This window comes from Diuraphis noxia, unplaced genomic scaffold, assembly GCF_037042655.1.
Source record: "Diuraphis noxia isolate RWA-SAM2 unplaced genomic scaffold, SU_Dnox_SAM2 contig0005, whole genome shotgun sequence".
Classification (NCBI taxonomy): Eukaryota; Metazoa; Arthropoda; class Insecta; order Hemiptera; family Aphididae; genus Diuraphis; species Diuraphis noxia.
In genome coordinates this window covers 22,990,880-23,057,235 of record NW_028301715.1, presented here as the reverse complement: position 1 = coordinate 23,057,235, position 66,356 = coordinate 22,990,880, and the positions used below count along the sequence as shown (strand labels likewise).

The 66,356-nt window shown below is 29.5% G+C and overlaps 4 protein-coding genes across 6 annotated transcripts; 2 read left to right on the top strand and 2 right to left on the bottom strand.

Moving 5' to 3' along the window:
* Positions 1 to 6,715: 6,715 nt before the first annotated feature.
* On the bottom strand, positions 6,716 to 31,999 carry LOC107166009 (uncharacterized). The gene is made up of 6 exons (XM_015514484.2): positions 31,668 to 31,999; positions 12,439 to 12,588; positions 10,174 to 10,769; positions 9,034 to 9,354; positions 8,767 to 8,914; positions 6,716 to 7,988 (listed from the first exon to the last, which is right to left on the bottom strand). The coding sequence occupies exons 1-6, from the start codon at positions 31,702 to 31,704 to the stop codon at positions 7,714 to 7,716; spliced, it is 1,527 nt and encodes a 508-aa protein (XP_015369970.1). The 5' UTR covers positions 31,705 to 31,999; the 3' UTR covers positions 6,716 to 7,713.
* A 6,354-nt stretch (positions 32,000 to 38,353) lies between these two features.
* On the top strand, positions 38,354 to 43,023 carry PCID2 (PCI domain-containing protein 2). 2 transcript variants are annotated; one of them, XM_089228207.1, is made up of 9 exons: positions 38,354 to 38,561; positions 38,644 to 38,685; positions 38,748 to 38,872; positions 39,638 to 39,764; positions 39,830 to 39,975; positions 40,052 to 40,152; positions 42,122 to 42,222; positions 42,303 to 42,502; positions 42,708 to 43,023. In XM_089228207.1, the coding sequence occupies exons 1-9, from the start codon at positions 38,535 to 38,537 to the stop codon at positions 42,958 to 42,960; spliced, it is 1,122 nt and encodes a 373-aa protein (XP_089084333.1). In that variant the 5' UTR covers positions 38,354 to 38,534; the 3' UTR covers positions 42,961 to 43,023. The 2 variants fall into 2 exon arrangements, with proteins under 2 accessions (XP_089084333.1, XP_089084332.1); XM_089228206.1 differs by having other exon boundaries at positions 38,356 to 38,561; positions 40,052 to 40,269.
* A 1,234-nt stretch (positions 43,024 to 44,257) lies between these two features.
* VhaPPA1-1 (Vacuolar H[+] ATPase PPA1 subunit 1) lies at positions 44,258 to 45,578 on the bottom strand. Its single transcript, XM_015514475.2, has one exon. The coding sequence runs from the start codon at positions 45,433 to 45,435 to the stop codon at positions 44,809 to 44,811; it is 627 nt and encodes a 208-aa protein (XP_015369961.2). The 5' UTR covers positions 45,436 to 45,578; the 3' UTR covers positions 44,258 to 44,808.
* A 167-nt stretch (positions 45,579 to 45,745) lies between these two features.
* Positions 45,746 to 54,012, top strand: LOC107166017 (annexin B9-like). Of its 2 annotated transcripts, XM_015514498.2 has the most exons (11): positions 45,746 to 45,975; positions 46,052 to 46,119; positions 48,397 to 48,963; positions 49,790 to 49,966; positions 50,080 to 50,284; positions 50,370 to 50,449; positions 50,512 to 50,584; positions 50,661 to 50,834; positions 50,903 to 51,084; positions 52,534 to 52,545; positions 52,810 to 54,012. In XM_015514498.2, exons 2-11 carry the CDS (start codon positions 46,087 to 46,089, stop codon positions 52,861 to 52,863), a joined length of 1,557 nt encoding a protein of 518 aa, XP_015369984.1. In that variant the 5' UTR covers positions 45,746 to 45,975; positions 46,052 to 46,086; the 3' UTR covers positions 52,864 to 54,012. The 2 variants fall into 2 exon arrangements, with proteins under 2 accessions (XP_015369984.1, XP_015369985.1); XM_015514499.2 differs by lacking the exon at positions 52,534 to 52,545 and having other exon boundaries at positions 45,748 to 46,119.
* Positions 54,013 to 66,356: the final 12,344 nt, after the last annotated feature.

Genomic DNA, 66,356 nt, shown 5'->3' with positions numbered 1-66,356 from the left:
TATCAATGTTTTTTTTTCTTTAATTGTAGTTAGACAAATTAAATAGCTTATTAAATTAGGTGTTTAAAACAAAAATTATTAATACTATTATTATATTAAATAATTAATTACATTTAGTTTATAAATAAAACACAAATAGATCTATTTTAAAATGTCGTTTACTCGACAATTGTCCACCATACTTAAGACTTATAAATTAAAAACATAAGAAAACAATACATTTTATTTTTATTTTATATAAATTTGTTACTTCTATCATTAAAATTATAAGACCTGAATCAGCAGACTCATAAAACATAAAATAATGACACTAAAATGTGTATGATTAGTATATTAAATTATAATACTTACATTAAAATGTTTAAATATTTAATATTCATTTTAAGGTTATTATTTTTGATACACCTACCTGAGTTTCTCTGAGTATAGCACAAAATATAAAACAATCAGAAAATGATACACTGTTTTTTATTAACTCTTGTTTAATATTTAATTTAAGATGAAAGATGATTTTGAGCTTAGCTATTGTATCTCTTAAGAAAAAAAATGGAGTTATTAATAAGCTCACATTTTCTCTAACATTATATAATTTATTGATTTGGGATGATTGAAGTAGCTCAATTTGTGCCATTTAAAATTAAACTTTTTTAGTTATTTAAGGATATCTAAATATTGAATTCTGATTTAGAAAGGACGTTTTACCCGCATGTGCTTTCTCTGTCTTGCAGACGTACCTACAATATAAACTAAACACTTTTCCGCAGTCTGAGTAGCACTTGTTCAATTTTGGTTCTAGAGTAAAAATACCTATTACGAAATTAAATTCTGATAACAATTTCGAGAGCAAAACGTTGCATTTTTTCGATGACTCCCCGTTGTATCGTTTAGAAATAACGAAAATTTCAACATTTTTAAATGACCTTTAACTTATCAAAATTTGTATGTTTTTTGTTTTTTAAAGGCACCGTCTTGTACTCGGTTAACTGTTGGAGCCTAGGAGGCTCTTTAATCTCAAATTCAGTATACATGAATATAAGCGTAACTTCATATTGCCTTGTAAATGTAGTTAATTATAAAAAGGCGGGTAAGTTGTGGATGTCGCACGTGATATATTTTTTTGCTCAAAAACATGCTTTACAGGAAAAACTTCTACGCCTCATCGTAGAGTGATCTGTTTCGATATTTTATTTTTTTGTTGGATAAAGATACACTTCTTACACGGCGCATTGCAGTGGCTGAGGTAGGAAGGTGGGCTAACAGGCTGAAACTCCCCCGTCCATTGACTATATTATTTATTATTATTTGTTTTTAATGAAATTTATTTTTCGAAAGATTTTCGGGAAAAGGAACAGGGGAAGACCTAGAACGAGCTGGCTGCAAAAATTAAGGGGTGGTTCCAATACAATACCGAGGAACTACTCAGTGCGGCCGAGGACAAATAGCTATTATAGCCATGATGATTTACAACCTTCGATAGAAGAGGAACACAAAGCAGAAGAATATTTACCCATAATTTAATATAGTATCTTAAATCGTGTGTTTACCTTAATTATTATTATAACCATTGTCTAAATATATATTATAATCTATAACTAAGAAAATATCTACTTTATTTTTCTAACCTTATCTTGAGACAACTGAGTGATTTTTATTTTCAACCTCCCCTCCATCCATTGAAAAATACTATGTACGCCACTGATACATTGGACTTGAACTTTCAAAATTCTATTTCTAAACCATATAATACGATTTGATTTGTCCAATTTATATTTTTTACCATGAACTTTTTCTCTGCGCAGTTTGACACAACAATTTACAATTATCAATTAAATACTAACAATAAATAATATATGATATAGGGAATATATGACATGGATATTAAAGAATGGATAGGCCATGGCTATATTAATAAAATAGAGGGAATTGTGCCGGAATGGGGAAGAGAGAAAGGCTGTTTTTTATCATTGCTTCTCATTCTGGCAGAGGTCTTATCATAAATTATGTACAATAATTAAATATATACATATTTGTGTTAAGACCTCTATAACATCAAAATATTTTCAGGTTCGTTCCCGTATGATAAGCATAAGTGGCTTATCCATTCTTGCAGAATATCTATGATATACGTATATTTTAAAAATGTTTAAATACCTATTAATAAATAATAAAGTAAAAGCAATATTATCCGTCTTGACTTAAAATTAATCAAAAATTATGTTTCAGGTACAAATTTATAAGCATTTTAAATTTTTATACCTAACTCTTAACTCTTAGCGGGTCAAAATGTATGAACACATAATTCTTAACGTGCGCGCGATAATGACTTTGGAAACTATACATACATAATACATATTTTTAGATGATTTACTGTTATTTGGTGGACCGGTGAAAGTTAGTTTGCGGGCTGTAGTTTAGAGACCCCTAGCTGATATAGGTAATAGTGAATTGGTATAAACGATAATGTTTATCGTAATATAATCAATTAACAAATAATAAATATTAATTTTATTGTATTGTATCGATTTTATATTTTATCATATAAGAATAAAAAACGTCACCTTCGCCAATTATTTAGGTATAAATAACTTGTGGAACCATGTAAACATAACTAAAACCTAGTGCCTAATGATCATAATACAAAAGCTTTTAATTTATTCTTTTGAATAAAACAATGTAATTCACGATATAATTGACGAGTTTGGTAAATATTATAATATACATAATACAACTTATGATCCGTGCCTTTTTTCCATAAGACCTGGACCAACTAAGTAATTAATTATGAATATGCTCCTATAGACGTCAGACGACCTCAACCGATGGGGGGGGGGGGACGGCCATTTGTAGTGTTATTTGGACATAATTTTATTTTTATGTGATAATGAGAAATTATTTCTAACATGCGCAGACAATTTTATTAGTAAAATGATAGAAATCCTAAAACTTGATGGACCAATAACTCGTTTATCCACGGCGTCAACTACAGATTATAACAACTTAGAACATTAAACAACAAGGTTCAATTTATTTTTTAAGAATTATAAAATAAAAGTTTAGTACAATAATAATTATATTATTATGACTAGGAAAGTAATTACCATCGCTCATAACGAAGTCGAAGGTATTTCACAATTACTGCGCACTTGGAAATAAAAAGGTACCAAATTCAATGAAATGATTACGACTCACAAGTCACGAGTAACCTTGTTATACCTTATACTATATAAGAACAATTAAAAATTATTTTAAATTATATTCCAAAATATAATGAAATATTGGAAAAATTTAAATCGATAATTTATAAATTATAAAAAACAATACAAGTTTTATAATATTGTAATTTAAAAATAGACAGCACGACGTGTAATATTGTTTAACGGTGGATAATGCAATATTAACAAATATTTCGTTTTCTTCGTTACATTTCATGACTGCACGTTATTAATCGGCATCATATTATACGGTCAGAAAACGCGAATGACGATTTTGCATGTAATAGGTATGACGTAAGAAAAGCTATAAAAATTAAATTATATTTAAAATGTACCTAATTAAAAATCAGAAAAAGTTAAAACGACACAACGATAAAGAAATAAGAAAATTTTAAAAACAATATAATATATTTAATTAAAAATAGGAAACTCTTATATCGTTAAACCATCACATTGAAAATAAAATCGAACAATTTCATTTCGATTTCTAAACCGGATTTTTATTATTATAATTATAGTGTTGAATATGGTAAATAAACAGCGCAGTTTTGAAAGGCTTTTAAAAAATAAAAACGATTTACGGAAATGACGTTTGTTTGAATTTTATGCGGTACACCATGCGAAATGCCGTTTTATGCATTTAATCCCGAAAATGTATTAAAAGGTGTAGTAACTGCCGTTCCAATATTTATATGCACATTTCTTGCGTACATGTGTTTCAGAAATTGGATTATCCCGTGCGATGAATGCTCTGCTGGTTTGAGCCGAGCGATGGAAATCCACGCCACGTTGCACCTTGAAGAACGTCTTTTCCCGCGGGCGTTCGAGTACGACGAGTGGTCCCTCGTAACGTGATCGGAGCATAGGTCAGACCGCGTAGATCCGGACAAAAACACATAACTGAACCGGCTCTGCAGGTGATTAGATTGCGCACGAATGTAGTGCGTCGAGTACCACGGTTCGTACCTGGAGTGTACCGGAGCTTTCTCGTGTGCAGGAGTCTCACAACACTGAGGTACCAGCTCGGTCGGTCGTGGCTCGGGTTGGCCGGGTTCAAAGTACTCGCCTATGTGAGCTTGGTGCCGAAAATATCAAATGGATCGGAGTTTGTTCGATGTCCGCTTTGACAGTATTGCGCAATAACACGAGTAGTGCCTATATATATATATATATATATATACGATAAACAGCACGGCTGACCTGCACTGCGGCGATGATTCGTGCGAGCGCGGCGTGAAAAAGCGTTCTTCCATCCCGTTGGACTGAGGGTGATGCGAATGTGCCGAGTGCTGAAGGTGATCAAAAGTTATTCGAACATAATATCCAACTCGAACTGTCGGCCTTGGTCGGTGGTGATGACGTTAGGCATGCCGAAACGTTCGTTGTTAAAAGCTGCGGCGCGACTGCATAAGTCGACATATTCTCGATCGACCACGCCACTGCAGATCAGCACGTGAATTGGTCGACGACGGTTATAATAGGTGCTATTGCATCCGCTGGACGGCGGTAACGGCCCAATCAAGTCAATAAGGCGAATGTGACCGAAGCGTCACTCGGTGTGATTATGCAGGACGTCGTGTGTTTGTGTACTCTGTAGCGTTGACTCGGTTGCAGGCTCGGGTCAATCGCGCGATTTCTCGATTCGATCCATGTCCATTTTGCAGCAATAGCGCAATTTGATTAGACGAAGTATTTGGGTAACATTTAATAAAAGTATATTAGTGAGACCCAATAGTGGTTTTCATGTGGATCTAGGATAAAAAAGCCACCGACAAAAAAGTCACGGACAAAAAATCCACGGATAAAAAAGTCATGGATAAAAAGGTAGGGGATAAAAAATGCATTAGATAAAAAAGCCACTGATAAAAAAGCAATGGATAAAAAAGACACCGATTTATTTTAAAATTATTTAAAAAAGTTAAAATTTAAAATTATAGGTAATATAAAAATAAAAAAACTATTAAAATAATCGTATTGTGTGAGCAATAGCTGTTAAATACTCATCCATTATGTCCGTAGAGTTAAGCCTTCATTACATATTTTGTATAATTTTTTTTGCATGTTTTCATAAGTTTTTTTGTGTCTTAAGTGGGCATTCTAGCTTTAGTTGCTGTTTCTATTTTAGATACATTTTCCGTAAATATTTCAACAGGATTTACCATACTAAAAGAAGTGACTTGATCCTTCATTTTCTGTATACATTTAGTAACATTTATTACTTCTGTATCGGGTAGATGATTATGGGGATTTTTTTCTACAAGATTATTGTGTTGCAATTCGGTATACAATATCCCCGTACACTTAAGAAAACTCGCTTTCATATACAACGCCATGTTATTTTATTTTTTCCCAAATGCTTAATGACGTATACTATGACCATTAAAACAAATTTTATTGCCTCCATTATTAGTTTTGACAATTTCCATTAAACAAAATTCAAAAAAATTAAGTGAATAAACTAATAAATATATATTACCACAAATTTAACACCTTAGACTATTTTATTTCACGACACTTACACAGTTACACCGTAGGTACACAGACTGAGTATAACGGCGCCAAATAGCGCATAGAAGATAAAATTTTACCCAATTCATAATATATATATACATTAAATTATATTAATATTATATATTATATAAATCTATATAATATTGGATTATAGACACAATTACACAGTATATTGTTCGATTGCCATCCAAACATTTACGTTACGATACGGCGATAAGATTAGTCCAATTATTATTGAAAAATAATCAGACGATATAGCTTATTTAGTGTATAGTCTACTAATAATTTTAGGGGGATTTAAAATGTGTAATATTTTTGTATTAAAAAGTAAAAATACACGTATTTTGGTATTTTCTTCACATACCTTAATTTTCGAAATATTTCGCTTTTTTTGGTTATAACTGTTTTAAATTATATTAATTGTATTCAATTTTAAAATAAATAATAATACATTGTAGTATCTAAATTGTTTTAGCACAAAAATAAATCCGTGTCTTTTTTATCGGTGGCTTTTTTATCCATGACTTTTTTATCCGTGACTTTTTTGTCGATGGCTTTTTTATCCGATTACCTTTTCATGTATTGGCTTAAACTGAGCTAAATTTGCCTAGCACGAAGAGTGCTATATTACGTGTTTGTAAGACTGAGACAACGCGTCATGGATTTGTATAATATAGCATCTTAAGTTCGAAATAATACATGTAAACCGTTAAAATAGTTTATAAGTAAATACTAAATACTAACTATGATGATGTGTTTAAATTTAAAAAAAAAAATAATAATAACTATACATTACAATATTACATTAATTAAGTAAACAACTATTTTGTCTCAACTAGTTGCAATCTATTATCAAAATCTTGTCGTAAAAAATATAGTATTATATCAATAGGAAAAATAAATATTCTCCAATTATACAATACCTTCATTTCAATAAGGCAACAATGATAAAAAAAATATTTATATATATTATGTATATATAGAAAATACAATTTTTATTTTTATCATAATATTTCTATATTACATGTTGCTGAATTTATTCAGTTTTAGTAAATAATTACATTCAATGCGGTTATTTTTTGCACTAATATTATATAGTAATATGCTATGCACCTACAAATTACAAAATATAAAGTCCATGGTTTATCTAACACTTAAGTCTTAAGTAATGTATATATTAACAGTAGTTGACTAATACTAAAATTATAAGCGGTAAAAATGGCGATATTACAATGAATTGAAGAACATTATTATGTATAGAGACAGACAAGTATGAGGTTATTTGACATTTTAAAGGGTAGAAGTATAATTCATACAAAATAATGTATAATATTAGAGATCCAACAGTATCTTTAACAGTATAATTATGTACATTTTGTTGTTTGGAGTTGATAACACGGAATGTATTTGTTTATTTGTATACAAAAAAAAAAAAAAAATTACAGTAAAGCATAAATAATAAATCAATGTTATTAATCGGATAATTGTAATCTATACCTAAATGCTATTATATAATAATAAAAAAAAAAATCAATTAACAAAGTAAAAATTGTTTACAACCTACAGACTAGAAACATTAAAGTAGCTTTTCCCTTTTTTGGTGTTAAAATGTTTATACAATGTGTTATAATATTCAGTGTTCAAACAGGATCTCTACCGGTAAGCAGACTTGTCAGATTAGGAGAAAACTATATTATAGTGTATAGGATATCATTATAATATCAAAATTGTTGCAATTTAAAAAAAAAATATTGAGCGACTTACTATATAAATAAATAATTTAATATAACATATTTCGTTATGACTTTGACGTCGCGATATGTCGTACCTATATTATGTTCTTAAATATGCATATATAAATATTACACAATTTGCAACCGTCGTAGAGTTTTGAGACAATTAAAGGGAAATTGATAAAATTCAAGTACAACATGACCGAGGTTCCACACAATTGGATATTTTCTCAACGAAAACTCAATAATAAGCGTGTTCAACGAGATTTTCTAAACGATTGTGAACCGACAACCGTTGCTACGTTGCTGTTGGGTTGCATGTTTTTCATTACTTTCATGGGTTCATAAAACTCATCGGTAGTGTATACCGGCGTAGAGTTTCTCATTGGACCGTTGCAGTTATTGTTCTTTGGTTGCGATTTACGCCTTAAAAAAGGTGATGCCTTTTTGCTGTTTATTTCTTCGATTTTTTGTATTATCTGTTGTACGCCCAAAACCGGGTCCGCCGCCGCAGTCAACTCGCATTTGTCATCTGAAACCATAGTTCACGTAGGTACATTAGACAACGCATTTATTTATAACATTGCAAATGCGTTTGTATTATAACCTTAACTATATAGAGACTAATAGAGTAAACTGATTTCTGATAATTATATTTTATTTATATTTTAATTTAATAATAATATACCTATAGTATTATAATTTGAATATAACTCGCCATATTATTTAAACTGACTTGTGATAGTTACCTAACATTTACGCAATAAATTTACATGAGTTATGACTTTTATTTGGTAAATTTATTTAGGTACATGCATGAATTTTCTATGCAATAGATCTTACTGAAACATCAATAATATGTATATCCAGTTGATCAATTATTTCCAAGCAGCCTTAAGAAGTCTTATTATTTATTTCATTATTTGTATCATTAATTGTGTATTGAAATGTCTTATAACTAAAAACATTAATATTAAGAACTACTCTGAGATATTCTTACTTTAAACCCAACCCCCTACACACGTCACACACCCACACACACAGCGGTAACCAATGATTCACTTTCCTACCAGAAAACACACACATTGTACAATAAATACATTAATCACTCCGCTCAGAATTTAAAGTCTCTAAATAATGCGACCGGTGTAACAAATATTATCATTTTGGAATTTTAAATCCAGTAAAACCTATTTATAATAATAAAGTCCTTAAAACCCTTCCTTCGATATTCCTATAAGGTCCTTATTTCTGTGCTGAAATTCCAATCTACCACACTGGCGCCTAACGATGGATCTGGTAAAACATACTTGTTATTATATCGTAGCTTGTTTCCTTTTCGGCAAAATAATCATTGTATTCGTTGTTATTTTGATCTTCCTTGATTGATACGGGCACCGGTATGTTGCTTGGGATATTGTAATACGATGTGTCGCCATCCCAAAACTGTTTATCGATCTAAAAAAATAAACATAAATTTTTATCAGTACCAAAAAATCGATAACGATCAGTTAACAATATAATCGAAAATACCAGTAGCCAATAATAATAATAATAATAATGCAGGTAATATAAACCTTTGGCAACATGTCATTTTCTTGTTTGGACTCGTCGATAAAGTGGTATATCGACTCAATCATGTCCACGTCGTCGGTCCCGTTCTCGTAAAGATTTACAGGTCTTATGATAGGATTCGGTTTATCATAATAATAATCCTGTGCGGTAGGGTCTACGATAGCAGCAGGGGGCACGGGCAATTCACGGTTAGGCAACAGCTCCTGTTTGAAACATATGGGAGACGATGGGAGCTGTTCCATTTCTGGGGTAGACGGCTTGCTGCAAGAGTTGTTGATGGCTTCGATCCAAGATTGCAGGTCATTTTGGTTTTGAGCTATGAACTGATAATTGAGAAAAATGTTCAAATCCACGATTAGTACATAACTATAGTTTATAATATAATATGTGTTTAGATGTCCAGATTTTCATACCTATACTTACATATTATTTTTATTTTTATTTTTATTTTTTTTTTTTTTGGGGGGGGGGGGTGGGGAGGGGGAACAAATTTAGTTTAACTCCAAGGAGAATTCTAATTCGACACATATTTTTTTTTGATTTCTGTAGTCTGCAGGATTTTAAATTCAAAAAAATAATTTTCCTTTTTTTTGTATAATATAATATTATTTAGCGAGTACGTATACGTCGTATACCGTATACCAAAGTAAAAGTAAAAATATAATATTCATAAAATTCATTAATTTTTTTTTTTTATAGTTTAACATCAAACTATTTAATTTTATTCAACTTATATCAAATTAACTAAAAAAGTGTTTCAATCAATAGGTTTTTTCGAACTTTTGCATATTATTTATTTACATCTATACTATCAATACTATCAATAATCTTAAACAGTCAAGTAAAGTATTTGAATAAAAATAATAAATAGTATTTAAAATACTCTTAAAAAAAAAAAAAATGTTTTAGAGGTAGCGTATTATGATTGTTTTTTATCTATATTTTATTTAAACATTGATATTAAATTCAAAATAAAAGTATTCTTTGCAAAATACTAGGTATCTATACATTTTATGTATTATATTATTTATACCATTTATGTATTTATGATTGCATATATTTAATTTTTTGTTTCTTTTTTTTTAGTTACTTTTTTAAAAATTAATTTATTAAGGTTCTATATACAATAATATAGGTAATACCTGGTAAGTCTTCTTGCCCGGGCACACGACTTCGAACACCCAGTCCTTGTTCCGGTTGCCGCCACCCGCCGCGTCCCTAGCCGTGTACCCTTCGAGGTGAACGACCAGGCAAGGTTTCAGCTCTTTTTCGCCGTTGTACACGTACATGGTGGACGACAGCACCGCGGCCCAGTACTTCTTCGTGTGGTCGACGAACAGTATCTTCTCGCGTTTCGTCAGCGGCCCGTACTTGCTTGCCGAGTACTTGACCGCGTTCGCCGACACGTAGATCACCTCGCTCTTTGAGCTCTCGGACGAGTCGCTGTTCGACCGGCTGCTAAGGCTGCTGCTGCCGTTCAGCGCCGACTTGTTCAACAAGCCCGTCGACAGGTTGCTGTTGTCGGCGATGCCACCGCCGTTTGGCGCGCTGTGCCGTTTCGCGTTCAGATGGTATTTGGACGGCGGACCGTACCCGTTGCAGTCGGTCACGAAAGTTTCGTAATTGAGTATGTCGTCTTCGTACGGCACGTTGTTGTAGATCGGCTGGTTCGAGCTCAGTTCTTCGTACGCCGCTTGCTGGTGTAAGCACGCGAAGCTGTTCGACTTCATTATCAGGCCTGCAACGAAACATGATAATATATATTATATCGATCGTTATAGGTACCCCGCCGGTTGAATAAACTCAATCGATGCACATATATTATTGTTGTTATGATTATGAGACCCCAATAAACATTTTTAAGGAGTTATGCTTAGGCAATTATTCGTTCTTTACGGTATCTATAGTCACTGTTCGTCTTTGTGTAAACTTCCCCAGCCATCGCGTATTATGATGCACATGACGTAATTTAGTCATTCGATCAAAATATTCAAAACTAATTTATGAATAAGAAATTACTTCTGACAAAAATTTAAGTAGGTACTCTGCAAGTACTTTTTAGATGCATAAACAAGATTACTTTGCATCATCAGTCTGATGACTTTTCAAGTTCAGCAAATTCTAGATTTTGCTATTATAGCTATATGGTCGTTCTGGTGAAAAATTTAGAGAGTTTGCAAATGCCTTTTAAAGCAGAAAAAAAATCAATCATGCCATTCCTTTTCGATAAAATAAAAAATTTACTGGGCGAAACAATTTCAAAAAGTAATTTTTGATGATCCTGCCTACCATTTTAAAATACTACAATTTTACCTAAAGTGTAATTTCAATATTGATGTACACGTTTTTAAAAATTATTATTAATATATAAAACTATATAGACTTTTTAATATATGGACTGCGTGTCTGCACTTCCTCCATACCCTATACCATAATATGTTATAACATAGTATACTAGGTGCTAACTTTGTTAAAAGGAGATAGTCCATACCCATGTAATATAATGGAATCAATAAGGTATATGCTATCTTCTTCTAAAATGTTGTTATTTTTGTTGTTGAACTATCCTATCTCTCTCTCTGCTATCACTCCATTTATTGATAGGTCTACGATTTAAAATCAGTTGATATTTTGGAAATAAACAAAATATAAGTAAGAAATTTTAATGTTGGATGTAATCTATAATGGATGAAAACCTCAGAATTGAGATCACCGCTTCCTTTAAAATATTAATTTACATTATAAACATAAATCACATAATATCATATCTAAACATTATAATAATATGTTAAGTATTTTTGGTACTAAATAGTTTGATGTTTTTTACTATTTCTCTTGTAACAATGTTGATGTATAGAAAAACGCGTGCACAAAAGACATTGCATAGAATTGTTAAAATTAAATTCAAAATAATTATATCAAGAGTTGACACGGTACGCTGCACGTATTCTTAAATTATTATATTATATTATTCTTGTAGTGGGTATTTTGTAGGTATTTATCAGCCTACCATCGCTATACACCTTACCTGTGGCGTCGCTGCGTCGGCATGAAGCATTGTGCTGTGGGTTTTTGTCGTTTTTGATATCGTGTCAACATTTTACCTTGAAACACATCATGTCACGATTGAAATAGGCGACGAGACAACGCCACAATATTAAAAACTACCTCTTTATGTATTCATATCGTGTGCATTATATATAAATATATATACATTTTTATTTGATGGGTACCGAATCTTCTTTTGCAAATAGTAGAGTATATATTAAGACCTACCGTTATTTGCCAACGCGGTGAAAGCTATTAGTGTACTAGACATATTTTCCATTATCATTTCTGATTTTAGAATTACCGAAAAAATAGGAGGTACAAATTAAATATGACAAAAAAATTGCTAGAATAATCACCCTTTGAACGTCCGTTCATGTCCATGTATGGAGTCCTGGCCGGTGACATTTCCCTGTTGGTGAGTTTTTCTAAGAGTTGTTGGCGTTGTATTTCGGCTCGTTCTGAAAGGGATTCGGCAACCAACACCGTTTGCAAATATAGAGCCACATCTGTAAACAAAAACAGATAAAAATATATTTAATATTCAATAATTTCTTGACCCGTGTACATATATACGTATATATAATTTATTTTATCAGTCATTTTTACGCTTATTTCTAACTTAAAAAAGGATAATAAGTTTCTATAATTATTAATTACGAACAAAAATCGGAGATCTATTATACAGCGCTGCATAATACTTGCATTCGTTCGTTGGATGCGACTCAGTGTTATGAGTCATAACTAATGGTAATGAGTGAAGAGGAAAACAATTGCCAAGCTGCGTCATCCCTAAAACGGTATAGCCAGTTATCAGGGATCTGCAGATATCTAAATTTATTTTATAAACGTTAATATATAACTTTTTTTGCGACTCAATAGTATGCAGCCCGATATCGATATTATGGTAATATATTATTAACTAAACAACATAAAAATTCGAAAATTATATTTATGCTATAACCTAAACAAATGCTTGTTTTTGTTCGGTCAGAAACCATGTGACATCATTTAGGATAAATATAATTATAAAGAAGAGAATAATAATTATTAGTTATTTAAAACTATATTTTAGTATTTATTTAATCATAATTTGCCGTAAAAAAAATACAATAAATAACATTAAAATTAATTTCCAATTTAATGCTTCATGTTTGAAAGAAAAATATTATGCTAAACAATTGTCGGCTGATCGTGATTTGGCAACGTTCAGCGTTGCTTATTACCGTAGGTATCGTGAATGATAATAAATTGCACCTCATCACATCGACCTTCAAAATGTATTTATAAATAAAAAAATAAATGGTTCTTATACTATTCAATTGATTACAAAATAATTTCCGATATAACAAAAAATGTTTAGTTATTTAAATCGGATGAAACTGACGTATTAACTATATTTAGGTACCTGCAGGTACCTATATATACAATAAGCAGAATTAATTCAACCGTGTAATGAGCTTGATGTCAACGACTTTGAACTGTGACTGCAATATAACTATATAAGCATTTATTTCTTTTAAGTGCGTTGGCTCAAATTGTAAGAAAAATACTTAAAATTTATTAAATACATATTTAGGTAATAACCTAACCTACTAGGTATTATAAGAAATTAAATTGGATTTTTTTTTTTAATAGGACTCAAACGACTTTTTGTGTTTTTACAATTACATTAAAATAGCCAATCAAAAATCTAGCGTAATCACCAAGAAGATTTTATTTTTAATGAAAAACTATAATACATATTACACGCAATACTCAACTTTCATACAATACTCAATGTGTACCTACATATTTATATAGTTCAATGGTATATTCCGAAGAATCTACGAGACTGCGTAATTTTATGTTATATATAGTAACTATAACAAGAGTAAAAATATGTTAACTTTCACGTATGTTTACTAATAAATATTATATATACACTATACATCATAAAAAATACAAACGTATAATTAAAAAACTGTTTATTATAAATTTAAATTTATAGAAATCAATAATATGTCTATACCTACATTATATTAGTTTAATATTATATAATATCTATAAGCAAAATGTTATTTAAGTTTTTGCATACGCGTTAAATACCTATACCTTAATCCAATAAAATTGCAAAACATATTTCACTAAATATTTATAACAATCATATTTTTATATTACATTATCGATTTGAACAATGTCAATAATGATCGCATTTAAAATTTAGTATTGATACCTACACGATTAATTCTCATCATTTATTTTGTATTCATTAATTTCAATTTTTTTAATAAGTCATATTAATAAACAATTGTGTAACGTAAATACTTAAAAACCACATTTTACCCTATAAAGAGTTGACACCTTGAATTTTGCGAAGGAAAGAACCGGTCCATTAAAAAAATCAAGGAAGTTCGAGTGCCTGCGCATGTTTTAGCAGAGAATTGTATTACTATACTTTGTCCTTTTCAAATTATAAATAGTATAGGACTATAAGATGAATATGAATAAAACAAATCTTTTCAGCATAATAATATAATAATTTCTTTTTTTAAAATCTTTTTTATAATTTACTAAGAGCTATAGTCTCATAAAATTATTAAGGTTGACTGTTAGGTTAGTCTTTAAAATAAACTATAATTTGAACCCAACTAATTTTTTAGGTATAATAGTTTGTTACCAGTATACTTATGGAAATCTAATATAAAGAAAATAGTAAATAATAGAAAAAGGATTTTTAATGAATTTAATGATACGAAAACTTTTCTTAAAAACAGCTATCATTTAAATATTCTATGTTTATTTTTGTTAGGAATTTTTGTTAGATGATGATGAAATTATAGCGAATGGTGTAAAACTAACAAAGGAAGTTAAACGCAAATACTTTTGCAAATACATAATTTGTTTTAATAGTCCTAAGATAATTTTTTACTAAATACTCCTTGTGATGCACACAGCTAGTAGTGTTAAATGAAGCGCAGGCCATGAATAAACAACAAAAATTAAAAATTTGTATTTAAATACGTTTTGTAATATTATGACAAATGCCTAAGTCATATGACGTAAAAACAAATATTACGTAATTCTCATGATAGATCACAGAGCTTAAATAATTCGAATAAGATAAGTAAATATATATAAATACAATGAATACAGCCAATACAGGTAACTCTTTTAATATTTTATGTTTTCAATTATTCCTACAATCACAATATCCTATCTTATGACCCGGAGTAGGTATAATGCACATTTTTTTAAGCTTAAAATAGATATTATTTTTTCAATTAAATTACATTTACAAAGATACGCCAATACGTAAATTTATAATTTAGGCAATCGAATAGTTATAATAATAGTTAAAATTTTTTGGAATGATTATAGTTGCCGAAAACGAAAACAACTTCCTACGGTTAGAGGATATGGTCATAATATAAGTGCTTGTTAAGGAATCCTTTCCAGCGCATACAATACTCGTACTTGTGGTTGTTACTTATTTCTGCAGTTGTTCTATGATAAAAATGCCACACAAATCAGGACCGTGTTACACACTACGCGTTTGGCAATTTTGAGTATTTGTGCAATTGTTTCAAAGTGGTTATCAACGTTATACATATTATTATATTTTTTCGTTTAATCCAGCGCATTCGTAACAGCCGCTCTCACTTTCTAATTTACAGTCGGTCCCATACACACGTGCGCACATAACTATTGTAGTATTATAAGTTATCTCATTAGCATCGTAAACATTGTTAATTGTAACTTTTATTTCATGTTATTATTATTTTTTTTTTTTTTTGTGCCGTGACAAACCTTTTTCTGGACAAAAATCTTCGATGGCGTCTACACGACGCATACCGATCACAAACACATACACACATACTCACTCAGTATAATAGTATACTATAACTACACGCACACAACAAAAGCGACTCATTGTCCACGTAAATATACAACTGCAAACGACGTATACCATACACGTCCGTCGATAATGGTTGCTGGCGCTGGTCGATTTGTACACGTGGACCCTAAGAGGCATATTAAAATAAACATATATATAGGTAGGTATTACTTATACTTGAAACGGTCTTCCACCAACAGGACTCGACACGAGTGGAACGCATGTGTACCTCTATATATGATATAAATGTACGCATAAGCCATAAACGTATAGTAGTTCATCCGTTCATAGTGTTTGAATGTATTATACGCACTTAACTTTTAACAATATTAATAATCCTGCCAACCCGCGGGTGACCCCGACAACCATTAGCGTTGAATAGGGAGGAGGCCTCCAACTAAAAAACGTATCATTCCCACGTTTGAAAAATATTATAAAAAACATCTTATTTTATTAAAGGCATTCAATTCAAAATTTTAAATGTCAACACAGTTTTGATTTTTCTTAATATTATAGAGATATTATGTTTTGTTATTTTTCCAGAAAACTTATTATATAATTTGTCTAGCTATATGTTTTTCGCAGTCTTATAGGCCCTACATTTTGGTTATTGCACAAGTCGAGTTTAATATTAGTATATGATCATGACAAGCAAAACATTTGAAAGCTAGATAAAGCTTATCAGAGAGGGGATGTAAAATTATGAAGTTATTTCGACTGTCAATTTAAATGTAAGATTCCTTTAAATTTAACCATTTGGTCAATGCAAATCGGCGGAGACTTTCGCGTAGGCCACAAACCGGACACGCATAAGCACGCACTAATAGATACGATAATCATACTAATCGGGTAAAATATATTATTATTACAATAATAATTAATTATTATTCGTCTTCCCGACTATACACACATATCGCTGAGCTCAGTGTATTAACCCCGCGCGACGGATACATATTATATTATTATGAATTATTATAATGTCTCGAATGATGGCGTTGATTAATACGAATGCACATAATATTACATATGTATCGTATAACATTGTATTTATATATATACAACATACACATATATGTATAACATAGAGATACGCCGTGTAAACCAAACCGAAGAGATCGCGGCATGTGGGAGCTCATAATAACAATAATCATAATAATGAAATAGTTTTTTACGAACGAAAAGAGTACGGCCCGCGTAACAAGCGTAGTCTTCTCGTCCCAATTGAAAACAATGAATTCAAACATCGGCTTTAATTGATACCATTACGAATATAACATATACATAAAGCATTCTACAAAACCACATCGTTGGTATTATATTAAAGATTATATTATATCTATATTTATTATAATATATAGGTAGTTATACTTACAACAGTTCTGATTGAATACATCACGACAAAGTTAATTATCTTAACCCTAGGTACCTATATATATATTGTTTTTTTTTTAAATATCATCATTCGTCAAGTATATAGGTATCATATATAGATTAAGATAGAAAGCACAAATAAAATAAATTATGTAAAGTTTATATTATTATGTACCACGAAAAATACTCTTAAAAGTTAAGTGTCGAAAGAAGAAAGAAACGAATCTAATTTTACGCTAGCGTATATTTAAAAAAAAAGTGATAGCATAACAACATATAGGATATGTTAAAAAATATCAGTGCTTGAGAACTATCTACTGATCATATTATATTTTACATAACCAACTCGTTAATATTTTAACATTTACTACGATCCGACCATCCGACAAGACATTAATTATAATGATTTGTCCGGTACCTATATACGCCAATAATATACGATATACGTGAAATAGAATGTGAAAATAATAATATATAGATAGTGTATAAGCCTATACAACAATGTTATATTATATAATGAGAACGGTTTACTAAGATTATAATTTATGCTGATTTTTTAATATTTCTTGAACCCATCAGCCGAGGGACCTACCTGCAGAAAATAGTTATTTTATCTTACTCTTTTATTACAAAAGATATTTTTCACACCTAAGCCACTCTAACAATATTTTAACAGTTAAAATGTCTATCAATAAGATGGCTCACTTCAAATTTCGATAAGATTATATTTACTCTTTTGGAATTTTCAATCTGCAAGTCGATTAATACTCAATAAAAATTTGAAAAGATTTCCGTCTCTGTCGTACATGCAAGTTGTTCATTTTATAGTGTCAAAATGTTATGATCTATAGTTTACCGATTATGCGAGTATACTGTATAAATATTATAACAACCACACCCATAATATTAATGCTATTAGCTTATGTATGGAAGTTTTGCGGAGTTGTATGCTTTTTTTGAAATACGCTCCTATCTTAGTTATTGCATGAACAAACCGATAAATTATTTACAAGGTACTACTTTTCGAAATTGCTTCGAAAATGTATATTGTATGTTCTTCGAAAAGAAATATTTAAATACAAAATAAGAAGTTTTAAATATTTTAATACGAAAATGTGTACAACCGCATAACTAAATTATACATTTATTTAAATCAGCAATTATCAAAAATAGAGATTTTAATATGTAAATTTGATAACATTTGAACATGGCTAGTCATACGATATTAACATCAACAAATTTCATAACCATAAAAAGAGCTGAAAGAAATATTGTTAAAGTATATAAACACTAAACAGTACTGCAGGTATATATATATATATATATAACTATATAAAACATCGTCCGATAACTTATAGAATGGTTCGATTGTAAATTTATTTGCAGCACGATAAACAAAATCCAAAAATGGTAAGAGTTGTTCAATTTAGAATTTATTTATAATTGCATATGCATGTTGTACATTACAGTATATTTATAAGAATTTAATTTTCTTCTATTATTATTTTTTTAATTTCTTACCATAGGTAGATGTAAAAACAAAATGAAAGACACAATTTTAGTTATTTTAATGGTTGCATGATTTATGTAAGGAAATTTGTAAAATACAACAAAAGAATAATACGCTATTTTTTACATTCGTGACTTGTGAGATTCCTACAGTAAACTGTTTTAACTTATTATAATCATTGCAGTGTTTATTATATACATTGTACCTATAAGATTTCCCTAAACTAGCATCGGCTATACGTGATAATATGTATAATCCTACAAGGATAAATTTTGAGATTAGAATTTTTAATAATGTTGTTTTAGTCTTCTAAACTATCCGAAGAAATCAAGTATGTATAATATGGTAGATTATTAATAGAATATTCTGCTCAATTATTAAAAACTTTAATAAACACGTGAACGTATCATCTAAGTTCAAATTTTCGACTCAATTAAATTTTATTATTTTGTAATTATAAATCGTAATAATTATATCGAAATTACGTATCATACTAAATTTTAGTTGGAGAAAAAAATGATACATTTCATTCCAGCCCAACAAGTATATGTGTATATATTTATTTGTCGTTTATTTTAAGTACCCCAGACATGAATTATTTTTCAAACATAAATATGTTCAAAAACGAATAAAAATATAATGAATATAAAAAAGATTTATTTATTTCATATATAATTTAAGTATTGTTAACGCAATTTTTATTCGCATATCATGTCATTGGATGTTTCACATCTTCACGAAAATAGGTTTAACGAGCAATAACAAACAGCAATGTGCCTTAAATATTTGAAAATCGTGTTTACTTTTCGGGCTAATTTTGTGCGAGCATAAACATCGGAATTCTTGAGCAATGTCGTTCGTTGCTTTTTTCTGTGCTAATTTGCGCGCGTACAATTTAAAATACGATGTATAGTGTATACATCATATCACTATATAATATATATATACCTACGTCTAGGTACATTTATATTATATATATACATAGGTATGAAGTTTATTGAATTTCTTTTCGGTTGGCTTTACGCAATACAGCCATTTCGAGTAACCATATAGTTAACATAACACTCAACTCCCTGATAAATATGTATATGCATATACATTTTTTACAGATTACTATATAATTATAATACCGTTCTAAACAGTGCTGTAGCATGTATATTATAATAAAAATAATAATATTATCGTACCTATATGATATTATGCAGTAGGTATATTGTTGCTAGAAGCTGTGCGCATGGTGTGTTCATTACCGGTTACCTCGCAGTCTCGCACGACTATAACTTTTCTTGAGTATATAATATGAAATATAATATAATCAAACGTGTTTTAAACGATGATTCGCGTTATATGATCGCCCGAGGGTGTACCGCGGCGACCGTTTCGTGGGTATCCCCAATTTCCCGCGGGATCGCATAATCATACATAATATTATATTATTAACCAATATCCTATACTCTGTCTGGTCAGCTGTTCAAAATTGGGCCACCCGATCTCCCGCTGACGCATTATTAATTGGTACCGAATTTCAGATAATTTGACGACTTCTTTTGATTTCACATTCGTCGAGTTAACCGCTCTCCGCGGTGTACCGAGTTGTACCAATATGGCAATCTATAGGTATACTGACCAAGGTATACTCTAATATTATTATACCTATCCTATTAAACGTGTACCTGCAGATTTGTATCTACACGATATCATATTGTTGACTTTCGATTTGTATACAATATAATTAGGATCATCGATGGTCTCACATTATATTTTTTCATATCTGTTATTAGATGGTAATCGCTATCGCAGTTATATATGACACACGCGAGAGCTATATAATATAGCGATATATGCTACAGAAAATAATTACTACCTATAACATTTTCCCCATTTACTCACAGTTTAGCGAAAACGTCTACGATCATATCTCATTTTATACTCGAAGATTAAAAATATATTTTTTTTTACTTGTATCAGCTGGGGATTTTCGTTCCCAGTATTTTCCTCGTTTCTGAAGTACGCATTACAATTTACTCTAAGATGAGTAATAAGGACTCCCACGGGTCCGTGATGCACAAAATAATATGTTTACTACCTAGCGTTAAAGCTCTACATCATGCTATTTTAGATTGATTTACGCCAGTGTGTCAATGTTTACGGTGAGTTGACGTTTATAATTGAGAATATTTATATATGCATACGGTAGAGGGCGTTGGATGCCAAGCTATATAGTATAGGTCATCGAAGTATAGGCCAGTTATGGGAATAAGATTTTTTTTAAACGTTACAAGGTAAGAATATCGCCTTGTTTTTAAAAACTGCTACACCATCAATGAGAAAACCAATTGCATACCTATATAATTCTCATGTGCCTATACGAATAGCCGATAACAATAATTTATATCAGCGGTGGAATATGATGACAGGACGGTTAAAAAAACAATTATTAGTAAACAAATGAAGGCTTTTTACGGTTATATGTTTTCTCGTCCGTCGTAAATCGTCTGAAACTCTGAAATCCGTCGACGCATTCTGTATCGTATACATTGCAGACAATGATAACATTATACATAATTTCGACAGTAATAGTGTATGAGTTCAGAGTCTGACGATTTTTAAAATACCATATTACTTATTAGTTATTAGTATCATAACGTAAGAGATTTTAGTGGAATTAAGCCTTACCATAAACCTAATGTATATTATAGGATTATAACATTATAATATAGTCTTAGCTGAAGCGAACGTCTCACAACTTGGTCCTAGTGCAGTATACCACCCACGCCACTAATTATTATTATTATTGGACGTGCGTGCCAGAAGAATAAAAATAAACGTTATCTCACAATTGGTCTCACGCGAGAAGGTCAATATGTGAATATTAAAAAACCGTGTGTCATAAGCCACTGTACATATACATGCGTATGTGTATATTATACAAGATAAATAGCCCTAAACACTATATTATGGTATACTATGCTATTACGAATATATTTATTATTTTTAATTCTATTTTATTTTTCATTCTATTTCCTACAAGAAACACGTCCTGCATTTATTGAATAGATACGAGTTACGGTACTTTGTCCGCCGGGGGCATTTCGTTCCATATAAACGTTAATAAATGAAAAACATTTTTACGCGTTACCGTCATAACAACAGAGAATTATATTAGATCACTTTCATTGGTACTTATTATAATATAATATTATATATATATATATATCGTAAATAATATTATACCAGTTTAATATACACAAATAAGTATCCAATTTTTTAAGATAACAAACCGACATTGTTTAATTTTATCATTTATCATACAGGAAGAGGAAACATTTGCCAGGCTTGATATTAACTAGTCCCTGGGTCCAAAATCTGCAATATCACACCAGAGCCCACTCACAACCGATAATAATTACGCAATTCGATATTCAAAATTTTAAACACTATAATTTAGTATAATTATTAAATCCAATGAAAGTAATTTCATGACACGCCATCGTGCACGCGACAGTCTTAAACGTGTCATATAGCCATATAGGTACTAAATGATATTATGTAAAATTAATAATTATGTTATGATGGGCGGATCTATACATAACAAGGCAGTGTTATTCCATTTTCCCGCGTTGACTTTACACGGAAAACAGGAAATCTATGGCACTGCACTTTGTATAGTCAATTTTTATTTTCATTATTGTTTACTTCACAAATGCCACACACTTAGTGTATAAATTGCAAATGACTATGCCACATTGCCACCTATTTAACACCAGTTTATAGTTTTATACCGTAATTTCCGATATGACGATTAATTAAACATTTTAGTGAAATGATAATTATAATGTCGGAAATGTTATAAATGTAGATACTATATATTATTGACATCATACCAAATATATACCAAATAATGTTTTATCATTTATCCCTCGATTTTTCCCCTTTTTAAAGTAACAGAATACGCAGACAAATCTTGCAGCATGATGACAAATAATTTTCATTTTAAAATTTGAAGGACCTGTAGGTATAAGATACAAAATATTTTAAATTCAAAATTAAGTTAATAACTATATCTATGGTATTTCATAATTATATTATAGCCACAACAAAGTTATATATAAATTGTAAAAAAATATATTAAATGTAGTAAAAAACTTGAAAAGGTACTTAATTTTTTATATAAACAAGATGAATTTAAACAAAAATAAACTTGGTATGATTAATGATAATTTAAAAATTGCAATACTTAAAATTTAAATACTTTTTATTCGTTTAATTATTTATGCCATTAAACTATACATTTTTGATTGACGTCTTTCGTGTTATTGTTATTGCAATTATATTTTGAATTTATACATCATTAAAATTAAAAACCCACGAGAGTGTGATAGTTTACTTCGACATCAAAATAAATTGTTACTTTATATAGCTTTATGCAACTGACATGCGTAATTTGTTTTTATATTTACCCGAGAATAAAATTCCAACAGAGTGTCAATATGATAAATAAGATAAATATATTTTCATTTACTCTTAAGGTAAAAATTTAAATAAAATATGATAATCTAAATTACCTACCTAGGAATATAATTTATAGGTATGTGACTACCACGATTTAAGATTAGGTTAGGTTAAAGTCACTGCGGGACGCTATTAAACATAGGTCGTTGTGCAACCTGTATATCTTAAATCGTGGTGACTTCTAACTATACGTTGATAATTAGTTTTTTTTATTAAGGCAATTTACAATCGGTATAAAATTATAACAATAAGCAAATTTGATATTTATAATTAAGATTAAAATAATATAAGTAACGTGCAGAGGAAGAAACCCACTGGTACTGGTACCTCTTTTATTGATTTAATAGGTCTCTACGATATTTACGCTAAAATAATAAGATAGAAATTTAAAAAAATATTTCCCAATTATTATTTTTGGATAATACCATTAAATATGATTTAAAACGATAAATCATGGTTATTTTAATTTGACGATGTCAAAAAATATTCTGCAAAGTACAGAAAGATATTTTTACTAAATAATATATATTCTTTAGGTAATTCCAATAGTAAAAAACAAAATATATAGGCATAATACTAAACCGCGAATATGTTATTTCATTTTATTTAATCATAATTTTTACAGCAAAATTATTATTACAGATAACTAACTGAAATGTTAATTAATCAATGCATTTTAAATTGTAATTCTCATTCGAAGACATATTTTGTACTTCTTTTATAATATACTATCTATATTATTATAACTGGCTATCATACAATTTATTAATGTAAAACACTAATTAAAATTATTCAATATTATGTTTGCTAGTCAATTTAAATGCGGTACACCTAATTTTTACGATGTATAGAAAGTTTCGTCCTTTCCAAGGCAATAACTCGAACAAGTTGAAACGTATTCAAAAATCATATCGAAAACCTGCAGTAAATATAATAGTATCAGTGATGATGTGTATCAATACATATTATACACTAGCAAATTGTATTTGTAAATTAAATTCCTAAAGAATATTTCAATGATAATCTATTCAAATTCAGAAGCATAAAGGAAATACCATTATAAATTATAATATTGTTATATACATATTATTAAACCGTTGGTAGAATTCGAAATAATATGATATTACATATTTGATTCGTAGCTTTGTGCGTTAGCGTCCCCTGAGGGCTTTTCGAGACCCGCAGAGTGCAGACGTAACCCAATGCGATTTAAATTATTTATGTATTATATACATCTAGATTGTGACCAACCAGTGAACATACAACTGATTGGAGGGTTTTTTTTAATGATCTCTTTGGTGTTAAACACTAATATTTTATCGGTCACCGACAAATTAGACTACGCGGATAGAGGGGAGTTATGTAAGTCAATTTTAGTATACAGGCCGATTATTTTTCCCGATATAAATTAGCTGATACCTATAGAAATATTCGTAATACATGAAAAATATGAATATAAATCTGGTTTCTGCAACAGTATACTTATATAATTTATAAAATATCAGACAATTATGATTAAGTATGTATAAAAATGAAGGGTTTTTAGGTCAATTTAAGAGTTTAGACACTATGGAGAAATGGAGAGAGGTGAATTAATGATTTTTGTTGAATAATATTTGAAATTTGTATAATAGCGGCTACGCTTAACTCGTCCCGTTCAAAGTTGATCGTTCATAGATCACAAATTTGCATCAACAATTTAAGTAAAACATTTTAGTTATTGAACGATCGTAGATCGCCGTTTAAAAACCGAAATTTCATGGTGTTTTATTTTTAAAAAATCCCCCTATACATTATATCATTTAAAGATGTACCTACCGAATAACGGTTTTTCGAAAAACATTTGTATTATTATTTATTTAACAACATAATAATATACCATATATATTTCGGTAATGTGTGTACCTAGGCGCACACCTATATTATTATTATATACTTAAAAAAAATGCTATGCGCGTCCCGTAACACTGCGAATGCACCTAGCATGTTATAATAGCATGTCGCAAGCTATGCAGCCGATGACGGCGGTTTATAAAAACAGGTGGAGGATAGGACGCAGGTTATTGTGCCGCCTCGGGGTCGGGAGGAAGCCGCGAATCGCGATTTCCTGCCGCCACTGTTGAATCTATAGCCGAGACAGCCAGACTGGTTTTTTCGTCGTTTAGAAAGGACAATAATATTATTATGTGTATTTTGTTAAAATGCGATATAGGTATGCCGGTATGCGCATGTTTTAGACGGCGATTAATTCCGAAATGCACTCTTATCGAGTTGATTAATAAAAATGATGACCGAAAGAAGTTAGATAAGCCCGGTACATCCGTCCCATTTCGCCGAACGATTTCCCTAAATAATAAACAGAGAAGAAACTTATGCAATTTCGTTTATCCTCCCCAAATTAATAGTAATACCCTACGCACAATATACTAGAATCACAAAACCTGTTTTAAATTATAATATAAGAGCATAATTAAATAAAATAATTATGTACCTTTAACGCGGTATGCCGGAAATAACATAATATGACTAAGCTCCAAGACCTCTGGTGATGCGTGTCTGCGTTAACAAACGAAATTCACCTGCTATCGCATACGTATACGATAGGCAATAGATAATATTATTATGCGAGACGAAAGAGATTGATTAATATTATGTTATTATTATGTAGCAGTATACAGGACGTATCGGGGTATATAAATATTAATTTATATATTTAACAACTATCGCCCGTGCAGCTGCAGTAATAAAAACTATACGGAAAGACCGTGACAAAAACGAGTTTACGTCTTAACGAAAAAAAGAAGAAACAATCGACTCGTTGCACTATAATAATAATCCGACAATAATTAACGTTTTTGTTTACCTGGTTTGCGTGAAAGTCGCATAATATTGTATTGCCGATAACTCCCATTTGAACAGTCCTCTATGAAATGTCCGAGCACTATGTCATAATGATATAATATTATAACATTGTTCTATACGGAAACGTAATATGCGACTTTAACGTATATCCTTACTCAGAAGTACAGGACCAGATAAGATTTCGACTCGTGACATTTAAAATACATCGTATAATACATACATATTATATGTGTGTGTGTTGTACACGAAAGGAAGAAAGTGGTTGTTAATGTTCTTTAGGATCTATACGCGTTGCATAAGCTTGAACGAAACGATGACCTTCCGCTGATATGCGCGCGCGTTTGATTTATACTGTCGTCGTCGGTTGTATGATTTATACAACGCGGAAAACGTCGTTCAACTCTTATCCCGAAGGTATAATTCGGCGCGAATACTCGTATATTACATATATAACAATATTAAAAACCCAGCCGCCAAAAAGATTGTATTAAACTAGTAATAAAGCTTTAGAATAACAAATATATTTCACGAATATTATTATGCTAAAAGGAATAAATAATAATAATTGTATTCAATTTATCTGAATATTCATAACACTGAAGGCAGTACCTATAATCCAAAATTTAAGAACGTCATCATACATCTGACAAGATTGAACCCACCTATTATCAAACTTTAAATTAACAGCATTAGGTACCTGTTGAATGAAATTTCGGGAGGGGCTGCAGCCCATTAGGTCATCCCTTATATACACCACTGCATACAGCCATAGGTATTAAAATATCATAAAAATAGCAAACTTCGCGACACAGGTCATGTTGTTGACGTTAAGTTTGATACTAGGTAAATTCATTCTAATTTTTAGTACCACATATCATAATGAAAATATAATAATGTTCATATTATTTGTGCCAATATTAAATTTAACAACATACGTAGGGTTGGTTTGTAAATTTGGTATGTTGCGATTCGATCGGAGAGAAAACAAATAGTGTGCTGGTATCCACGTGAAGTGTTAGTGTTTTTGGCGTTTTCGTTTACAAAAAAATAACTGTACATACGTCATACATAGGGGGATACGTAGTGACAAGTAATGCACGCACATAGGCGAAACGAAACGAGACGACATACGAGTCGACAGTTATTATGATGGAAACGATTATAAATTATAATATTATAATTTACTAGTATATTATATTATGGAAGCCTATCTAACGTTGTAGATCATCGTCGTGAGACAAATGGGGTTTTTTTTAAACTTATTATAATAACGCAGATATACTATTATACATTTTAATATGACCAGCACCCTCGATGGTATAATGTATTTTTATAATATCACGATATTATTTGTTAAACAAGTGGAAGTATTTGATTTCTGTAAAGTAGACGATAATGTAAATAATATATATTGTATAGATTTCTACGCGGTAGATCGATGACGATGATGAGGTGTATTAAGTGTCATCTTTACCTGTATCGTATATTATATTTACGTTTTGACGCTTCGATTTGTGTTCAGCAGTCGTCGAAACTCGCTACCACAATATTAATTGATTTATGAGTCCTAGTATAGTCTGACTAGTATTCCAGTAACCTATTTTCACATGACGGTTTTATTGACGGTCTATGATCCGAGCATCTGTATCTGTTTTTTACATACAAATGTAGGCATCGAGCGAATATGTCACGTCTTACCGTAACTCGTAAGTGATAATTAGCGCTTCTAGTTTTGCGATTTAACCTTTAACCATTTGTTTTTTATGCACACATGGCAGATCACGATTACACGACAATCGGACAACGTAATCGAATATAGTATTCCACTTACCTATATAAATGCGCACGTGTTAGGTACGAGTACTTTAAACATTATTCATCTTGCACCTGTTTTTTGACTCTAGGGGATCCCTGCTTATAATGACCGCGATTGGAACGGAAAATAATATTAACTTGGTAGTTGATATTAACCTAGCGTCTGTAATACGTACAGAAGTATATAATATGCGACGCACAGAACTGTCAGAACTCATCAACATAATATGTCATATACCCATATACGATGTACCAATCTTTAAGTCATAAAAAATATATATATTACCGACGGCCAAGGTCCGAATATATCGCATTAATATATTGTTAACCTCACGGTCGTTTAGTTGCACGAATAGGTATAATTTCATAATGCTCGTTTAAGATTTATATTAGACAACTTACTATAGTAGACTCTGTAAAGTAACCATAGTGACACTATTATAATATGCCACTGTCGCTGTAAATGTCAATTCATTTTTACCGTGTTTACCATCTATCATGGAAAACGTATTTCTAATAGTAGCTACTGCAGTAAGTACACGTAAGTTGAATTGACATTATTATTATACACCCAATTAAGTTTTCTAATGCTATAAATATCCTGCGTTTTTATATAAATAAAAGAAGCGTAATTTCTACGTTGTCAATATAATATTATTTTATTGTTGGCAAAAGTAATAGTAGGTACATAATATAATGCTGTATAATATTATTATCGTATTTTAAACTTGAACAATCTCCAGCTAGCGTCTTCATTCGACAGCGCGGCTTTAAAATGCACAGAGAAAGTGGTCGACTATAACTTTCCGACAAACTGCAGCAGCCTACAGCGCGCGGTCAAGTCGTACACTATTTTATGATAATTCGTGAAATCGCATCACAATCGTGTTTTAAATGATTTAATATCGGTTAAAGAAATACGTGTTTTTATTGAAGTCTTCAGTATAATAGATTATTGCCAGATGCGCAAATTAAGTGTTTTGGCATAATACTCCTAACCAACTATGTTCGACAGTGACATAACTATTAACTATACGTAATATTATTAAATTTAAACCCGAATTTAAATATAAAGTGGAATATATTATATATATATAATACTAGTTGTCTCTTGTCTACTTGATATATTTCAAGCTTCGTATACGGATTCATGTCGTTACAAATTACAAAAACAATTTAACAGACATGCACCTCGATCGATATTAATCGGTAAATTCGTAGGTGTTAATTATTATTATATTATGTCCAATGCACTAGGTATGTAGTGAATGAACTATGTGTTTCTACTATGTTTTAATGCACTGCATTAGATTTTAGTACAATATACTGTTATAAATTATAGTATTATGTAAAATAAATTTGTATGAATTTTCTAAGGTAATAAAGATCTAAACTTATAAAGTTTCCAGAATATATTTAAAAAAATAAAGTCGCAGAAACCTACCTAGAGCATTTCTAGTTCATCTTTATAACCCAAACCAAGGAATGTTAAGCCCGTTTTTCAAGACATATTTTGTTCAGTCGTTTTGTGCAGTACGTGCCACGAATATTAATTGCTTTTCCTACATAACTTACGTGCATTATTAAATATGCACTACCCAAAATAATATGTTCATCCTTGACTCATTACATTATTCCTAGAATATTTGCTTAGTTTCAAAGAATCAAAAATATATTTTAAACGTGTGATAAGAATAATTCGATCTTGTTTAAAGACAAGTTGACGATTGTAGTACGAATACCTATCATCTATTGTTTACAAACCCAAAGAAAAATAACTAGCGCGGCAATGAACATCAGTCGTCATCAAACAAACCACAGTATAATCATTTTAGATTACAACTTACAGCCTCAACAATATGTCAGAAATGAACAAATTATTGCAAGTCACAACTCACGGTAAGTTAATTAATAATGTAATATGACTCTTAGTTTAATGAAAAAATACCCGTAAAAATAGTAAATAGGTACAACAGTTTTGCAGCAAGTATGTATTATTATATACTGGTATACATCATGTTGTAAACAAAATATAGTTACCTAAGTCGATTTTTTTACTAAAATCTGTTATTATAAAAATTAGCCGTACTATAAGGCATAATATCATAATAACGAAGAAAACATTAATAGTCGTTTCCTAAATAGGTTTTGGTAAAACAGAAAGTATTTCGATAAAAATGAATGCTGGCTGTCAGTCTAACTTATAATTATTATTGTTTGCAGAGTAAAAAAATTTTGTTTCCGCTGACTACCACAGTATCTTTTTGGTTACCTATTTAACACGTGATAGTTGGCACTTGATATTACATTATTTTATACATTATCATGGTTTTAATTCGTTTAAGTAATGTGTAGTTGGTAACTAAATAGCAATTATAAAACAATTATTCGTTATAAATTAATTAATTATGTTAGTTTAATAATTTAAGCTTCATTCGTTTGGTAGAAATAAAGAAAAGTAAAAATTTTAGCAATTGAAATAATTATAGGTGTTGGTTAGGACTAATAGTCATGCTAACAATTAACATTCGCGTACCATAATCCATTAACATATCCGATTCATATCAAATATGTACCTAATTATTAAAATAAGAGTATAAAAATGTTTTTTAGATAATAATCGAAACATTATAATTATTTCAACAATTTCCTTATGTTAATGTATGACGTGTTTATTAATTCAATACAACGTTAGATATAGAATGTATTAATAAAAATAAACAAGATATTATAAATTTATAAATTGAAATGCAGTAAGGAATCATAACTTTTAAAGTACACAGAGTATGGCAGCCTCATAAGCTGTGGGCGGTACATGGATATGCTTATTAAGTAAAAATAATTCGATATTTAATTGTTGTAAATTAAATATTTGTTTTCATTAGGGTTTTGATTATTGAGTACATTACGTATGAAAATACACATATCAAGAGTAAATTAATTGAAATGTTTAGGTACTTAATACTCTACAATATAATTAGAAAATAATATCTATAGTTTATCACATTTAATCTATCAGTACTTCATAATTTTTTTTTTTTAGAACCTTTAGTTATTACTTTATAATTATCGTTAGATTTATAGTTACTTATCTAATCAATTATTACAACCAATGATTGCTATTTTTCATTAAAATTTTCGTTTTTACAATTTTACTACTATTTGTTGAAAACGAATAGATATAGTGCTTGGTTAACACTGTACTGTATAGTAGGATTAGTTTCCAGCATATTTTGAATACTTAGGTATACCTAGTTCTAATTATTCTGCGTTTCATTCATCTAAATGAAGCACTATAGTACGTACATCCATTTTTCCTTATTCGCCACAAAATTACTATTATATAACTCTTCACCTACAGGCCACAGGATATACATTAATCTAATAAACTAATGCTAGGTTGAATGAACAATTTAGTGGTCCAATAAAATTTAATGAGCCAATCATATATCACTTAATTATGTTTAAGAGATCACTAGCTCACTATTGATCCGTTAAATTTTTAGAGATTGTTCATGCAACCTGGCATAATAATGATATTAGATGCGGATGATGAATGATAATCATACTTTGTTTTGGTGACAAATCTAATAGATTATTAATTGCATTTATTTTATTTTTAAATAGTATTTAGTAATGACCTGTTAGTATTTCATTTCTTCCAAGGTTGTAGGCCATGGCGAAGGGTCGTTGTAGATTTCGCTATATAGAGGTATATGTATAAGCGAACACAACGCTTTTCAGCCTTTCATCATCGGAGAGATCGGTAAAACGCACGCGTCTCGAGTTAGTTTAAATATTAATGGGATTAAAATATATAAAGAACGATTGTAATAAATTAAGGGACAAAAATCAAAAAGGTCAGAAAAAAAACGGTTTCGTCAAAATAACGCGCGCGCACCACAACACACGCGGTCGACGAGGACAAACGTCTTTCTCAATAGTCACAGCGATACTGTACTGCTGTCTACAGAAGCGCTGGCCGCTGAGGCCGCGTGCGTGTTTCTTTTCGCCGGCTTTCAATTTTTTCAACCTCCCACCGACTGACGCGACAACACGACCGGCGGCGTTGTTATGTTATAATAATAATAATGTTTATTCGATGCCACGGCAGTGGTAGCTGACTGCTGTGACGATATTGTCATTGTGTGCGCCACCTACCAGTGCCGGTGTCGCAGGTTTTTAATACCCTCAAATATTTTTACTGGGGGGGAGGGGTTAAAATTATCCTAGGTTAGGATACCCCCGGGAAAAATATACTAGGATATTATTACCCCCCCCCCCCCCCCCGGTAAAATTGATCGACAGGGGGAGGGGGAATTTAACCTAGGATAATTTTACCCCCCAAATAATTTTACCGGGGGTATAAATATACTAGGTTTTCTTTACCCCCGGTAAATATATCCTAGGTTAATTTTACCCCCGGATATTTTTACCGGCGGTAAAAATCGCCTGTTACACCGGTGCTAGGATGTAGCTGCAGCTACGGTATACCTAAAAATTAAAATAGCCAACAACTGATATCAATATATCATCATCTATAAATGTGTGTTATTCTGTGGTGTATGCAGTGGCGAAGCAGGAGGGCATTTAGGGGTTCAACCCCCCCTCCCTCGCTATGGCAGCAAAAACTGATACAGTGATAAACTGCAGATAACTCATTGGTTTTGATCATGAACTAAGATATATATAGTATACTAAGTATATTTTAGTCCGTGGTTTTTATTGTATAATGTAGTGTCGTAATAATAATACATAAATACACATTAGGCACTGGCACCACAAAAACAGAACGCTCTATGACAAAAAAGTACGAATTCAAACAGTTAAACGATTTTAGTGATGTGGAAAAAGATAACCTCGCCCCCTTAAATAATTCCTAGCTACGCCGCTGGGTATGTTCAACTGTTCTAGTCTTTTGAACGTATGGTAGAATTTTGAAATACTTTTGATTTATTTAATTTTTAATTTTCCATGTACTACACTATAATAGTAGAACATTGAACATTATTATAATATACTATACCTATGTTATTTAGAACGTTAATATTTTTAAAATGCCTGCGAAATGAAATATTTATACATGCAAAAGTTGTATTCTTTGCTAAAGAAATAGTCATGATGAATACAAAATAATAATGTTTAAAACTTTTAAATTTATTGTTAATAATAATAATATTAATAACCATAAATTATTATTTTTAATATTTAAACATCAAATAGGATTCAATCAAATCCTAAAGGAAATATCGACTCTCATCCCCTCTACAAAATTTCACTATACTGAAATAAAGTTTGAGACATATTAATGCACTTGGTGTCTTGGTATTAAATTTATATAAAATAAAGCTAAACCGAATACAATATGATTAACAATCACATGTTATATAGATCAACATATTGTGGAAAAGTACTTTACTTCAGAATTTAAAATAAACAGTATTAATTATTATTATTATTTTTTGTTTTTGTAACGATGAACCCCCTCCCCGTCCGAAATGATTTTATTAGTTGCGTCACTGGTAAATAGTAAGTACTTCAATGATTCATTGAAAAAATTTTAATTTAGTAATTTTTTAGTCTTATAATACTAAATAAATTCCTTTAACAAAGACGATAATATCGAGTATAAAAGTAAATAATAATATTTAATGACGGATTTCAGCTCTACTGCCCTCAGCGATTTACTGGTCACGGGTCTTTAACTTACTATCCAAACTGAATACTACACAATAACGACAAACGTATATTTTTACATGTAGTATAAATGTGTATACCTACGTAGGTATTAAAACCATTATACATATTTTATACCTATTACCTACATTAACTATAGTATAATATACCTAATCATTTTTATTTTGATGACGGAGAGAAATATTAAAGTTAACATTTTAACAATATATTCTGTTAAACCTGCAGGGTTGAAAATGTTGTATACAAAAGCCAATAGGTAATACGGGTGGAAAAATATATAATTTAGATATTATAATTTTTATAATTGTTATTGGTATTTAAAACAAATAATATACCTATCATAAGCAGGGCTAATATTTTATAGGATTTTATTGAATTATTATTTTATGATCTCTAGGACAGTATAAAACAGCATTTTAAGTACTACCCTACAAAATCCAATTAAATATTAGGGATTTTAAGAGTGTAATTATGGTATTGAATTTTTCTGACAATTTTACGATTTTTAGTCTTACTAAAACTTGTTATTTATTTTTCTCAATTTAATTTAAATGGATTTATTTCAATAATAATATTAAATTTTAAATTTCAATAAAATTGAATTATAGAATTATTTAATACATTTATTACATGGATTAAGAGGACGTGATACTGGCATATGTTGTAACATAGCAACTGTTACCCTCAGCAGTACACTTGTAGCTCTGTTAGTGTAAAATTTAGAGTGAATTGATCTCTAATATAAAAATTAAAAGTAACATTATTGTGGAGGGCTTCTCGTAGGCATTTTATTATAATTTAATTTTAAAGCGAGTTATAAGTATTTTAAAATTGTACATTGTTTGTATATCTTAAAATACTCATAACTCTTTAAAATTAAATTATAACACACAGCCAATGTGAAGCTTTCGATAATAATGTTACCTTTAATTTATATGAGAGGTCAATTCACTCTAAATTTTAAAATTACGGAGGTAAACATGATACGCTGAGCGTATAATTTGCTGTTACGCACTTGTAAGACGGAGACAACACATGCGGGTATAACGTCCTCTTAATAAAAAAAAAAAATTCTATTAAAATTTAAAACATATAGGTAATAACTCTGTCTTATGTATGTGATTGATTATTTATTAAAAAAATAAATATTAATTAATTAAATTGAAAAAAAAAAGTGAGACAAATATTGGTTTTAATATTTATATTATAATTGTTATATTAAAAGTTATTGTAACGGCCAACGGGATTGTAGTTATAGTATTACACTATAAACTAGGTACCTACCTAAAATTATTTATAATCTAACGTTTATATATTATAAATTTATAACTATAAGATACCTAAATATCTAATTTAAATTAGGTACATCATAAAATAAAAGTTACATTAGTTAAAACTAAAAAAGTTAACCACAAAGTTTATATTATTTTTTTTATTTCTTACAATTAAAATGTTTCAGCATATAGTGCATGCTATCACAAGTTCAACATTTATTGTAACCAACAACTAACTAATAACTACAGTATTTCTATGTAAAAATGATAAATATACGTTGAGGTACTACCAAGGCGCCCGCAGGGAGGGGGCAAAGGGGCCATTGCCCCTACTGGGAATATTTTAAAACTATTTGTATTGTTAAAAAGCAAAAACAAAAAATTATTGAAGACGTTTTACAATCATTTTGTTACAACCAAGACGCATACAACTTTTATTTGATAATTAATATAAATATAATTAATTTGTAACATCTACATTAACATGTATTTAAAAAATATTAATAATGCATTGTAAACCTACACATATAAGGGACTTATGTGATGACATATAATGTTGATTTTTTTTTCTATATAGGTTATGCTATTTTAGAATGAAGACACTTAAAATATATTAAAACTTAAAATAATCTTTTTGATTTGGTTTTAGAATTTTGATCTTGCCCCGGGTGGGATTTTATCCTGCGGGCGTGCTTTGGGTACTACATACTTATACATTATTATCTATATAATCTTCGAAGATCAGTAATGTATAATAATATGTATTATGATTTATGTTATATAGGTATATTGGTTATTCACAGATGTCTCAAAGCGCGTGACGCAATTATATTAGGTAATAAGATTTTATTCAGATTTCATAAATCAAAACCTATTCACGATGATTCTTAATATTTACCAATGGCCGTGGTAATAGGTACCTATTATTTATAATATGTAAGTTTGTAATATGTAACCAATGTCCAATGCCATTACTATTTTTTAAGCGAAAACAATATTAAATTTTTTCGAAAATTGATTCACGAGATGATTTTATTTTTTTCATGTAAAACTTGAAACCTGTAGAGGTGTAGGTATGGACGGCGTAAAGGGATGTTGTCATGTTGAATGTTGTTATGTTAGTACATGATATGTATTACCCTCAAGTTTTTTAAATTTTATTTTGAACCACCAGTGTACTAAAATATTATGCACATATTTTCTTTTTGTCCTTTTATTTATTAATTAATAATTATCCAATAATTGAAATATTATACATATGTATGTGTGATACAATATGTACTAACTAACTAACTACACATCGACATGTCTTTCATAGTATTTATAAAACTGTGCGTCGAGACACATCAAAACGTGCAACATCACTGGGCATTTCTCCACGTTTCTAGCAAATTGCAATGCAGGTGATGTATTATCACAAATATATCAAAAATGCAGAAATTAAAACAGGTTGAGTTCCTCGTAGTATTTGACGCGCGTTTCCCAGAACCCAGGCGAAATTGTTCCTGTAATTGAAGCGGTCGGACACATATTGATGTCGTCCTCCAGCGCAATACGCCAATACGATTATTCAGTATTTGAATGATTAATTAATATACAAAAATTAAATTTACAAAGATTTTATAGCTTAGCAAAGAATAATATGTATACGAAATATTACGAAATTATATGTAAATTCCTTGTATTCAATTTCATTTATAAATTTATAATAAGAAAAATAATCATGAAAATAATATATTAGTATATTTTATAATAATATTTATGATTATATGACCGAATATTATAAGAATTTAATGTTTATAATAATATATAATAATTATAGTCATAAACAATCACCGCGGCATCGTAGTGGCTATCGACGATTTTCCAGTGAAAAAATAACCATTACTTTGCTAAAGATAAACGAAAACAAAATCCAAATACGAAATACATACCTACGCATAGTTCAGAAGTAGGCATTTCACTGAATACTCAAAGTTGAAAGTAGCATTACTCTGATAACTGTTAAGTGTGATAACCAGGTGAATTATAAAGCTATTAAAAAGTCTGTACTAATTGTCGATTACACGTCGACCACGACACCCAGCATGTTAAGAGTAAATCTTTTGAATAATTTAACAATTAATACATACAATATATAAAAAAATTTTAAACGACCAAAATTGAAAAAGCTCAGCCAAATTTGAACATTTTCAAACTTAGATATTAATTTTACTAATTTACCTAAGACATAAAAGGTCACTTACTTATTAATAGAAATATTATAAATCCATTGTCTACATGAATCGCGGAAAAAAAAGTCCCGTAAAAAAAATTCCCGGTAAAAAAAGTCCCACACTAGGAAAAAAAAGTCCCGAGGTAAAACGTCCCAACTTTAATATAGATTTGATTTTAACTGATACCTTTTATTTCATTATTTGTGTACCTAATGATTGGCAGTCGAACACTCGAACACATACTGATAATCGTATCGATATAATTGAATATTGATATAATAATAAATATAATAGTAATCGAACAATTTTATCATAGTTATATACATATTTTATATTTATATATTATTGACTATTGTATATGTTATTTCATTATAACATTATAATTATTATAACATTTTATCATTATACCGATTAGGTATTATATCGATATGATTATCAGTATGTTTTCGACGGCCAATCATTTAGGTGCACAAATAAAAGGTATCATTTAAAATCAAGTCGGAACGTTTTACGTCGGGACTTTTTTTTCCTAGTGTGGGACTTTTTTTCCGGGACTTTTTTTTCCGTTTACCGTCTACATACCATTTTTAGACAATTTTTCTGTACAGCTTTTAAGCTTGATTTTTAAAATTCCACTAATAATTAAAACGTTTTCACTGCGTTTTGTTAGTATATAAAGAAGTTCTGTACCTATAACTTCTCATTATTATAGCGTCTAACGATCAATTGCCTAGTTTACTAGTTTACACGCTGCGCAGTACTTGTCATTAGTAAATAGAACGGCGTTCTATTCACTCGCACTCCCGGTTTTACTAATACTAAGCACTATTTTTTCTGTTCACACGCAATGTGTGAGTGCGAGTGACAAGTACTAATGACAAGTACTACGCAGCGTGTAAACCCGGCAAATAATTTTCATGCTTAAACATTTAAAAATATACATAAGAATTTAGAAATACCGCTGGACAGTCAGTGGACTGCAGTTGAGATTAAATATTTATTAGTTTGAGCAGGCTGTCTACGGCAGTTTAATCGTGGGATTTTTTTTTTGAGTTTTTCCAATTGTGGCGCAACTGCACAAGGTTTATAGATAATAGATATTATACTTGATAAAAATATGACGATTAAAATATTTAATCATTAAAATTCAACTTTATTCAAGTTTCAACTTTCGAGTGACAGTTAAGATTTAAGAATTTGCTCAACCTAATATAATAATATAACATAATATAACGTATTTATAATAGCATTCTAGTATATTTAGTAACATATTTTATATGGTTTTTGTATAAAAAAATTTTGCAAGAATCAATTATCTAATATGTATACAAAAGATTATGTTCTATCAGTATGTCAATAATAATATTATATTTAAAAAATTATATTTAGTTTTGATTTTCACATTTATTTGGAATTTTATTATTTTTTAGACCACAACGTTCTACAATGAAGAAAATGGTCCTGAATTGGCGGTAATTATATTTTTTGTTTGTTATTTTAATTTGATGTATAAAAATTGCTTTTATTTTTACAGAATTTCTTTTCGCTAAGAGATAATTCTTCAAAAGAATGGAATCTCAAAAATACTATTGACTATCTTCAAAAAGTTTGTGAAGATAATGAACTTGATTTTGAGAGTGAAATAATTTTACATCTGAGGTAGGTAATTTTTATAGTATAATATTTGAATTATGACATTTATATGCAGCAAAAATTGGTAAAATATTCCCAAATTATTCCTAATATTCTCAAAATATTTTGGAAACAAATCATTGATTGTTATTAATTTCTTTAATCTTAATCATAATCAAAAAGAAATTAATATTTTATAACTATTTTATAAGAATTATCAATAATAGGTTGTGTCAAAATGTTTGGAGTAAAGTTAGCAATAGTATTCTAGGAATAAGGTTAGTACAGTGGTCCATGATTATTGTATTATATATTATGCTGAATGATCTCTCATTATCTTCAGACGTTATAGGAGAGTTTTTCAGGTAAATAGCCATACTTACATCTAACTGCATCCAATTGTAGAAATAACAAATCCAACGATATATAGCTTAGGTTATTTTATTTTTAATCATAGTGGGATTATCATTATACAATTATTATATTTGTTTATGAATTATAACAAACAACATTCTATTTATTACAAGAAATTATGGGATTGGTGACTAAAATTTAAAATTAAATTAAAAACCCCAAAATATTTCTCTAATATATACCGTTATCTGAAATATCCTGTAATATTCTCCAAAAACAAAATATGCACTGATACAAACAAAAAATTTTTTATAGATTTTACAGGTTATGAAACGCAGATATTTCATACTTCCTTTAAACAGATTATATCTTTTAAAAATATGTTTTTGCATAAAAATCTGGACTCTATTCTACTCTATTTATTTAAATTTATTACAGTGTTCTGAAATCAATAGGAGAAAAAAAATATGATGATGCTTTCAAAGGACAATTGGCAATTTTACAAAACATTGTAAAATATCTTCAGACTGATAGTGAAAACTGGATGGTACCACTTGCTAACACAGTAATTATACAATTATTTTAAGATAATAAGTTTAATTATTATTATATAAATATTTTATGTTGTAGGTTTGTGTAGATCTTCGCTATCTATTAAATGCATATGATAAATATGAGTCAACAAATAAAAAATTGAAATTGGAAAAATATAATGATTTTCAAAAAAAATATATTGATATAATGATGATGTATTTTCGTATTTGTTCTAATGATATGTAAGTCATATATCTATAATTAATTTATTATAAAATTGTTGTTTTCATTTATAAAACTCTTATTTTTTATAATTAGTCGAGCTCCAGCACGACAATCCAAGCGTTGGACAATAATGTTTATTGTAAATCAGATGTTGAAAGTGTATCATAAAATCAAGAAATTTCATTTGACTACAGGTTTGACAAAAACCATTCTTATGTGCCCGGACAAAAACACATTTCCAATTGCACATGCTGTTACCTTTTATTATTATACTGGGTGTAAAGAAATATTTGAAGGAAAATTTAATGATGGTTAGAAAAATCATATATTGTTTATTTAATACTATAATAGCGTTTTTAATTAGTACAAAATGCTTAAAGGAGCACACGGCATAAAAAAAATTCTTTACATTTTTCTAAATGTTAAATTATTGTAGCTACGGCTGTATAAAATGATGTGCAGAAAATTCGATGTAAAAAACATGTTAGTTTAAGAGATTGCCATAACTGCATGTGTTGTCTTCGTCATACAAGTGTGTAACATAGCAAATTATATGCTCAGCCGATTACGTTTATCTTCATTAGTTTAAAATTTCAATTGAATTGACCTACTATAAAAACTAAAGGCAAGATTATTTTGTGGGGCATCTTATTGGCTTTTTATTATATTTTAATTTTAAAGCGAGTTATGAATATTTTAAAATTGTAAACTGTTTATATATCTGAAAATACTCATAACTCACTTTAAAATTAAAATATAATTAAAAGCCAATGAGATGCACTAGATAATAATCTTGCCTTTAATTTTTATAATAGGTCAATTCACTCTAAATTTTAAACTTACAGAGATAAACGTGATCTGCTGAGTGTAAAATTTGCCATGCTACGCACTTGTATGACAGAGACAATATATCGGGTGTGGCGTCCTTTTAAGAAATATTAAGACATGTATAATAGCCATGTGCCGTCATTGAGGCTTACTCACTGTAATTGCCTATCTTATACGTGTAAAAGTTCCTCATTTCTCACAATCATTTACCAATCTAAACATTTAATTTTTTTTAATTTAATTTACGTATTAATGAGTGGTTTTATGTGTTAAAGATGATGCAAGTATCAAAATTTCAATATGACATTTAGTTTTTCAAATATTAAAAATCTTAAGAGACTTTTATGTTGAATGACGAGCGACAATCGAACAACAGGTCTGTCAGCTGCAACTATCTAATGACGTGCCATTTAACAAAAATGTCTGTTTTAAGATTTTTAATATTTGAAAAACTAAATTTCATATTGAAATTCTGATACTGGCATTGTTTTTAACACTTAAAACCACTCATTAATATGTAAATTTAATTTCAAAAATTAAATGTTTAAGTTGGTAAATCATCGTGAGAAGCAAGGAACTTTTACTCGTAAAGATAGGTGATTACGGTGAGTAAGACCCAATGACATCACGTGTTTTTTTTCAATTGATTATAACTTATTGAATAATGTAATTAAAAAACGTAAAACCTATACCATTATTCTTAGAACTTAATATTCTAAGAATAAAAATTACTTATTTTTGTGTTTTGTGCTATTTTAAATCATTAACGCTCAAAAATGGTCCAAAGTCCATATGTTTAATACATAATCAGCTTAAATTATGGCAAACATTTTTTTTTGCACACGTATCTTTCACTCTTACACGGCTAGATTTTATGGCAAAGAATAGTTAGTTTGCCAGTTTGTTGAGATAAATTTGGTGCAAACCAGTTCATAGACATTTTTAAAAATGTATATATTCAAGGCTCTGGGGCGAACGCAGGAAAATATTTGGGGGGTATTTTGAAAGTAGGTATTTATAAATATCATATTATTCATACTGTATTACACTCTTACTATATTTTATTTTAGGCACTTATACTATAAACATATACATATTACGTATTATAGATTTACTAATTATTTTTTGAAATGTCATTTTAGTAATGCATTTGTAGGTCAGATAATTTATTTTTTGTACCTACCATTTCAGGGGGTTTTAAACCCCTACACCCCTGCATTTGCCCACGGTTCAAGCCTAAATTGTTAAACGTCATGTTGTCAAAGCTATTTTTCTACGTAAAGATTAATTTAACATGTAATAAAATGTATAACCAATTATTTATGGTTGTTACAGCTAGAGAAAATTTAACAGTTGCATTTGAAGGATGTCATAGAAGCTCTACAAAAAACAAGACATTGATTTTAAAGAAACTTATCCCATTAAACATGTTGCATGTAAATTAAATAAATGTTAACTGCATTTACATATTACTATATTTTACAAATTAACTTCTATTTTTCTTTTTTTGTCTTAGGGAATAATGCCATCAAGAGATCTTCTGAATAAGTATAATTTGGATGTATTCAAAGATCTGACTGAATCTATTAAAATGGGCAATGTCCAAAAATTTAGAGAATGCATTGATGTTAATGAAGTGTATTACATGAAATGCGGAATATATTTGCTACTGCAAAAATTGATAAATCTCGTATACAGGAACTTGTTTAAGAAATTGTAAGCATTATAAATTATAATATTTAATCACTTCTAGTTATTTTGTTAGTTAATTCTGAAATGATATATTAATCATTAGGATTAATTGTGTCATAAAAATAATAATTTTATACATTTTCTATCAAAACACTAAATAGAACTGCAGAAGATTGCTAAAAAAAATTGCATTAAAATTAATTATAAAAGTTTTTATTTCTTTTTACAGTTTCCTAATTGCTAACAACCATATTATACCAGTTGAAACTATAACAGCTATATTGAAAAAATTTGATGATCCTAATACAGATTATGACAGAGCACAATCTTTATTAGTTAACATGATTTATAGAGGGACGCTACGCGGATATTTATCGCATGCTCACAAGAAAGTTGTATTAAGTAAAAAAGATCCATTCCCTACTGGTAAACAAGTTTTTGATAAAGCTACAAAGTCCATCAATGAAATTGGACATAACTAGTTTAATTTAATGAATGAAACATGTATGTATTATTCCCATAATAAATATAAATTTTTATGCTTACATTTTGTAATTCCAACATTATTTTAATTTTTTTTAAGCTCTATTATTTGACTTTACCTGGGTTAAAATTAATCTTTTCCTATATTTTTCCCTTTTGCTTCAGTTTAAGTATAAAATACAAACAATTACAAATATTTATTTGTAATATTTTAATTCATCATTCTGGACCTATTTTTTATGTAAATTAAATATGTATGTAAACTAATGCTTAAAAGCTGGTTTAAATCTAATACTATTAACATTAGTATGTGTCTTAACGAGTTTAATTAAAATTTTTTCCAGAAATTGGAAAGTAATTATAATTACGCTCATAACATTTATATAAGTATTTGATTTCAATAAATAAATATACAAATACAATTCTGATTATTAAATAATTCTTTCTTTTTTAAGTTGAAAACGATAGTAATATTCTTTAAATTTCATTAAAACTTTTCAAGGTACTAAGGTGAACACATTAACTTGCCATTGCTCTAGTATCAAACATAATAATTAGTTATATAACAGACAATTGTTTTACATCTTATTATCTTGAGTTTTGACTGAATATATAAAGAAACACATTTAATAATATTGATATAATTAACCTTGCATCATTGTGGATGGCACAAAAATATCTTAGTCATACACTGACCAGCTTATTTATTTTAATGTATACATTGATACATAAATTCATAAATACCTATTATTTTATTGATAAATATTTAATTTTAAACAGAAGAATAAGTTCAATATTTTATATGCTTATTAATATTTGTAAATATGAATTAAATACATTTTTCTGTGTTAATCATTAAATAATTATAAAACTGGAGAGTCCTGGGTTACAGCTCATTTAACCCCCCTATCCCTACTCCTAAATCCAATCCTACTGTAACGTCAATAACCAATGGCAACCATCTAAATAAATAAATTTTTTTTTTAAATTTTGAGTTTGAGGTATTTCAAATATAAATGCTCAAATTTCAAAAAAATTGTTTAAATTAATTATTGTAAGCTGTCCAGTAAATTATAAAGTCCAAAAAAGACTAAAAAAAACATCTACTTATATATTGATAATGATGTTTTTCAAATAAATAATATAGTTTTTAACTTTTCTAGTTTTCAATTGTTTCTTTGTATATAAGTATGTCAAATGTCCTATGAACAGTGAGCAATATTTATTATAACATAATTGCAAAGCAGTTAATATGATAGTATTAATATATAGGTATTAAATGAATACTTTAACTGATTTAAATTTAATGTTTTAATTAACAAGTATTTATTTATGAACACGTGGAATGCTGAAGTACATATTTTAGCATTAAACATTAAAATAAAATGAACAAATTTTTTATATTGTTTAACAGCTTAAAAGTGACATAATACTTAGAATATTACTTAAAGACAGAAGTCTACAAGTTAAAAGATTTTCAAGGAATTAAATTTTATGTGAATCGTTTTCTAATTTTCCTTACAGAATAATTATCAGTAGGCCAAATTTGATCACAATTACTACAATATGGATAGAAGTAGGACTATTAGTTAACATAATTAACTATATAAAACAATTTTTATATATATATATATATATGTATAAATGTATTATAATCGTCTATGAAAAATGTGTTTGGAGTTGGTATTTTACAAACAAATTGAAAAATTAATGAACTTATAGTAATAACACTAATACTACTTGGTAGATAAAGAACCATCCAATGTATTACATTTTATTGGAGAATTCAAAATTAAAATAAAACTATTCAAAAATAAATATACACATAAATAACATAAAATGTTAGATTACTTATCACCCATCTTCACTTTGGAAGTTATGTATATGCCAACAATTAGACCAAAAAGACCAATGGCACTGCCAAAAATTTCAACAATCAAAATCTTGACAAAAAGCGATGAGTTGGCTGCATCTGCTAATGCTGCACCTGAACCCACTACACCAACAGCTATACCACAAAATAGGTTTACCAGACCTACGCTTATACCGGCAGCAAATATTAAATAGCCGGCCATCCAATTTTGATCCCTGATTTGTTGTGCAGTGTCTACATTGTCTGTGAACGATTCCAACTGGCCAGACATGACGATTGCAGTGATAAGTCCATAGATAGCCACTGCTTCACAGAAGATGACGGATATAAGATTTTTGGTCTTGATACGAGGCGCTTTCACGCCACCACCGACAATGCTGACACCGGTTGTGTGTATTCCCAATGCGGCTCCGACCACAGACAGGGCAACTGCGAGCGATATACCCAACACAGCCCACATATAGGGCGATGTATTAGCCAAGAACCAGCCAATACTGATTTGCTCACCTTTACCGGCCAACAGATAGAACAGTATGATAGCCGACATCAATGTGGATCCCGTTCCGAAGATCGAATAACCCAATATCGCTCTCAGTCTCATTTTGGATGATTTATTATTTTATTGTCGATAAAAATGACGTTTAAGTCAAACGCAAGTGAAACACATTTAAGTACAAATTACAAAATAATAAAATCAACGCCAAAACTCAAAAGGACTCCGCCCCAAGTACGGTTTAGTGGTTTAGATAGTTCGACAGTGTAATCAATTCTAGACGCTAAACATATGTTTTGTTCTAACAATAATCAGTATACCGCGGTATGCACTATGCTGTGACACTTGAGTTTATTACTTCCATGAAAACATGTTGCGCAGGATGTGGTTTTGATAAAAATAAAATATTTATTTCCCACTTTCCCAGTCGTGTCGACTTGCATGACACACAGTCATAATCTTGAATGAATGTAATAAAATTATAATTAACCCCATCTCAATGTTCATTAGTCATTCGTCGACTCGTCCTTTTCACTCATATTAGTCATATTAATCAATACTCAATAGTCACACTAAGTCACTTCTCACACCTCACACGTATTGTACTCGTAATTTGACTACAAGTTTTCTCTTTGTTAGTGGTTACTGGTTAGTCAATACTCAATAATTCAAGTTGACTGTCATTACTCTTTCAGTGTCTAACATATTTTATTTGTTTGCTTAGTGTTACATTACTTTTAATTCCAATAATTCATAAACATGAGCTACCCCGGATATCCTCCTAACAATCAGGTTAGTTTTTTTTTTAAATATTAAAATTTATCCTAGTCTACAACAGATACCAATAGGTATCTCTAATTGTATGGCTGTACCTAACTCTTTTTTACGAACAAAATATCTAACAGCATGAAGTATGTATAGAAGGTACAAATTTATTTAAATTTTTTTAAATATTTTTTTTCCAATCCACATACTTCTACATTAATAGTCAATTAAGTAATTAATGTTTGCAAACCTTCTTGTATTACAAACCATTCAGTAGAGAATGCCTACCAATTTTATATCCAATAAAATTATATATGTTTAATATCCTTTCTCAATAGTCATTTACATCTAGGTTGTATCAATAATCGTGGACAATTTTATTATTATTACTGTTTAATATTTAGACTGTACAATATATTCAGTTGATTTTCCATTGATAATATAAAATATTTTCTAAGCTTTGGACTTTATTTAAGTCTAGCATGTATACACTATACAATGCACGTTCTATTATTATAACTATAACTTATGGGTGTTTAGTTTTATCTCATTAATATAGCATTTAGATTATGAAGTAGGATCTATTAATTATTAACATTTCAATTAGTCTTAATATTCTAATATATTTTATAGATACATTTATCTTTTGTTGTATATGATTGTAGTTAATAGTTTTCATAACTTTTATCAATAGTGGCGTGCAAACTAATAATATTCCAGAGGCGACCCCCCATGTAGTCACATATAAATACGCAAAACTCTTGATACCCACCCCCTAAAATTTGAAAAATTTCAGCAGCAATTGACTTTGAAATTACCCTTCACCACGCCACTGTTTATCAATGATTATTAGTACAATAGTACTAACAGTTGTATTATCTCTGATTTTTATAGCTAGTTCTAAGAATTTATTTATGATATAATGTTTTTCTCTTAGGCAATTTTTTTTATAGATCAAGTAAAATAAATTCTTATTAAAATATTGTCATTTAGGCTTATTTTTATAATATTGGACAGGGGTCTCCAAACTTTTTTATTGAAGGGCCACAAAAAGTATCAAATGCTCTTAGCGGGCCAAAAGTTTATTAACACATATAATTTTTAATTTTATGAAAATATAGGTAAACAAATATAAGTTAACTTCAAATCTTTTTATAAAATATTGTCTACAATATACTTAAATATAATTGGTATAAATTTAAATGATAATAATATATACATTGTAATTTTAATAATAAAAAATTATTTTGAAGTGACTGCAATTTATCTAACCGTAATTTCTCAGTGAATTTTGAAAAAGTTGTCTTATGTTTCGTTTCATAGTGCCTTTGAATATTGTACTCCTTAAGTACAGAAATACTTTCTTTGCATATTAAACAAATTATTTTGTCACCTGAATAAATTACGAAATAATCCAACGACCACTTTTCATTGAAAACACTACATTCTGAATCTATTTTCCTTTTTTAAACCTCTTCCTGACATGTCGAATTGGTGAACTAATAGGTAAAGAATAATATTTATAATAAAGGCACTGCAAACTTAGACATGTAACTGTACAAACGTTATGAAATGATTTCGTTGTACCGCTCGTCTATGTGACTAATCTCTCCGTTATCGACGTTAAAACTAAAAATATAAAAGGGAATTGCAATGTCTGTCGTCATAAATTATGATACCTGCCCGCGATAACGACTTTTTTAATTACACATATATTAAAGATATCTATATATTTTTGTTTACCGTCTTACGGGTGCTGCGGGCCGTTTAAAACTTGTTCGCGGGCCGTAGTTTGGAGACCCCTGGTATTGGATATAACAAATAGCTAATAAGTCATTAGGCTATACAATGTGATATATACACACTTATTACCTACATAAGTAATAATATTGACTATAAAGACTTATTGTTTATGTATGTAAACCACAAACATAAATATTGTTGGCATATTGATTGACATAAAAAAACCTACCATTAATTTTAGATATAGAATAAAATTGTAGATGTAAATGATATGATATTACATTGATCATAAATTAAAAAATTTTCACATTTTTTAACGGAACTTTTTTATTTTACCTTAAATTTTATAGGACACTCTTTTTATTTACAACTTTTTTTGTTTTAGTTATTTATAGTTAAGCATGCTGAAAACAATCTATTATTTTCCAAAATCTAAATGTTAATGTGAAAATTATTTATAGTTGTGTTACAAATTTACAAAGTACCTCTTTTAAAAGAATGTATTTAGTTTAGGATACTTATTACCTAGTTAAAATATTGTATGAACTTTTTTTTTGGTAGGGATTCCCTGGCCAACCTGGAGTGCAACAGCCTGGCTCCCAGTTACCCTATCCACCATACCCCGGAGGTAATATAGGACAGCAAGGGTATCCAATGCAAAGTGCTTATCCACCAGGTCAACCCAGCTATCCCCAACAGAACCCATACCCTCCTCAAGTAGGTCAATATCCACCACAACAACCTGGACAGTTCTTACCTCAGTCTGGTACATATGCTCCAAATCCATCCATGTATCCACCATCAGCTGTACCAAGCCAATGCCTATCATCTACTGTTGGAGGTCAATATCCATCCTCTGTACCAGGCCAATATCCACCACAAGCCTCCCCATATCCAAATGCCCAACTGCCATCTGGCTACGCACCTCAGTCTGCTGCCTACCCAACTCAATCAACATACCCATCTCAATCAGCTTACCCACCCAATCAACCAGCAACTTCAGTTTATCCGAATATGACAGCTGGTGGTTACGACAGTGGTTCTCGAGTTCCACCACAAGCAGCATATCCACCTATTAGTACTCCTGCTCATTATCAACCATTGAGCAGCTCACCTGCTCAGAAAAAGGTGAGATTTCATTAATTTCTTTTTAAATGTATAAATAATTTAATAATAAATGAAATATTTATTATGATTCCATTCAAAAACAATGATTCAATATATTAAAAACAACCATCAATGAATCACTAATATTTATTTTTTTGTTCATTTTACTGTTAAAATGAAAAATTTATAAAAATTACATTACCCTTGAAACTTTCCATTTTTTAAGAGCTACATTGAAACTGTTTTCATGTAATTTATTTCATTATTTAATCTATATAATTTATTAATATTTATTCTTGACCTTATATCTGATGAAAATAGATATAACAATTTTATTATATGAATTATAAACTATTTTCAATATTTGCATGAATATAACTAATTATACGTGATTAAATATTGTTGATTAGTGCTGATTCTACATGTCTATTATTTAGGGAATAACAGTAAGTTCTGAAGAGTACCAATACAATATATTAGATTAGAATGATTAGATATCTCATTAATATCTCGCTTTCATAAACACTTTATTTCATTGCACTCATTTTAATTAACGCTATTGGCCTATATTTCAGATAATGCAAATAACATGATAATCAGCTTTTATATTTTGTTATTGATATTATTAAAAAATAGATGACGCATAGCCCTTGTTTTAATTAATGTATAATACTACAATGTACATCTTTATAACCAGTAACTATTAGTTATTTATTGCTAATTTGTTCATTAATTATACATTGCAATATTAGTTCAATAGTTTTTAAAAAGAAAAATGGTACCTACAAAAATGTGTACCGTACCTATTTATGTTATGCATATTGAAAATCATTCTGTTTTGTTTTAGTCTAATCCAACAGTTCGACCAGCCAATCCATTTGATCCACGTCGTGATGCTGAAATATTGCGTAAAGCTATGAAAGGGTTTGGAACTGATGAAAAATCAATAATACAGGTTTTGGCCCATAGAGTTAATTCTCAAAGACAGGAAATTGCAGTTCAATTTAAAACTATGTTCGGTAAAGTAAGTAGTACATAATTTTTGTTAGGTTTATGACATGCCTAACTAAATTACATAATCATTAATTTAGTGGTATTTATTTGCTTGATAAATAAAATATTGATTTGTTATTTTAGGATTTAATATCTGATTTGAAAAGTGAACTGAGTGGAAAGTTTGAAGATTTGGTTGTAGCACTGATGACACCTACATATGATTTTCTTGCTAAAGAAATTCACCATGCTATTGATGGTATTGGCACTAATGAAGAAACAATAATTGAAATCATATGCACGGCTTCTAATGCTGAGATTAATAACATAAAAATGGCATATCATAAGTGTAGGTTTTATTTAGTTTCTATTTTAATGTTTGGTATTGTTATATTATATTTGTTTAGTAATTTAATTATTATGATTTTTTCTAGTATTTGGAAATGATTTAGAAAAGGAGCTTATGGGAGAAACATCAGGAAGTTTCCGCAGATTATTAGTGTCACTTTGTCAGGTTTGTTTTTTTCTTTAGTTCAATTTTTTGTCCTTCGTATAATTTTACTTTTATTTATATAGGGGCAACGCAATGAAAATACATTTGTCGATGTTGCAGCTGCACAAGCTGATGGACAAAACTTGTTACAAGCTGGTAAATTATTATATTAGTTTTATAAAAGAAAAAGTGTAATCTACTAATGTATTTTTAAATTGTTATAACTTGATAGGTGAACTGAAATTTGGAACGGATGAATCTACATTCAACATGATCTTGTGTAGCCGTAGTTACTGTCAATTACAACAAGTATTTTTGGAATATCATCGTCTAACTGGGAGAGACTTTGAAGATGTCATCAAAAGTGAATTCAGTGGAGATATTGAAAATGGGCTTAGAGCAATTGGTAAGAATTTTCTAGATTAAACTATTTGTATATGAACTATAAACTATAGACTGTTATTTGTTTTACAGTGAAATCCGTAAGAGACAAAAGTTCATACTTCGCCAAACGTTTGCATGAAAGCATGGCTGGTTTTGGTACAAATGATAGAGCATTGATTCGTATTGTTGCAACTCGTTGTGAAATAGATATGGTTGAAATAAAGAATGCTTACATGTCAATGTATGGGAAATCATTGGAGGCTGATATTGCGGTAAGCATTATATTTTATCAAATTTATTAGTCTTATTATGAAGTTAAGGGTGCACAATTATTAAATATCATAAAAATATATTTTAAATTTGATAATGATTAATTCCCGATATTTTTTTAATTTTAAATCTTTATTTCGGAAATTTTCAAATAAAATCACATTTGGTTAAATATTAACTTAATATTTCAAAAAATGTCAAAAACAATAAAATTCATCGTTTTTATTTTTCTAGATTCTAGATAGGTACATAAATAAAATGAAATAATATAATGTTTAAATTATTTAAAATTAACTTGATTTAAAAATTTAAATACATTTTTAGTTCAAAATTGGTTCCATAAATTTAAAACATTTAATATACTATATAAGACTAAACTATCATCTTTTATTATTTAACTCTAAATATTAAAATAAAGTGATACAAAGTATGTTACCATTATTTATTTGATCATACAATATTACATTAAGATATCACACCCACAAGTATGGTCTCTCTCTTAAAACTTTACAACATGCAAAATCTGAATTCAGCAGAATCAAGTTTTTGAAGTTGGTTTTAATAATGAATAAATTGCATACATAATAGAGAAACTCGTTATCAAATTTAAATGCAGGAATTATCAATTTATGATAATATATATATTTTTTATGTTTTTATCAATGTTTACATTTTTGAGTGAGTGTGGAATTTAAAAATTGTTATTTTACACAGTTATAAATATATTTAATACTTAGATTAAGATATATCAATAGGTGCAAAAATATAAAACTCTTGAACATAAATTTGTTTTATTGTATGTTTAAGATAAAGAAAAGCAAACAGGTGTTATTTCCTTCTTCGCAAAAATATAACTTGGAAAATTTTACATAAATAATAATCAATTTTACTTTATTTCTAAAATAAAAGTAATTTGACCTATTATAAAATTTAAAGGTGAGATTAATGTAGAGAATTTCTCAAGATTTTATTGATATTTAAATAAGTTATGATCATTTTAAAATGTACAGCTTAAAATTGTTTATAACTCGTTTCTTATTAAAAATATCAATAAAAACCTCAGAAATGTCCTAGATATTAATCTTAACTTTAAATTTTATAACAGATCAATTCACTCAAATTTTAGAAATAACAGAGTAAAATGAATTATTGTGAATGAATAGTTTGTCATGTTGTACATTTGTAAGACATGCGGGTGTGTTAATCTATTAACAGAGTTAGTTTTGCTTACTGTATAGGATAAACTAAAATTAAACATATTCAATTTCGAGACCCTGCTTCAAATGTTCATAATATGTATGACCTTTTCTATTTAATATAGCCTTTTTTTTTTTAAATGAAATATTCACTAGTAGATATCTTAGACATTCTTTTATAATCTAGAAAACTTTTGATGACATATATAATACCTAATTTAAAATTTGTTTTGTTTTATTTATGCGAATCAACAGTCTGATACTATGGTGAGTTGCTGCACGAGTAGTGAATGAAAAAAACGTTAGCTGTAGTGATTGATTGCTGAATTAATCAATAATTAACTAATATTTAACATGATTATTGGTTTGCTTGAACTTATTTTAACCTTAGTCTGAAAATTATTGAATTTGCACACATCCATTTGAAACCATATTAAAGAAAACTAATCTATTTCATTAAAATATTTATTTACATTATAATTTTGGTGCTCACAGAAAATAATTTGTTAATTGATCAATTTTATGTTGCAGGACGATACATCAGGTGACTACAAAAAATGTTTGACGGCTCTAATTGTTGGCTAAAAATAATATATGTCTATATTTATTTTAATTTTATGCAGTATTCTATTTATGTGATCATTAATACATTTTACGCCTTTTGCATTATTTAATCTTGAAATCTGAAATTGATATTTAATATTTACTATTTTCATAGTTTTGCATTTAATTTTAATATTGTATACAACTATATTTTTACTCATTCTTAGAGCAAGATTTAAATTATGATAATTCAATCTTATTATTTATTATTTTTTCATCTACTTAGAATCATATAAATTTTGGTATTTTTAAGTTAAATACTTCGGGCTTGGGTATTTAAAAAATAACAGTTATTTTTAGATCATATATCTACATAATTTATTATAAACATTTCTATTCTTTTACCATTTAACACATGATAAACATTTAAACTCACTTCGCCAAATTAATATAATTCATTTTCATAATGTCAATTTTTGTTTTATTATTAGTTTTGAAGATTTGTTAATTTTTCTATATTGTTGTTTAAATAAACCAAAATTTAAATCATTGCCAAATCTGCTTGATAGTATTTATATTATATAAAATTAATTATATAATTATATTATGAATTACAAATATTTGAGTTTTTAAGCAGGGTAAATATGTGCCACACATTGAAAAAATCTTGTACATTCTGAATAAATTTTATAAACTTAATGTTTATGGTTGTTTAAAGTCTAAAAATTGGTGCTTGATCATTTAATATTAATTCGTTATTTTACTTAGAATTTTAAACAAATTAATTGTATCATTACTCGTGCATTAATAAATGCATAAATGCGTACAGTGGCGTTGTCAACTTATTATTATTTATTTATAGACTTTAATTAATTGTATTGTAGTTATACTTTTGAAGAAAAATCATTTTAAATTTAATAATTAACATAACAATTATAATTTATTAAAATAATATCATAGTGTTATAATTATGTTATTCATATGACAAATTATAGTGCTATGAGACTAAAATCAACAATTAAACATTATATTCAATAATATATTTTGCAACGTCACTGGCTTATTAGTTATTTGTTAATATTCTGTTATTTGTACTGGTTATATTCTACTATGTGATTTTTGTGTTACTATTTATTCGCTATATTTTTGTCTTTTGATGTTATCTAATTAAACTATATTTCAATTTTAAAACTGCTGTTGTTATTGTTTTAGAAATAAATTTTTAGGAATCTTTTTGTTTGGTAAAGACCCATTAAACACATAGCAGAAGACTGTAGAATTCTATTGTCTTGGTGGTGTTGATAAGTCATGCCCTGCTGCATTCTACAGCATATTATATAATATGTTGCATTCACATAGTGAAACCACTCATTTCATGAACTGGATATCCAGATAGTGAAATTTGTCCAGTTCATGAATTTTGATGAAAATACATTATTTGGACATCCATTTCATGAAATGGATAATACCTATATCATGTACTTTATGTAATTATTATTTTGTTATAACTATATAGGTAATTTTCTATATTGTTCTATAAACAAAAATATAGCAATTATAATCAATGAATTATATCATATTGCATCACATTTTTATTTTATTTTTAAAAACCATACATAATATATTATATTTTATAAACAACAGTGTTACCTATGTCCTATATTAAGTGTTAAAATATTCATAAAATTAACTATAATTATAATATTTAACTACCTATATTTCTCTTTTGTTTTATTTACAAAATAATTAATTGATTAACGATTAACTTAAACGGATTAAACTATACCTATACATTTTTTACCTTATTATTAATTTTTACATGACGATTGATTATGACGTCGTCTGTTACATTACATATTATTTTCTACACAAGCACACCTACCTGATTGGCAAGGATGTTTTTTCTTAAACTGTGTTATACACAAACACTCACTAAATGTTTTTTGGAACAACTTAGCAGTTACATAGGTTTGCGTCAACCGTCATCCGATAAGAAACCATTCATTTGATATCGGATGCTGAATTACCGAAATTCAATCCAATATCTTTCTCACATAATGTAGTCCACGGATAAAATATTATTATCTTTATTTATATTGAAAAGTATTTTATGTAAGTATAGTAAAATTAGCCGTTTAAAAATTAAATATGCTTATGGTTTATGAAAAATATAAACTAATATGATATAGTTTATTGACTATAATTGCTATATTTTTGTTAATAGCACAATATGGAAAATTACCTTTATTATAGTTATAGTAATATAAGTAATATAGTGATATTATAACATAAAAATCTTGTTTTAAAATAATTACACAAAGTGCACGTTATAGGTATTATCCATTTCATAAAATGGATGTCCATCAAAATGGTTTCACCATATGGATGCGACATATAGATATTAATAGACAATAGCACATTTCTTTACTTATTCACATCTACATTTATAATTTCTTATGTATCTAGTGATAGTACTCCTATTTTGAGATGTACATGTATAAAGCTGATCAGTGGCGTATTTATGGGGGGGGGGTCCCCTCCTCAATCAAAAGGCCAAATTGAAGATATCTAATTTTAAACATATTATCAATAATATAATAATTTTGTATAATATAATATAATAGTTTGTTTATTTTACAAAGTTTAATGAAAAAAATAAATATAAATATTGTTATATAATTTGTGACAACACAGTTTACTCTATATCTGAGCATCGGGACACGAGCTCCTAACAAAAAGATATTATAATATAATATTGTTATGTAATTTTTTTTTACCGGCATTTTTTAATAAATAGTGATAGTAATAGTAATAGTTTTAACCTGTATTTTATTTCTTTAACATTAATAACTAATAATAGGTATAATAAAGCTTAAAGAGCATTTTATATTAATTTATAAAATTATTTCACTATTATGACACCCCCTCCCCTCCAAAAAAAAAAAAAATAAGTTTGTAAATACGCCACTGAAGCTGATTATAATGTGACAAAGTTTTTTCGCTATACATTAAGCCCTATAATGTATATGCATAGGTTGAAAAATCGGGGAATCGTAAGTTCCTACACGAGAGTAACAGGTAGACAATTACATACGTTAATTTCTACATATGTGATGTGTAAGTTCCTACACGAAAAAAAAAGGTACGTATGTTAGTTCCTACACGAAAAAAAAAGGTACGTATGTTAGTTCCTACACGGCGGAAGACAGGTACCTATGTTAGTTACTACACGACGAAAAACAGGTACATGTGTAAGTTCCTACACGGTAAAAAAAGGTACACGTGTAAGTTCCTACACCAGGGGCGTATTTTAGGGGGAGGGCAAAGGGGGCGATCGCCCCCCCTGAATCCGTATTTATTTAAGGAATCTATTATATTATTTAAAATACAGTACGATACGCACTTTAATTTTTTATAATGTAGATCATTTTATAACGAATAAACGAAATCAAATTAACTAACAATTTTAATTTTCTACAAAAATGATGGTTATAAAATACGAATGAGTGATAAGAAATATTACAGAAACACTGAAACACATATTAAAATAATAATTGAAGACAAACAACGAACGGACGCGTATAATTATATTATTATTATGTTTTATCAGTATCAGGGCCAAATTACTCATAGGTTAAAAACTTGGCTGAGAAATCAAATGGCTCAACAAAGACTGACCAGTTTGGCTTTAATGAATATCCATCAAGATATAATTATTGATGTCAATAACATTATTGATCGTTTTTCAAAATCAAAAAGAAACCTTGATTTTGTATCAAAGTAGTATAATAATTTTAAAGTTTGTTTGTGATGTTAATTTGCAAAAATTTAAAAAAATATATATAAAAATAAAAATATAAGAATACTTAGATACAAATATACAATAGTATCTAGTAGTCGAGATAACACATGTGATCATAATAGGTACCTACCTAGTCTTGGAAATATTTTGGTAGTCGAGATAACACTTTTGTAGTGTTGTGCACCTAAAGTATATAGTCAAAATAATACGGAAGTACCCATATAACTGTATATTATATCCATTTCACGGTGACGCATACGCATCACGCATGTCGTAATTCAAAAATAAAATACTACATTCGTGCGCGTGTTTTTTAAGTAAATCGTTCAATTTCATACGTGTCAAACCATCACAGCGAGTGTGCGTGATATTGTGATAACTTCAAGCGTTTGGTATACGATACGCGTGGCTATGAATCGGGATTTTTGTCGGGTCCATACTTAGTGAAAAATTAAATAATACACAAGTGTAACTATCAAAACACAGACAGGTATTAAAAAAGAACTACACCAAATATTAACCTGATTTAAATATAACCAAAAATGTTGAGCCTAAATTTAAAAAAAATCGAGTCGCCCCCCCCCCCCCTAGAAGTAAGTTTAAATACGCCCCTGTCCTACACTATAGGAATATTATAAGTTATCAATCTAATAACAGTTATATTATATTATAATACTGTCATACGTATTAACTCTTTATTCTATATAATATATAATTTATATGAAGCTGTCTATCTAATTTAATTTAATAATTTTAAAAATAATAATTCATAATTGTAAAAAAAAAATATAAGTAATGCATTCTATATAATGATAATTCATTATTAAATATTGTATAGAATGGATTATTCATTTTTATTTTTTTCAATAAGTGACGAATTATTATTATATTATTACAATTATTATTTTTAAAACTATTAAATTGATAATATTTATAAGGTAAATTATTAAATATTATAAAGAATTATATATTATATAGAATAAAGGGTTAAAATGTATGGCAGTATTATAATATGATATATCATTATAACTAATATCATATTGATAACTTATAATATGCTTAGTGTAGGAACTTACACATGTACCTGCTTTTTACTGTGTAGGAACTTACACATGTACCTGGTTATTACTGTGTAGGAACTAACATATGTAGGTATCTTGTTTACCTGCTAGGTCTCGTGTAGGATCTTACATTCGCCCGAAAAATCCAGCATTTTATTTTTTAATATTGGTTAATCGTTTGTCAACTGTTGGGTGTAATCTTTTATGATTTTGGCATCCTCTGTTTTCATGATTATAGCCAGTCATGCACAATATTTAAGTACTAACCCATCTTGAGCATGGCCACAGAGTTCACCGACAGTGTATCACCTCGATTATTGTTGCTGTATTTTCGCTATACTGTTCTATTTTAAATTTCTGAGAACTGAGAATTTAATATTCAGGAATAAAACACAAAGAAAAAGTATTTTAATCATTTTCTGTAGACATTATACTTACCGTACATAAAATTATAGTTAAATGCTTTTTATTTAAGTTCGTTCAGAAATCAGGAATTTAGCACTCTTACAGTGTGATTTTTTCTAACTTATTTTTTTTTAAAGAGTAAACGTCTTAACTGTGGACATTATGTTGTCTACAGAGTACGGATTATTATTAAACTGAAAAGGATATTTAGATTTTTTTTTTAATTACTCGATTATTATTCCTCAAGTATTAGAATGTCCGAAACTTATCTTCAATATTGAGATTTACATAGGTATTATATTGAAATTTGAAATTTTGTGTTTTTGCCTATATGGTCTATATCTATAATCTATGTAATGTTTTTAGATTTCTATAGTCGTTGGTAAGTTGGTAAGTTGGTACATAATGTCTTATTATTATTATATTACTTGCAAAGTATTGTAGTGCAATAATTTCATAAAAAATGTTCGAATTTCTTAATTAAATCAAAAATATTCAGATTATTTTTTGTTTGTACAAATAATTAGAATCAATATTAGCAAGGATCGAATTATTTGGGAGGTAGTGGGGAAAGAAGATACCGATGCTTCCATCCTTTTTCATCAATCGTAGCGCAACCAAATCAATCTACTAAAATAGTATTGTTTGCAATACATATTTTTGAAACCTCGTCTTCACAACGCTGCAACATTAATTTTACCTGATTATAAGCAGGGTCATGAATATTCCTAATATAACTATAACAATCAAATAGTGAATTTAGCTGAAATGTGTGTAGCGCCGGCCGGAGGTTTTGCGGGGCCCTACAGGGCAAATGCTTTCAACGGGCCCTAGAAATTTTGTTTCGAGACACGTCTTAGTACCTATTCGTTTGAGATTGTTTTTTATTTCACATAACTTACCTAAAAATATTTATAGGAATTCACGTGCGCATGACCAATTAAATTATTTTCAGCGAATTATTTTAGACGTCGGCATTATGATTTATTTTTACTGTCACTCGTTTATTATAATGTTATAATCCGATTATCAGCTGATAGCGTTCTTCGATCATTATAGTAAATTCTTTGGTAAGTGTAGAAGGCATTGGCTACTAAGAACAATTCAAAATATAATTCAATACACGTCTACACTTGGGTAGGTACGCGATTGGATCGTTCGCGACCCCGAACGGAAGGAGAACAATAACACGTGGGCAAACCACAAAGATAAAAAAAATAAAAGCAACGCCAATATTATATAGGTACGGGTGTGGTGTCGCCGTGTCGGGCGCGTGCCGCGTGTGTGTTGACAGAAACAATATTTTTACTGTAATATACACAAACGACGAATTTCGACAACACGCTCGATGATATTGTGAGAACAGATTGATCATCCGATCGTCAATTGTGCGTGAGCGGTTAAACAAAAGTTGCACACGGACGATTCGCGACGTTGGTCGGTAACGGATATTATACAACAACAAAAAGGACGGTGCAAAGTTCGGTTGGACGCGTCGACGGATTGGACTCGAACGTACGCGCGATGGTCGACAAGTGGATCCTCCCGCGCGACGAATGCTCGGCTGGCTTGAGCCGACCGATGGAAATCCACGCCGCGCACAGGTCGCGTTGCACCTTGAAGAACGTCTTCTCGTCGTCGTTCGAGTACGACGAGTGTGCCCTCGTAACGTGGCCGCAGCGGTGACGATGACGGTGTAACGACCGCTTCGATCCGGACAAAAACACAATATGTCCGACCCGGCTCTGCAGATCGGCGGTGAATATGTGCTGAATGCCGAAGGTGATCAAAAGTGATTTGAACAGATGCAGATCCTACTCGAACTGTCGTCGCTGGTCGGTATAATGATGAATGATAATGATTTTATTATATCATATTAATCTATTCTTTTCTTTTTGTCTTTTTGCACTTTAATTTAAGCTTAAAATTATATCTTAAACAATCGACTTATTTGTCGAAACAATGAGTACATTTTAAAAATAGCATAGAAGATAGAACTTTTTGATGAATATAATACCTATGCGGTGTATTTATTATTGTTGTTTTTCGTGTAGTTAATATTTTTATTACAGTGCGTCATTGTATATAATATTTGTTATCTATATATAAAACTTTGATTATATATAATAATCAGTCACAGTAATTACACCTAATGGCTGATATATAACCTACTAACCTATTTGTACCCATTTTAATATTGTACATTTGTAGTATTTGTATCTACCTATATATTATGTATATACCACCAAACTTTCATTTTTTTTTTTTTTCATTTATTCTTCAAAAGCAACAATATTCAATCACAATAATAATTATTGCGTTTTATATAATATAATTTTAACCGCCTATGATAAAATATCCTAGAAAATCAGAATAATTTTTATTTTGATTCGGAATTCTGGCTGTTGGCGTTCGAACCCACCGCGGCCGACATCGTTAAGGAAATTTGTCGTTTTTAAACGGATCGATTATATAGGGTCTACGATTTAGGATGCAGTGGGGGGTTGGGGGTGTGGGGATGTCGGTAATAATTCATCCTTTACACAGGCACCCCAAGCCCTTTTGCCCCGTATACGGCTCACCCTACTTACCTATACATATATAGTCGAAGTATAGGCATCACGTATGTGTATTTCATGACTTACGCATGAATATTCAAATAATCTATGTATATAAAAATGGGTTTCTGTCTGTTTGTTTGACCTTTATGCATTCCTGAACGACTGGACCGATTGCGGCGAAATTTGATACAGAGATATATTAGTCCTATGGGTAGAAGATAGGCTAAGTTAAAAAGTGATAGGCCTAACCCTGGGAGGTGCTCAAACAGACATTTTGAGATTTTCGGTGGACATTTTTGTTTATAAACGGATACTATTAGTAATGGTTCCTTATTATTATGATATATTTCTTATTATTATTATAACATATATCCCTGAATTATTGTTAACTGTGCACTCCATAGTCCGTACAAAATTCTACCTCTTAAATTATGTCTCCCCCCCCCCCAAAAAAAAAAAAAATCGATCAATATAGTTGTACGCCTCAAGTACTAATAAAGGAAATAGCAATTTGAGCTTCAAAAACAATCGAACAAAGAGATTATGAATGATAATTAGGCCAGTCACTTTTTAAGTTAGCCTATATGGCGTGGTAATTGGAAAAATTGATAAATGATGCATAGTATATTGTAGAGCATTCAAATTTAAGAATGAGGCACCAGGTATGTGCTGTGTTGGCGGAAAAGTAAAATTGTCAGAATTACATACCATTCCAATTGCTGGACCGATTGCGACAAAATTAATTAGTACAGAGATCTAAAACCTATTGGCAGAATATATAGACTAAGTTAAAAAGTGATAGGCCCAAAATTCAATTGAATATTTGAAATGTCAGACTTTTCTCGATGAAACGAATAAATTTACATAATGATAAACTAAATTGAAAATCGTCGTAAGATTATTACTTATAGTATATTTTAGTCGTTATCTATCTATCTATATGTATAAGAATATACTGCTAGCATAATCACAGAAAACGAATTTAACACACTACACACAGTTTGAGACTTATATAAGAGGTAGGACTTTTAACGGGCTACGAAGTGCACGGGTTCAGCTATAGTATAATACATTATAGTATTGTATTGCATATAAATATATTTTACATTTAAAATTATACATTGGATTTTATGTCTCATAGTAACTGTCGCATAAATATAATATATTCATTATAGTAATATTATCGTGGATGTTACACTCGTGGATCGTTGCGCAATAAATCATACACGAAAATCATTCAACGGAGATGATTCGTGTGTCGGAAAATCATAATACTACCACGGTTACGCGGAAAATACAAAATTCAGACGTAAGAAAAAATGTTTGTTATGAGTATAATAAATTTTTATGGAGTCTGGTGCAGCAGATCTTTGCCGCCGCTGGAGAGCACATCACAGCTGCTGCAGAACATTGGTGAGATGGTCGAAACGGAATACTATATTATAGAAATATAGGGAAAAAAAACCATTAATTCGGAAACGAAGATCCAAACAAATCGTGAAAAACTCTTAATGGACGTCGTGCGAAGAAATAATAACATTGGAAAAATCCTATTTTTATATATAACACAAGTATATAATAGATGTACAGCAGGTGACGCGGTCGCGCGGCAGAAGTCGTCTATCATCATACCTCGTCGCCCTCACTCGTGACGGATAGATATTATACCTGTGTGTGTGTGTACCTACCATAATATACCTATAGGTAAAGTGTGAACACGGAGTGAACGTCAAAACGTTACATCATATAGACAAACGGAGGCCCGAAAATGGAAAAACGATACATAAATCAGAGTGGATATTTTTTTTCCCGTGAGATATAGACGAGGAGAGACTACATATATATATTTATATATATATATATATGCGTACCTACTTTTATAACATTGCTGTAGTGATGGTCGAACAATATTATGTACATGCAGTGTGTATATAATATATAGTATATACGTCGGTATTATTTGCAGTAAACTTATTCTCTCTCTCGCTCTTACACACGCACACACACCGCGACGGGAAATCAAATAAATATCGTAAGCTCGAAACACTATCGATAGACCCACGCGAGGGAGACCGATGGCCACGGCGGTGTACATATTATTATTGTTGTTGTAGTTGTGTATATAGGTGTAGGTATACTACACAGTACACTTATAATATAATGTATAGTATACCTAAATGTACGTGTGTGGACGGGCATTGTACGCATGTGTGTGTGTGTGTGTGTGTGTGTGATGGCATCTTTACGACGATGTCCGCCCCTAAGTGCAAACCATAGTCGGAAGACTGGCGGGCCGTAAATAGAAGAAGGATATACAGAGAAGGAGGAAAGAGAAAAAAGACCTTCCTATATGTATACGTATGTATATATTATATTATAATACTGCAGCGCCGCCGCTGCATCAATATTTAGTGACGACAAGCCGTCATAAATTCAAAACGTATATATCGACGGACTGGAAAAAGTGGTGTTTTTATTTTACATAATATATAATATAAATTATCTATAAAATACGCACATCGTACTATTTTATTTGTGTACATATAAGATTATATACATATAATAATAATAATAATAATAACAGTATGTACATATCATGCAAATGTGCTATCGAAACGTAACGCGGTGTAAAAAACGCGTCTCAAGTCCATTAATAAACTGATATATACCTATATATTGACAATTGAGTCTATACATATTATACACCAACCGATATGTACAGGGTGGTTCGCCAAGCATGCTCACTTACTTTTTTCCCTATAATAACGCAGCTATAACATCTGATTTTTGGAAATTTAAATATTTATATTCTTAATGGATTTATATTTTCAAATTTTTGAGATTTATCATTATCGTCCTGTGTAGATACAAACTTCTATGTTATTTTCAAATGAAAACATTTTCATTCGTTTTCTACTGTAACATTGATTTTCATGGATACTTTTTCAGAAAATCATTATATATCATCGAAATCGAAATTCAAACGAGTAGGAAGGTAATTTTTGAGTTATTTATCAATTAACATTGAGTGTTATGTTAGGACAATACATGTACGATAATGGGTTTGGAAGATATAATACGAGGTGTATGGTGATTATTAGCAATTTTAGTGATTAATAATCTTAATCCATCGACATTAATAATTCGTAAAAAAATTTCAAATGTATTAAATATTATACCTAGTTTTATATATTTTATTTTATATTTTATAAGGATCTTTACCCTTATAGTGTAAACATTTTAATAACTGAAAAACTACCTATATTTGTTCGGATATTGAACTAACTAAATTCGAACCATAATGAAGGTCGTACCTACATATTAAAGTTTTCAGAAAAATTATCCACTAATTATTAAATGATTTACATAAAAAAGGAGAGGTTTTCATTTGAAAAACAGAATTTTGCTGCATGACTGCATGATGACATTCCCTATGAAGTAGATTCAAAAATCTGATTTCGAATAAATAAATAACTAAATGAAAACAATTTGGGTGAGCTCGCTTGGTGAATCACCCTGTATATATACATAAATGTAGTAGTCCTGGTGTGCGTCTGTGCATATACCGTATATACCAGTGTATACAACAGCGAACGTAATAAATCGCTGTTTAAACGCGACGACGACGATGACTGAACTTCATTAGCGAATTTAACCACACATGACTGTTTATATATCTATACCTACCCACCTATAACTTTAATATATATATATATTGTAATTATACGACGAGTTTGTGTGTGTGTGAGAGGGAGAAAGAGAGATAGAGAAAGAGTGTGTGAGTGCAACGGGGAACTGCGCGACAACGAGCCGCCGCGGCCACCAAGATATCCGTTTGCGTGTCGGCGATGGTATAATAAATTACTATTACAATGCAGCTTCTAGAATATACATATAATATAATGTACAAATAATGTATAAAATATACTGTATTATATTTATATTTGTACTTACGTACAATGAAAATATAATATAATATAATAACTAATAATATTTTCTCTGCGATTAGTGCTTTTTTTCACTCTCGTAAACCGTTTTTACACGGATCATAATAATGTACTTGCACCCACCGCGGTGTAGACGTTTGACCGTACAGTTCGACACGGTGCCACCCGACGAGGCTGCGTGTAAAATATTTGTTATAATACATTTTATACGGATAAATACGATTAAATTGTTTAAAATGTAATACCGATTTTACTGTATCGCCGCAACAATCCCCCGTGGAACTGTTTAATTCTTACTGCCTACAAGTATAATTACAGGTGCACCACACTGTACCAGCTACCTTCATAATATAAAACAATGCGTGTAAAAATTCACGCATGTTTTATTTCTTAATTCACGTTTTTTATTTTAGAACTTTAAGCATATTCAGTTTTTCATTTACGAATTTGTATTATATTATTTTATCATGCATTTGTTTACTCGTGAACACCGGAGAATGAAAAGTGCTTATAAAGTATAGACTACCTATAATTTATATAGATATATTTATAATCTCTCAGCAGTCTCAGCGCATGCCAACATATAACATGTAATAGGTATAGGGAATATAATTGAAATTTGAAATATGTCCTTTCACTTCACGTCGCACAACAATACACAAAATTAAAACATTATTTCATTTAAACACTCATTTCATTATACAGGGTGTAACAGTACTATTTGACAAATATAGTAATATTTGTAATGGAAATTTATAGTTCTGTTACACCTTATATAGTCGACTATTCGACTGATACGTTTTAAGGGTTTGTACAGCGACATTTTATCTGCAGGCTGCACTGCTGCAGTAACGGTTTCGGTAGAACAAGACCAACTATAATAACGTTATGTAGACCAAATAGACGGTATATATTATGGCGTATATAATTTTCGAACAGAGAAATTGCTGTCATAATCGTCAACTACCATTAATCAACAGCAAACACACTTTAATAAAATAATTACGGTATGTAATATGTATATTATGTAGGTAGACTGGTAAGTATAAATAAATAAATAAATATATATATATATATAGATACATAATATCTTTAGTACTGATGATATTATACCTAACGAGTAAAAATACTAAACTAAGATCGGGCCAGTTGACCAGTTGTGCTTAGCGACTGTTTTATAATAATAATTATCATTGCTGCAAATAATGCATTTGTTATTTTATTAAATGCATTTTAACATAGATATGTTTTTCTGAACTATAAAACTATATACGTTTGACAGTTAAGGGACCTATAAGTTACATTATTCTTACAAAAAAAAAAAAAATTGAAAATGTTAGTTTTAAACTTTTAACTATATAGAAAAAGGATGGACAATTTTGATAAATACCTATGATAATATCTATGTATATCTATGATTCCCAATTTTCCTTATGGTGAAAAATATCTATAATAGAATGCTACTTATAATATAATGTTATACGAATGACATTTTATTTTTTAATTCTATGTATTATATAGGTCATAGGATATAGCTAAATATATTACCTATTTTACACCAGGCGTGGTGTTATGAGGTCGTCTCTCTATAAAATACATTGAAGACAACTGGTGAATTTTGCTTTAAATAATTCGATTATGGGATCGGAATGGGTATGAGAGTTGTTTTTAAATTTATAACATGGTATCTAGGTTTTAGTGGTAATTAGTAATATTGAGGGTAACTGGGATATGCTCCTTAAATCTATGTATAATATAG

Bases quoted from the DNA above. Each gene is read 5' to 3' on its own strand.
- LOC107166009 (XM_015514484.2), bottom strand. From the start codon at position 31,704: ATGGCCTACAACCTTGGAAGAAATGAAATACTAACAG. The intron at 10,770-12,438 runs GTGATTATTCTA...GTTTCGTTGCAG, and splicing joins CATGAACGGACGTTCAAAGG to GCCTGATAATGAAGTCGAAC. The intron at 8,915-9,033 runs GTTTATATTACC...TTATTTTTTTAG, and splicing joins AAAATGACATGTTGCCAAAG to ATCGATAAACAGTTTTGGGA.
- LOC107166017 (XM_015514498.2), top strand. From the start codon at position 46,087: ATGAGCTACCCCGGATATCCTCCTAACAATCAG. The intron at 46,120-48,396 runs GTTAGTTTTTTT...TTTTTTTGGTAG, and splicing joins GATATCCTCCTAACAATCAG to GGATTCCCTGGCCAACCTGG. The intron at 49,967-50,079 runs GTAAGTAGTACA...TTGTTATTTTAG, and splicing joins TTAAAACTATGTTCGGTAAA to GATTTAATATCTGATTTGAA.
- VhaPPA1-1 (XM_015514475.2), bottom strand. From the start codon at position 45,435: ATGAGACTGAGAGCGATATTGGGTTATTCGATCTTCGGAACGGGATCC.
- PCID2 (XM_089228206.1), top strand. From the start codon at position 38,535: ATGTATACAAAAGATTATGTTCTATCA. The intron at 38,873-39,637 runs GTAGGTAATTTT...AATTTATTACAG, and splicing joins GAAATAATTTTACATCTGAG to TGTTCTGAAATCAATAGGAG. The intron at 39,976-40,051 runs GTAAGTCATATA...TTTTATAATTAG, and splicing joins CGTATTTGTTCTAATGATAT to TCGAGCTCCAGCACGACAAT.